The sequence below is a fragment of the Hydra vulgaris genome, chromosome 15 (genome assembly GCF_038396675.1).
Source record: "Hydra vulgaris chromosome 15, alternate assembly HydraT2T_AEP".
In the NCBI taxonomy this organism is placed as follows: Eukaryota; Metazoa; Cnidaria; class Hydrozoa; order Anthoathecata; family Hydridae; genus Hydra; species Hydra vulgaris.
This window is the reverse complement of record NC_088934.1, coordinates 40,050,502-40,122,590: the sequence shown is the minus strand read 5'-3', so window position 1 is coordinate 40,122,590 and position 72,089 is coordinate 40,050,502. Positions and strand designations below refer to the sequence as shown.

General features: G+C 29.0%; 1 protein-coding gene and 1 long non-coding RNA gene across 7 annotated transcripts; both read left to right on the top strand.

The window, feature by feature from the left end:
* The first annotated feature begins 12,324 nt into the window (after nt 1–12,324).
* On the top strand, nt 12,325–25,179 carry LOC100204642 (uncharacterized). Of its 6 annotated transcripts, none has more exons than XM_065819119.1 (7): nt 12,325–12,523; nt 13,913–14,014; nt 17,559–17,625; nt 18,741–22,800; nt 22,939–23,037; nt 24,400–24,470; nt 24,555–25,179. In XM_065819119.1, exons 4-7 carry the CDS (start codon nt 18,743–18,745, stop codon nt 24,902–24,904), a joined length of 4,578 nt encoding a protein of 1,525 aa, XP_065675191.1. In that variant the 5' UTR covers nt 12,325–12,523; nt 13,913–14,014; nt 17,559–17,625; nt 18,741–18,742; the 3' UTR covers nt 24,905–25,179. The 6 variants fall into 6 exon arrangements, with proteins under 6 accessions (XP_065675191.1, XP_065675193.1, XP_065675190.1 ...); XM_065819123.1 differs by having other exon boundaries at nt 12,348–12,523; nt 13,158–14,014; nt 17,559–17,592; XM_065819120.1 differs by having other exon boundaries at nt 12,348–12,523; nt 13,158–14,014.
* A 37,271-nt stretch (nt 25,180–62,450) lies between these two features.
* Nucleotides 62,451–67,852, top strand: LOC136092272 (uncharacterized). Its single transcript, XR_010644310.1, has 2 exons — nt 62,451–62,870; nt 67,670–67,852. It is a non-coding gene; the product is annotated as an uncharacterized LOC136092272 (long non-coding RNA).
* The last annotated feature ends 4,237 nt before the right edge of the window (nt 67,853–72,089 follow it).

Genomic DNA, 72,089 nt, shown 5'->3' with positions numbered 1-72,089 from the left:
TAAAAAATATCAAAATATGGAAAAGCTACAAATTGGAACAATTTTTTTGTTTCGCTATCAAAGTTGAAATTTAATACTTTTTTCATGAATTTTTAGCTTTCAATGCATAAAAATTGTAGTGCCAATACTTTTATTTTTAAACGGCAAATTAAAATGCATCTTCTGAATTCCTGACATATTTATTATAGTTTACAGTATTTGTTTTCAGATTTTTGAATTTTTTTCTTCTTATTATTTATTTTAATATTTTTTGTTTTAAATTTTTACACACACAAAAAAAGAGCTTTGTTTTATTGAATTTTTATTTTATTTTAAAAATTAAAGTGTTTTTTTTTTTAATGAGTGACGAAATGAGCGCTCTATTAAAAGATTGTGATGATTAACGCATCATCTTTACCTTCTTTTAGTCCCTGTTTGATTTTAACAGTATATATATATACATATACATACATACATACATACATACATATATATATATATATATATATATATATATATATATATATATATATATATATATATATATATATATATATATATATATATATACATATATATATATATATATATATATATATATATATATATATATATATAAAATATAAAAACTAAAAACGTTTTTATCAAGGTTTTTATGTTTACGATATTATTTATTCTTTACATGATTATATAAAATTTTGTAATATTGTTTAATCAGCGAAATAAAAGTTGTACAATAATTTAATAATAAAAGCCTGTATTATAAAATTTCCAATTATGTACATATTGTCAATTTTTTAATGATCTATATATTAAAAAATAATAGTTACTAAAACCCGGCATCTTAAGAAGTTTTATCAAAAGTACATTAAAAACCTAACTTTAAGTACCCACTTCTATTGAGCCTGTCATAATTAGAATTTCATAAATTGGAAAATTCTTAGTGAGCGTGTTAGTACAAAACCCACTATCAGACATAATATTTGAAGTAAGTCATTTTTTTTTTTTTTTACCATGTGGTTTTATGCGCAGCAGTTAGAAATGAAGATCAGAGAATTTAAGAAAGTCTATTTAAACACGTAATGATTTTTATACGTAATATTATTGAGAGAGTTTTTATATTACTTTAGAACAAATCCAAACAAAGTGATGTTAAAAAATTTAAGATTAAATTAAGTAAATGTAAACTTTGTTTTAACTCAAACATCAAAGGCACTTTGGGTAATATCCGATATTAAATCTTTAATTCAAACATTAAAGGTACATCGGTAAATATTTGATACTAAATTTTTAACTTAAACTTTAAAAGAACTTTGGCAAATATCTGATATTAATTTTTTCACTTGTTTTACTCAAGGAGGTATAATAGACTAGCTTATTCAGATGGCAAATCAAAATGGCGCCTTTGCGTTGAATAAGGAAAATTTTGAAATGTAATTTGTAACCTCAGAAAATTGTAATCGAAGTGAATTACTCTTATAAAAGTTGACTGGATAAGTTTTTATTTTGTACTGTAGTATTTTAGCTGCATTTAAAAACAAATTGCTACATTTTAAATATAGGGATATAAGATACCTTTTTGTAAATCCGGAAAAAATACTACCAATTCTTATCTTGACATGCAATAATTAAATTCTAATCCAAAAATTTATTATTAATAAAAAAATACGACATAAAAAAGTAACAAAAAATTAACCCTAAATATCGTATAGAGTGAATGCGGATAGAATGAAATAGAGGAAACAAAACGTATCCTTGTATTAAACATATCCAAGTATTTACGCCACTCAAGAATCTTTTTTCAAAATTAAATTTGCTATTTCCGGAAAAAATCATGAACCTTTATAAATTCTTTTTTCAAATTTTAAATTGATTATTATCAAATCATAATATAAAATATGCCTCGAAAAAACTTGTTTTCGCTAAACATTAAGAAAATTGATCAATCTAAATTACAAATTGCTAATACATTTGAAACACTTTCATCTCAAATAGAGATTTTGCCATCTCACGACCAGAATCTATGCCATAAGTCCTTACAATCTTATCACAGAGTACAGAGCACCTTTCTTACCAATGTCACTTATAGGCTAAAGTCGGTATCAACCCTCGGACCTTTGGGTTCTGAGCCAGAACTGTAACCACTGCGTCACAGCTGTGTTAAGTGTAATAATGTGATTTAAATTATAATAATTGAACTCGATATTTAAATGAAAATTAAGTTACTACAAAGACTGTTCCTTGAAGAATAGTACTAAGACTGTTCCTTGAAGAACTTTTTTTACATTCTTTCTCTAGTCATATTATTACTCTTTGTATTTATTTTGTCCTGCGAAAGATGTTTTCAGACGTTGAATGAAATAGAGGTGGCAAGCAGTACACAATGTGCTCTTTATAACATCAGTTTTATACCGGCCACTAAACTTATTCTAAGTTTATTATTGTAAAGGCATTTTCAATACATTTAATAAAAAACAAATAATATATATATATATATATATATATATATATATATATATATATATATATATATATATATATATATATATATATATATATATATATATATATATATAACGCGTAAAGCTTAGGGCAGGGTCGTTGAGGCAATCTGAGGCAAACCCTATATCTCATTTTTTTACTTTATCAGTAAGAGTAAGGTGGTGCATTTTAATGGCTTGACAGCGGCCGTATTCTCATCTCTCCGTTAAGCTTAACGGAGCTTTTGTCTGAAATTTCAATACAATATTTCTAAATAAAGAAATGACAAAAATTTATATAAATTCGTTAAAATAAAACTTATACCAAAATAAAACATTTATGTTTAAAAAATTATAATTTTAAATAAATTTTTTATTAATGTAATTTAAAAGAAATTTTTGACTAACGCTCCGTTAAGCTTAACGGAGAGATGAGAACGGCTACAGCTCAATTGGTTAGAGCGTTAAACGAATTGTTAAAACCCGAACTGTTTATGTGCAGTCCCGGTGTTAACCATTGTGTCAATTCCTTATGTAAATCCTTGTGTTAAATTCATTATCTTAATTAATTCTAACTATAATTAATTAACTAATTAAAACTTTTAAGTAGTTAAATAAATTATGTCTGCACGCAAACAGCAACAAGATATATAAACATAAACAATAGAAACGGAAATAACAGAAAGTACTAATTAATATATACTGTTAAAATAACTTAAACAAAAGTTAATTACATTTGCTAATGGTATTTCAACAAATAGACACTTCGTATTTAACAAAAGCACTTAAAAGCTCCATGAAGCCTTTAAGTGTTTTTGTTTTGATTATCGATCTTAAATCCTTGCCTTTCTCGTAGCGTTCTTTTGCATGATTAGGCATTTTAAATGAAAAAGTTAAATAAAAACGTCAAATAAAAAATTGAAAGCTTCAAATAAAAATGTCTGATATGCATTTATAATATTGGCATAATATATTGACACCATTAATTAAATTTTAATATAATAACCAAAAACATGTTTTCAGTTCATACGTCAACGTGCATAAGGAGTTATTATTTCATTTATTAATTAGCGACGGTTAGTCGTTGCTAATTGTTAATATTTGAAATAGTAACGGTAATAACTGAATCCGTTTTTTTTTTTTTTTTTTTTTAGTTTTGATTACATTTTTGTCGTTGTTTACAAAAAACAAACAGATGAGGCTTCTGTAAGAAGATCATAATGATCTTATCATCAGAAACGTTTACAATTCTTTTACATCAATACATAAACAAGGCTAAAAAATTACTATTACGAAATTCCTAAATGGAATTTTTGGAAATTTTTTTTTGTGTTATATTAAATTAGATCGAAATTCATCGACAGATGTTAAATTTCATTAAAAAAATTACTCGTTTAAAAGTTACGACAATTCAAAGTTATTTAAGGGGGTAAATAAGCGGAATTTTAAACTTCTTACGGTCATAAATCTTATATGAAAGTAAATTTTTAATGAAAATTAAAACCTGTCAATAAATTTTGATCTAATTCATGATAAAACTTGAAAAAGGTTTTTTATGATTTTAGTAGACGTAGTTCTAGTAAAGAGGCACTTAGAGGTCAGGACGGGGTTGGGCTAGCTCCAATCACCTAAACTTTTTGCAAGTCACCCTCATTTGATACCAGTATCAACATACTAGAAATTTGAGTATGCCACATCGCTCTTAGTTACCTAGCTTGAACATGTTACTGGGCACTCGCCTAAAATACGCGATTTCTTCCCAGACCCAAGTGAAAACTGTCGTTTTTTACATTTTTGGAATAAGGAAAAGTCTTCTGATAATAAACAAAATAAAACTTCTGGGGATATAATGCAAGGTTTTAGAGCATGCTTCTATGTACCGTGTCCAACTCAAATAGTCGATATTTCGCCTGACTTTTTTCGTCAGACCAGCTTAAAAATTTTTGCAGAAATATAATATATTTCTGCATAAATTTTTAAACTATAAATTAAATATTATTTAATAAACATTTTTATAACCAGGGGTGATTTGGAAAAAAGTATATAAAAATAAATAGTTAAAAAGAATTTGACTAAATTCTTTGTCATCGTATCGCAACTTTAAAAATTTAACTTTAACTAAACATAGTTTTTTTCGAACGGCTAAATAATGAATAATAACCACCAAAACTTTGAGATATTTTATTTTTCTTCAAGATTGCCGGTGACGCGAAATAGATTAACTCCCCAAAAAGTTAACTCCCGGTTAAAACATTTTAACTCCCCCCGGTTAATCTATTTCGAAATAAATTAACCCCGGGAGTTAAATTATTTTAAAATATAGCGAAATGGATTAACCGGGGGCTTAAGTATTTCTAACCCCCACTGAAATAAATTAACCCCCTATAATACGCGTTTTAAATAATTTAACTTATAATTATAACTACAAAATTGTGTAAGTATTCTATTTTAAAATTTTTTTAAAATTTATCTAGTATTATATATATTAAAATATATAATATATAAATATTTAGTGAGCGTTGAATAAAACTACTTTATAACTGTTTATTTTTGACAAGCCTTTATATTATATATAAAAAGGAGATCAAAACAATAGTATTAGTAAAATAATAGTATTAGTAGAAGTTCGTGTTATATATAACTATTGTTTTGATCTACTAATGCTATTGTTTTGATACTAATACTTCAAAACCATTCTCTTTTGCTAATAATGTCTAAGGTTATAGAGTTTATATCTATACTATAGTATAGTATAGTAACTATACTATACTCTCTCTCTCTCTCTCTCTCTCTCTCTCTCTCTCTCTCTCTCTCTCTCTCTCTCTCTCTCTCTCTCTCTCTCTCTATATATATAGATATATATATATATATATATATATATATATATATATACACATATACATATATATATATATATATATATATATATATATATATATATATATATATATATATATATATATATATATACACATATACATATATATATATATATATATATATATATATATATATATATATATATATATATATATATATATATATATATATATATATATGTATATATATATATATATATATATATATATATATATATATATATGTATATGTGTGTATATATATATATATATATATATATATATATATATATATATATATATATATATATATATATATATATATATATATATATAGAGAGAGAGAGAGAGAGAGAGAGAGAGAGAGAGAGAGAGAGAGAGAGTATAGTATAGTTACTATACTATACTATAGTATAGATATAAACTATATATATGTATGTATGTATAAATATACATATATATATATATATATAAAATATATATATATATATATATATATATATATATATATATATATATATATATGTATGTATGTATAAATATACATATATATATATATATATATATATATATATATATATATATATATATATATATATATATATATACATATAGATATATAGATACATATTGTATATTTATATATTGTTATTATATTTTTTCTTTGATAGAAAAAAAAATATTATTTTGTGCATACAGTTACATAATATGGTTAGAAAATACAAACGTCTAACTCATCGACAATCCTGGGAAGAAAATTTAATGATAGCAGCTATTGAACCAGTAATAAAGAAGGAAATGGGGTATATATATATATATTTAATGATAGCAGCTATTGAACCAGTAATAAAGAAGGAAATGGGGTATAAGAAGGCATCGTTAATGTTTTGTATCCCAACAACGACACTGCAAGACAGAATAAAAAGACTTCAGCAAGGGAGTTTAGAACTATGTAGTTGTTCAGTAAAAAAACTTGGGAATTTTAAATCAGTTTTTAACCTTGAACAAGAGTAAGAGTTAGCTAAACATCTAATTTTTCTAGAGAGTTGCTTGTTTCCAGTTACAATGAAAGATTTGAGAGAATTGGTATTTCAGCTAGCTGAAAAGAACAAGATGTCACATAGCTTTAACAAAAAATCAGGAATGGCAGGCTACCAGTGGGCAGAAAGCTTTTTAAAACACAATCCTGTTATTTCTTTGGGTATACCAGAGGGAACTTCTGGAGCTAGACCAATGGGATTTAACCGACCTGCTGTGAATAAAATTTTGAACTATTGACTAAAAGCATAGATGAAAATAACATAACTCCAAATAATATATATAATGTTAACGAGACAGGAATTTCTTCAGTACCAAAAAAAGTGTCAAAAGTAATTGCTAAGATGGGTAAAAAACAAGTTGGAACTCTAACATCAGCTGAACGAGGGAAAATCATAACAATCAAAATGTGTATGAGTGCCTCTGGTATGTACGTGCCCCCTTGATTATTTTCCCCCATGTCAGAGCTCCCAAGAATGTTAATATTATCGAAAAAGCTCCTCTGGGTACTATTGCATCATATCACCCTAGTGGTTGGATGCAAACAGATATATTTTTGAAGTGGTTTGACCATTTTCTGTCCTTTGTAATGCCATCCAAAAAAAGACCTGTACTGCTATTATTAGATGTTCATGCAACACATACAAAAAATATAGAGTTCATAATGAAAGCACGTGAAAATCGTGTTACTGTTATTTACTTTCCACCACATTGTTCACACCATCTGCAGCCGCTAGATGTCTCCTTAATGGCACCATTTAGTAGCAACTATTCGAACGAAGTTCGTATTTGGCTGTGTACACATTATACTAGAGTTGTGACCGGATATCAGATTCCAGAACTATTTGGAATAGCTTATATGAAATCTGCAAAAATGTTGACAGCTGTAAATTGTTTCAGAAAGACTGGAATAAGTCCACTTAATCCTGAAGTTTTTGATCATTGGATGTTTGAGCCTTCAGAAACAACCAACAGGTCATTTCCTGAGATGGATTCAGCAACACCAAATCTAACTACCAAGTCTCAAACACCAACTATGTCACTGCAAGAATTATCGCTGACATCTTGTTCTGAATCAGAAACTTGTACCACAAAAAGAATACCCCCAGCGATTTTTGCGATTTTTGTTTAATAACATTTTCAAACACTGTTGCATTTTTTTCTAAATTGCTAATACTAAAAGCTTTTTTTTGTTGTTGTTGTTTCTTGAAATGCACTTATAAAAAAACACAGGTCATTTTTATTTTCATATTTCATTATTCTAAACCTTACGGGGCTGTTATGACCCCATTTTCCTGTATAAATATATATATATATATATATATATATATATATATATATATATATATATATATATATATATTTTAGGGTGCGGTTGTGCCTCTCTATAGGGCACAACCGCACCCTAAAAAACCGCTTTTTTTGCTAAGTCTAATTTTTGTGTTATAGCATTTTCAAAAACCGTTTTATTTTTTTCTTAATTGCAGCAATTTAAAGCTTAATGATGTGTTTATCAAAATGCACTGTTAAAAAAGCGTATGCCGTTTTTATTTTCATACTCCATTAATCTATACGTTACGGGGGCTGTTATGCCCCCACTTCCCCTATATATATATATATATATATATATATATATATATATATATATATATATATATATATATATATATATATATATATATATATATTGCCACTATTAACATATGATATTATAATCGTAGAAATATAATTTATATCCATATCAATAACTAATTAACAGATTTAATAACAACACATTTGGAAAACATCAAGTTAAAACTTTTTTTGTAATTCGTATAAGTTGTTCCAAGGGAGTTAATATATTATGGGGAGTTAATTTGTTTCACCGACAGGGGTTAATTTATTTCAAGGGGAGTTAATCTATTTCGAAATAGATTAACTCCCCGGGTAATTTTTTACGCAACGGGAGTTAATTTATTATGGGGGTTAATTTATTTCATGACACCGGCGAATATTTATTTGTTCCAGTAGATAGTGAAATGCATTAGCTAAAAAACCAAAGTTTTTTCCAAGCTTTTAAATTACATTAAAATATTTTATTAAGCTGCATAAGGCATTTAACTTTTACATTTTAATTTATTTTGATTTTTTTTTCATAGGTTTTAAAAAGGTTTTTTTTTTTCATTGGTCAAATTTCGTAGGCCCACTTTTTCTTGTAAGCCAAGGGCGATTCTCCTATCTGCCCCGTGGGTAATCCAACTCTACCATTTTATAAGCCAAGACCTATGTTGTTGCAAAATGTTTTATATTTCTTTTTCGATCGTAGCTACCTTGTATAAGCTATACAATCAGCTAGTACGCGTAAGTGAAAGTTTTATATCGACGTCAAAAACCCGGTTTAAGATTAATTTACTATAATTTAACGCAAGTTAAAACATGCTGAATCTCTTTTCAAAGTTATTTATATAATGAATGCACTGCACAAAACAAGTTTTAATAAATAAAGCATCATTTCGGAGAGGTATTTCTAACGTTTCTCCAAAGATTGACAACAGGTTATAATAAAGTATATATATTTTTGATTTTAGAGAAATCATGCCATTGGGGTAAAGTAGAACAGGTATGGGGTGACAAGGTAAATGGGACAAGGGAGTAATTAACAACATATTAACAAAAGTTGTTAATCAAAAACTATTAAAACTGTAAACCACGTGATCTTCATCAAAAGAGGTTTTCACAATATAATAACACAAAAGTGGTATTGATAAATGGGAGACCAATTAAACTTTTATTTCCTACCTCACCTCTTAAAAAATTGTTTTTTGGGAGTACTTTTCGAAAGTATGGTTTTTATCGCACGCAAGGAGTAAAGGTGGCGTCTCTTATATAGAAGAGAAGAAATCTCATTTCTTACATTAGACAATATTGATTAAAGACTTCTTATTGTTAGAACTTTTGATATGTCCCACTTCTCCCGCGTTCCACTTCTTTCCACTATCTTCTATACTATTATACTGAAATACAAACAAGGTTATGTACTATATTATTTTTATAGCTTTTTTGGAAAATAATGTTAATAATCAAAACACAAGAGAAACAGAAAACTTTGTTGCAAAATTCAAAAAAAAAGAATAGCATTGTTAAAATCCAATTCTCTCAATTCTCTATTTCATATCGTAGCCACTTTTTATACAACAAAATAGTCTAAAATTTCTAAAAACAAATTAATTTGAAATCTAGATATAAAAATTGATGACAAGACAAATTCAGTTAGTTACCACTTTCCAATAACTACAGTATGGTGCAAAACTGAACCAGAGTTTTTAAAAAATACAAAACTATGGTTTGTTTTGTTTTCGATATATTAGCGCTGTCGGGATTATTACAGTAGTAAAGTGCTAATTTCTACGACTTTTTACGCCTCCTCCTTTTACCCCAATGCACAAGTATTTTTATCTAGTGACAAACATCTTTTGACTCAGTTTTGCACCATACTTACGAAGTAAGTATGGTGCAAAAATCTTTTGACTCATACTTTTTGACTCATACGTTTTGCACCATACTTACATACATACGAAGGCAATATCTTTATTATTTTTCTCAAATTAATTTAATAATTTTGTGTGCAAATCAATTGACTATATTTATATCTAAAATAATTTTCTATTTTCATAAATTTTATTGTTTAAATTTATTGTTTTTGATTTAATATAATGAGAATTTCAAAGACAAAGAGTGATTTAATAAAAAAGATGATCGAAGAAGGAAATACAACTTATAAAATTGCTTCTAAATTAAAAGTTAGTCAAAGTACTGTGCAGCGAATTAGAAAAAAATGTAGACATATTCTAAAAAAAAATGTTGGCGGTCGACCAAAGAAGTTGAGTGCGGTAGACAGTAGAAGAGTAATCAGATATTTGACTTCTGGAGAAGCAAAATCGACATCTCATGCAGCTAAACTTTTGCAACGTGATATAGGAAAAAATGTGAGCAGGTGGACAGTGCAGCGAGATCTCAAAAAAAAGTAAATTTCGAGCAATTGAAAAGAAAAAAAAACCATTACTTAGTAAAAAAAATATCAAAGCAAGATTAAACTTTGTAAAAAAATATGAAAACTTTACCGAAGATGATTGGAAGAAAGTTATTTGGTCAGATGAAACTAAAATTAATCAGTATACCACTGATGGCCGCCAATGGAGCTGGAAAAGAGAAGGCGAACCATTAACCCAAAAAGATTTTATTCAGACAGTAAAACATGGGGGAGGCAATATTAAACTATGGGGGTGCATGACGGCTTATGGATTGGGACCAATTCGAAGAATAGTTGGAAACATGAATAAGGAAATGTATATTGATACTTTACAGCACGAATTATTGGAAACTGTTGAAAATATGCCTTACCCAATAAATGAGGTCATCTTTCAACAGGACAATGACCCAAAGCACACTGCTAAAATGGTTAAGAATTGGTTAGCTTCGCAAGAATTTCAAGTGCTAGAATGGCCAGCACAAAGTCCTGATTTAAACCCAATAGAAAATTTGTGGTCACAATTAAAAAAAGTGCTCGTTAATAACTATTCTGACTCTCCATCATCCATTAATGTGTTATATGAACGAGTTCAAGAACAGTGGGAAAATATTTTGTTAAACCTTTGCGAAAATCTTGTAAAGAGCACAAATAGAAGATTAGCAGCAGTTAAAAAAGCGAAAGGATTATGGACAAAATATTAAAAACTGACAAAATTGACAAAAATTGACAGTTTTTTTCGCGTGGTGCCAAATTGATTCACCATGTTTTTCATTTATTATTTTGTAAGTAAATATTTTTCTTCAATAAATACTTAATAAAAATTGTTTTTTAAAAATAATTACTACCAGCAATATTAATTCTCAAAATGCTAAATTCTTTATAAGAAAATAAAAATATTATGCATTCTGGTTCAGTTTTGCACCATACTGTACATACTGTCACACTATTACATATAAATAATCTATACTATTTTGCTCTTTTTATTTATTGGAATACTCAAAGCAGTTGCTAGGCTCCCCCACTCATCCTAATTGGGGGAGGATGCCAGCAATTTTAAGGATCTATTTGAAAATTGAGGGGCCCAAATTTGGAAGTTTAAGTGTTGTTTTTTTTTTTTTTTTTGGTTATGCCTAATGGAAAAATTTTAAAGATTTTTGGGCCCTAATGGTAGGTTTAAGGGGGAGGGGGTTGCTACTACACATTTACCACGGCACTGGGAATACTTATAAACAAAATATTATAAGACAATATATTAAATATATTTTCTCAAAATATTTTTTTTCGTAAGTATTATCATAAATAAAAATAACAAAAAGTAAATTTTTTTTGTTACATAGATATTTTTTACTTAGATATATCTATGCAATTGTAAAAATTTTTTTTTTTTGCATTTAAAAAAAAAAAAGATTTCAGTTTAATTATAAACATATTGACAATCGTTAAACATACACAGGTAGACTTTTAAATCGTAAAAATCGCATATATTTTTTAAATTAGACTTTTAAAAAAAGATTTTGAAATAGAAAACCATACTTAATTAGAAAATGTTTAAAATTCCATAAATTTTTTTTTCGGATCACAGGGCCGACGACACGGGTTTTAAAGTGTGGGGACAATTGTCACTTTTTTAAAAAAGTATTCTATATCTAGAATTTTCTTAAGGAAAAAAAAAAAAACTCCTTTAAAATATAAGTGGGGGAGAGGGGCACATGCCCTCGACCCCCCCCCCCCCACACACACACACACTTTTTCCCCCGCTGTCTTCAGCCCTGGATCAATGACCTCAAGTTATTTTTTGTATAGCAATGACTCTTGGAAAAGCTATCGACAAATAATGTAACAATACTTTACAGCTAAATTATTTAATTTAAAAGCATATGTGGATAAAATTTCTTACAGTTTTTGTTACGACTAGTTATACATAATAACTAAAGACTTTTTAAATAAAATAATATCTTAGAGAAGGAGAGTGCCGGCAAAAGTGTCACAAAAATCAAGCGTTGCATTGCGAAGAAAATTATGACACCATATTGATTTGAGGTTCTCATTAAAGAGGCGTTATCAATCAATCAGTATATATCTAAACTTTATATGAATATAAGGTGTATTAGATTTTGGAATTTTGTTGTTAAAAAAGAATTATGCTCAGCAATTAACTTGTAAGTTTCACTTTTTTTTCTTTTTCTTTATTTTATTTTTGATTTTTTTATATTTTACTTTTCAAGATTGAACTTAGCTTGCAATATTAAATCAAGTATGTGCATCGTTATGATCTTAAATTGGTTTTATAGAAATATAGTAATTTACAACTTTTAATAAATCTTCGTTAATCAAGCATAATTTATTTCTTGAAACGGAATTAAAAACAGCACATACTCTGCAGTAATACTAAACACTGAATGTTATTTTTAAATAATATTATTCACTGTAGAGTAATGCTAAATGTTATTTCCAAATTTTTGAATGCTTTCAGCGTTATATATTTGCCATAGTTATTGAGTAATTTAAAAAAAAAAACTTAAATGTGTAAAATTGTAATTTTAAATATGCAAAGCAATGATATTATTATTTTATAAAATTTAAAATAGAGCACAGTTTAATATTAATTGTAAAAAGTGGGCTAATTCCATTAAAACTATAGGTTTATTAGGGGTTTTCTTCATATATATTTTTTATGGAATAACTCTTTTACATTCTATAGAATTTTGCTTGATTTTAATGATGTTAAAATTAGTGTTAATTTTGCCTTTAATTTATATATCCTAGGATAATTTTTATGTTGATTTTGTTTAGAAGCTTCAATACCAATAAAGAAACCAGGTTTTAGTCCTAATTTTATATGAACTTTGCATTCCTGGAGCTCGCAAATGATAAGGAACATCTAAACTTTGTTAGTAGAATAAAGCAAGAGTCCTGGAATTGATTTTTTTGTTTAAAGACTCCTGAAGCCTTTTCTTCGTTATCGTGGAGTTCTTGGCTATCACTTTTCAGAAGTGATAGGTTACAGGGCTCTTAGTTTTGATGTTTCCTGTTGATTTTAAAAGCTCTAAAACTACATAATCAAAGTAAAAATAGAAATAGATCCATATTCATAAATTTAACACTTAAAAGAGAGTAAAGTATAGTACAGAGTACAAAAACAGAGATTAGTAGCAGGTAAAGAAGGGGCCCAGTGTTACGTGACAATAAAAGTTATTGAATTATAAAGTAAAATGATAATAATATATGGATTATATATTACATTATTAGGTTATGGATTATAATAAAAAAAGATGTTGGCAATATTTGAATTCCAATTATAAAAAAGAATGCTAAAAAAAAAAAAAAGTAAATTGATAGATTGGACAGACCATTAAAGAAAATAACTGGCAAAGAAACAAATTGGTAAATATGGTGTATAAAAAACTGATAACTGATTAAAAAGATGCAGATTTAAAAGTGGCGGTATCATTGGTTATTGATTTAACTCCGGCTAATTTTATTATTTCTATTTTGAAACAAATGTTTGCAACAAAAACATTATACGTCTTATATGTTTATATGTTTAGGTTTATTGAATGCTACTTTGTTTCGATTCTACAAAAAAAAAGATACCAGGCTTTTGACTACAGATCAAGAAACTGAAATGAAACATTAAAGCATTAAAAGAGGTGAATTTAAAAGTTTGCATTGATAATTTTAAAATATGCAAATTTCTAAATATGCAAATAATAATAAGTTGTCCTTCAGCAAAAACATATCAAACATTTTTTTTTTTTGAAAGCTTTTGTTAATTTAGCATTACGCCGTTCAGACTAAAACAACAATATTTACTGAAGCGTCTAAACAATGGATAAGCTCACAGATTGAGTAAATAAAGATGGTTTGGACATTAGTTTGCCCAACTATAACTAGGTGCTGGTAATACACGCTAATTCTTTTTGTTTATGCTTGAATTAACAAATTGCTCCAGGTAGAACCACATTGAAGATTATGCATACAGCTTTAACAAAGATTATGATTGTTGATGCAGCTTACAACACCTTTGATCACTAAGTCTAACTGTGTAAAAAGCATCACAAGTTAATGGTGGTGATAATCGCTTTGTCTAACTGCATAAAAAACTACACAAATTAGCACAAAGCATCACAAGTTAATGGCGGTGATAATCACTCCATCTAACTACATAAAAAACAAGTTAATTGGAAGAAAAAGATTATTGGCAAAACAATATCGCTATAATTGGTATAAAACTTGCAATTACTCCTGATGATTTATCAATGCCAATGGTATCAGTTTATGAAAATTTAAAGAATGCTTTATATAATGCTTTATAAAAATAAGTTTAAGCATAAAAATTTTGTCGTATTGTTTTTGCAATACCTTTTTGCTTATGAATTGATTGAAGAAATGTTTTTTGAAGAGGGAAATCTTTGTGACATTTTAAACCTCAAATTTTCACTTTTTTGTGAGGGGTGAAATGTCTCGTAAAAAATCTCTAAATCTATCACAAAATACTTGATGGAAAGCCCAATATTTGATTCTAAATCTTGGATTCTTTTTTAGGACTTTGCATACCTGATTATGAGCTATAATTATAATAAGAAAACTAAAAAAAAAAAAAAAAAGTAGGAATAGGAAATACTCTGTTGTAAAAAAATCTAATAATTGGCAACTATTTTGGTTTGTGAAAGACAAAAGCTTTGTGGATTAAAACAAGTTTGCATGCCTAGTATTCTTTTGATTTTGAAATGCAGATTTAAAAAAGAAATGTTAACAAAATTTTGGTCCTAGAAATTTTGGTCATTAAAATTGCAGCAATGTAGATATATATTATTTTCAAGTTTTTTAAAAAGATTTAAAATTTATATAACACAAGTAATATTCAAAGTCTTGAAATAAAATTTGGAATTAAATTGTTGTTTCTTTACTTAAAAATATAAGTATTTTCACCCAAATAGAAAGTGACTGGGGCCAGGTTAGCAAAAATAAGACTTTTTGCTAACCTGGCTCTGGCAAAATGATAAGATTTAGCAGGGTATTATAGCCGGGGCTAGAAAAAAAAATTACACTTTATATATTATAATTTAATACTTGTGTTTACTATTTATTAAATACTGGCATATATTTATATGTTTTTAAACATTTGTTTATTTCCAACAAGGTTGCAAGCAACCACTATTAAGTTATGAGTTACTTTAAAATAGAGGGTAGGGTTAAAAAGCTAGGAAATGGTTAACTGAAGACTTAAAAAGTTGTAGGTTGTATATAAAAGGAAAACACGAAAATGGGTAAAACATTGTATTGAACAATGTTTGTTAGAGAAGATTGTGATTTAGGTATCACTATGTAGAGAGGTGATTAAATGGTAAAGGTAGAAGTAAGAAAACTTGAAGAGAGTGCCTTACATATTGAATGAATGAGCTTTAGTTAAGGAAAGAAAGTGCTCTAGATTGTTTATATTAGAGGAACAGCATAAATAACGAAGGCTTTAGTCTGATGATCATGATAATGATAATGGTAATGATAATTGTCATGTTGATCATAATTATGTTTATATATGCATATATATATATATATACAAAATATAACATGAATTTTGAATTAAAAAAAGCATACTTTAGAATGTATAAATGTTTATGCAGCCCCGGTCACAAACCCGACCTCAGCCCCAGCTATATTTAATCAAATCGAATCAAGACCGGCCCCGGCCAAAATTCAAGCCAGGTTGCTTACTACTCTTATTTTTCAAAATAAATTGCCTAAGTAAGAAGCCAACACAACTTTGTTGACACACAGAAAGTTGAATGATTCCATCTTTTTTTATCAATTTCTATTTTATCTTTAGTTATATATATACATACACACACACACACACACACACACACACACACACACACACACACACACACACACACACACACACACACACACACACACACATGTATATATATGTATACACATATATATAATACTGTTTATCTGATTGAAAAAAATATGTTATAAATAATTCAAAGTTTTTCAAATAAAAGTTAATCAGATTAAAAACTAGATGTTTGGCATGATATAAAAAGTATATTTGTTAGATAATATGGTGCAAGTCTCTATCACATGACAATACATCTGTTTAACCTTTGTGCTTCTTTTTCAAACACTGAGTGTTGTGGTTATTCTCTAAAATTGTTACCTTATCTGACTGTTTTTAATTGACCGAATTTAAACTTAATATCATTATGTTAGTTTAGCATAAGTTTTTATGATTTTATGCAAGTTATGTTCTCTTTAGTAGTTCTCTTGTATTTATGTTTTGCATTATTAAAGATTTCTTTACAGCTGCATACTCGACATTACTTGATTTACTTTTTTTTTTTTTTACTTTTTATGAGTAATACAATGTGTGAAATAAAGCATTTTTTCAAATGAAAATGTACTGTCAGCATGCACTGTTAATAACTTTGTTAATGCATCAGAAGAAAAACCTGTGGATTAATGTTTCTAATGTCTTATCAACAACAGAAGTTATGTATCAAAAGGATCATGGTGCACGAAGCAGCATTCTTAAGTTGGATTCACAATTGTAAAACTTTGCACTATACTGGAGCTATAGCATGGATTCAATTCAATTAAAGATAAAACATTTAAAGCAAATTTTTGAATTTTGAAATTTTTGAATTTGAATTTTAAAATAGAAATTTTATCAAAATTCAAGACAGTGAAATAAAAAAGTGGTTTTAAAAATGAGATAAAGATGCAGACTTTCAAAAATTAAATGTTTCAACTACTAAATTAATTTTACAGTTTTTGATCTCAGCAGTATCATAGATGTATCCAGTTAGAATTTTATGTTGTAAAATTTTCCCTGAATACATAAGCTCTTGTTGCCAAGTTAAACTTTGTTAATTAGCAATATTGGTGAAAATAAGTAAAATGCTCTGCACTGGCCATCAATGGGTTTTTCTAAATGTGGAGCAATTAGTTGAAGCTGTTATATAACAACCTGCAAAACACTCCCACAATTCAAAAAGTTATCTACTTTTTGGTGTTAAGCAGGATACACCCTCATATGTAGGTAAACATTTTTGCCGCTCAAGGGTTGCATTCTCCGCTTTTTTAAAACAGCTTTGTTTTGAGTTTTTAACCATTCTTTAATCATTCATTTCTTTTGGATTTTCTGTTTTGGGTAAAACAGTTTATAGCTGAAAACTTTTTTTATAGGTACCAGAATAAAGAAAGAAAAAAAGAAGATAAAGTAAACTTTTAAGTTTTAACATTTTATTAACAGGTATTTTTTATTGTCTTATTTTCGTTGTTGTTTTTCTAAGGGCATATTAGACCTCCCACATCAATTTATTACAAATAAGTTGCCTTTTTATGAGCAAAAGTTGGCTTTGTATTAAATTTTGTATTGATATTTATTTTAATCACAGAGACTGATTAAATTAAAGTTTTCACATAGATATGTTTTTAAATTACAAAGGATTTATTTCATGTTAATTAGTTCTCATTATTAATTAGTTCAAACAATAAGGAACTTCTTTGGTTTTTGAAGTTATTTAGAAAAATGTACCAATTACTTGGGATATGTTAGGTAGCAGTATACCCTTGTCAAACCATTTTCCTTTTGAAACAAAAGTATATATGTTTTACTGCTGGTAGTTTAGGACGAAACAGAAAATTACTAATATCATACTGAAATAGGTCAATGCAGCATACATTATTGATTGACCCAAGCTTGGCTTTGACTAACTTTAGGTCTAATGAATAGAAAGGATTTTGAGCCAGGGTTGATTTAATGTTTTATAAATCATAGTTCTTTTTATTGCCAATAAAATATTTTTGAGAAATCATTAAACTTTAAATGACCAGTTTGTTGTAAACTCAAAACTTCAAAAGATATTTATATAACTGTGATTAAACTATAAAATAGATATATTAACCATTTTAAAGTAATAAGTGACTCAGTAAGAAACAAGAGGCTGAAAAAACCTTAACTATAGGCAGATTTTTACTGTTAAGAAACTTACATAGAAAGGGGATAAAAATTAAAATTGCATCAAGTTTTTAAATATGGAAAACTATGTATAACTTTTTCTTAAGCCTAACTTTATTATGTTTATATAAAATAAATTTCATTATTCAATTCTAATAAGATTTCCAGTTTTTTCAAAAGTGAAAATACTATTCAGTAAAACTACAATTTTTTACTAAAAACAACATCAGTTTCCATTTTGCCATGATTTAGGCTTTCTATTTTGCCCTATTTAAGATATATAATCTAATTTTTTGTTTAAATTATAGTTTGGTTTAAATTTTTTAGTCAGTTTTTTTTAAAGTAACTTGTTGGTTTATTCAAAATTTGTTTTTCTCTGATTTGTGAAATTTTGTTTTCTTTTTCAGTAATGCATAGAGATTCAAATAAGAAGCCAGGCGTTGAAAGAAGTCCACCACGCCGTCGAAGAAGTCCTGCAAACCGTGAAAGTTTTTATTGCTCATATTGTAAATGTCAGCTTTTAACTAAACACCTGTTAGAAGAACACAATCGCTCACCAGTTCATAAGCAGAAGAAGATACTTATTGAAAAAGCAATCAGCGATGGTCTTCAGTTTTGCTATAGTTGTGAAAAAATATTTCCTAGTAAGATTGAGTTAGATGCGCATTGTCTGATGTCCAGACATCAACCTTTGTATAGAGTTGAAGAAATGCATGAGTTTCGCAAGCGCAAGGAAGAAGATAATGTTGAAACAGTAATGCCATATCCCTCCAATGAAGCAGAGAAACGCAGAATGAAAGAGAGTAAGGAACGAAAAGATATTGTTTCAAAGCTTAATAAAATGAAAGAAAATGACCCAGATCAAGTGGAGATAGATTTAAGTTTTCAGGCTAGAAATGCAGTTTACTGTAAAGTTTGCAATGTTGACTGTATGAATGCTTCTAACTTCAAAATTCACATTGATAGTTGGCGACATCGCGCTGAAATGGAAAAAAGAGACTTAGTTGATAATAAAATAAAAGAAACCTCGATTGTCAAAGAAACTGAGATAAAACAACAAAAAGGAAATGTCCCCACTAATTTAATTAGTGTTATGCAGTACTTCTGTGAAGTATGCAGTGCACCTTGTACAAGTGAGGAGAACTATTTAAGTCACTGCAGAGGAAAAAAACATTTAAGGAAGATTTCCAGCATGCAAAGACCTTACAAGTGTTATACATGTCATGAAGATTTTAATTCTGAGAAACCTTACAGCATACATCTAGAAAGTCGCTCACATATGGAAAAAGCTTTTAAAAACCGCAACAAAGATGCATTGAAAACAAATGTTAGTAATGAAGAATGGATAGAAAAACGAGACAAGGGAATTGAAAGTGAGCAAAAAAAAGATCATCAAAGGCGTACTTATAAAGATGATAGAAGAAAATCAATTGAAAGACATACAGATGAAAGGATGATGTCAAAAGATGAAAGGCGTGATAAAGTTGAGAAATCAAGTTATAGTACCTCTAGAAAAATTGATATTAGTTCCAGTGCTTCACAAGAAAATATTGTTGACCTACGAGAAAAATTAAAAGGAAAAAGTCCTCTTGTAGCTCAACCTTTGAAAGTTGATGTTCCTCCTAGTAACAATGTTATCATTGCTGATCATATTGATATGAATAAGCGTGCCATTGAAAAAGAACTTGAAGCTAAATTTAAAAAGTTATCTCAGGAGTATGAAAATAATCTTGCTGCTTTAAGAGTTAGATTAACAATGGAGCGTGAGGAAGATATTGCAACCTACCAACGTTTAGAAAATACTTACAAGCGTTTATGTGAAGATGAGGATTTTATTAGAGAAGATTTGCGGGTCATGCAAGATAGTGATCCAAGAAAAGAAGATTACATACGTGACATGATACGTATTCAAGATGACATGCGTGAAGTAAGACAACAACTTGAATTTCGTGAAATGATGATTATCAAGAGAGAAAGTCTGTTTCGATTAAAATTCCCTAATGCAGATAATAAAGTTATTTTAAATAAAAATGATAACGACTCATTAATGTACCAACAAGTTAATAACTATACAGACGATGTGCAGCTTACAAAATCAAATACAAATGTCAACCCTGTTTTATCTGGGCCGTCTAAGGAGAGCGATGACCTTCGTTTAGAACTTGAGAGAGAAAGGTTACTTAAACGTCTTGGTCCAGAGTTAGAAGCAATTGATCCCCTTATTCGGGAAAAATTACTCTCTGTAATTTTGAACAAAGATGTATCACAAATTGATAAACCATCATTAACACAAAGTAGTATGAAAAGCACAATGAAAGATGATAAAATTTCTTTAACTGAAAGAGAAAAGCAGTTAGAAAGTGAACTAGAAAAACTTCGAACAAAGACTGCACCAGTTGTAACTGAAAGAAAAAGAATAACAAAAAGTCTCGTGCCCTATGAGGATGAAGATGAAAAAGCTGTAAAAAAGCCTAATAGAGATCGTTCAAGTTCTAATTCACGCAATAGTAGTGATAGTGAAGACTCTAAGCATGCAAAGAAACGTCATAGAAAAAAATCTCCTATGTCAAGAAACCGTGGAAGAACAAAGCGAAGTCGAAGTGCTGACTCTGAAGAAATGAGGAAAAAACGTAAAAGGAGCAGAAGTAGAGAACGTAAAAGAAAATCTTCAGGTAGAAAAAATGATGATCGTAAAAGATCATCTGATAAGAGGAAAGAAGAAAAAAAACCAATTAAAATGAAACTTCAAGCTAGGCAAACTCAAAATATGATTAAATCAGCTAATCCGCTTCCTGATGATAGTAATAGTGAAGATGAAAAAACTAATAATATCCAGAGTCAGCCAACTTCCATTATCCCTGTCATTGGTTCAAAAAACATCCCATTGCATCAAGTGCTACAACCACCATATGGAGGCAATGTCCCTATTATTCATAATATACAACAAGTAGGTATGCATAATCCACAACAAGCACAGAGTATGCTTAACTCTCAACAAGTGGCAACTATGCGTAATCCACATGAGCAACAAGTAAATGTTAGACCAAATCAGGTACCTTCTCAACCACGAAGAGAGCAGTTTTCATTGTGGAATCGTGCTGCTGCACCATCAAAGCAATCTATAGATTCACCTAAAGAAGATGTTTGGGATATAGCATTTTCTGGTAACCAATTAAAAGAAAAGGAAATGAATGAAATTAGCAATATTTTCAGTGCCAGTGCAGAAATACCAAGGCAATTACCAACTGAGATTTTAGATATTTTACGTAATGTTGCTCCAATGTTAAAAAACATGTCTTCTCCTAATACTCAACCAGAACAGTCTGGACATAAATTACGACAAAAGGTAGAACCACAAAGTAAAACCCAAAAACATACTCAAGAACAAGAAGAATCCTTTACAAATAAACCTTTACAGACCATGGTTTCTCAAGAATCTGTTACAAGTGCTGGTGGTAAAGTACGCAGTATCTTGAAGAAAATAAAAGATCCTGTTCCTGCTATGTCAGGAGAAAGACGTGAAGAGGAAACTAAAACAGTTCCTACTCTAATACCTGGATTAGAGTTATCTGGAACTGATATTAAACGTGATATTATAAAAGTAGACTCCCAACCAAGAGGTTTTGCAAATGAAATGCATTCTCAAGATGTAAATGAAGGTTCAGCTTACTTGCACGAAAACTATTCAAATATTTCACGAAACCAAAGAGATCTTGGGATCAACTCTCGGGATAATCGAGACAATAATAAATATCGTTCACAGGCTTTTTCTTCTAGCATGAATATAAATGATAATGTTGAAAGATATAACTCTGGTCCAAATTTTCGAAAGAATGACATGGATATAATTGACCCATCATCCGGAAGTTTACATATGCCTAGTGGGCGTCACTTGGACTCGTATCCATTACATGAAGAATCAAAGCGTGGTAATAATGAGTATGAGCCTCATTATGGAGAATCTAGAGATCCATACCTTGATGTAAATCCTATACCGCAATCTAAGTCGACAAATATTCTTGAAAATAAAAGGCTAGATAACTTTCAAAGAGATAATTATTCAAGATACCCAGACAATTTCACTCCACCACATCAAGATCGTTGGGTTCCTTCTAGAGAAGTATCTTGGATAAGAGATAATTTAAGACAACCTCCTGTTGATAACTTTCTAATATCTGGAAGAGATGATCCTAGAAATCTTGCACCTAGAATTGAGCCTAAATGGATTCCAAGAGACGATCAAAGACTTCTTCCTCCTATAGAGGATGGTAGAAACATTCCACGTGGTTATGAAGAACCGCTAAAAGATTACTATCCCCAAGAAAGGTTACCTCATTTAGATGATAGATTGCCTATTCGTCGTGATGGAGAAAGTGAAGATCAGTTTTATGAACGTTTTGAGCGTTTTTATGCAATGAAGAGAGAAAGTGAACGTGATGGGGTAAAATTTCCTCCCCCACCTCCTGGGTAAGCTTTTTTAAAGTTAAATTTTGAACAAAAATTTAGCTGTCAATGTCAGTTTATAAATTTAGTTGTCAATGTCAGTTTATAATATTTTGGAAATTTTTGATTTTTAGAGTTTATTTTGGAAATTTATCTTTTTAGTCCTGTCATTCATGATCCAAGGAATCTTCCTGATCCACGTGCAATGGCACGAGATGATTTTTTCAGGCGAAGGGAACAAAACATTCATCCTGAAGATAGGTTACAATTCTTGTTCATATAAGTTTATACAAAGTGAGGATTAGGGGTTTCCACAAAAAAAGGTTAGCGGTTGGATGGTTCCTTAACCCATTATTCCAGTAAATGTTTCTAAACCTATCGTTTTAGTTTCATCATTTAGAAAATTTTAAGAATAGTTTGATTTCTTTCCCACTTAATAAGACATAATAAGGTCCCTTGAAATTATGCAACTATAACTCAAAAACGTTTTTTTTAAACAATACATTGCTCATATTTTTTACAAAAAGTTTTGTGAAAAATGCATAAATAATGATTTAAATATTTGATTTAAAAATGTAACTATTGTGTTTAATGCATGATTACGGTTACAGGTAAAAATATATATGTTTATTATAAAAGTGTATATTTCTAAAAAAAAGTGGTTTTTACCAAAATGTGTTAAACAAAAAATTATGTTTTCCCCTAAAGTTTTTTTTGGAAAACTGGTAAAGCAATGTAAGTTCTTTCCTGCTTACCTTAAACCTTTTGTATTAATCCAGTTTGGTATTAATCGTCCAAATTTTTCTTAATAAAATTAGTCATTTTGTTTTTCAAAATTTTTTGAAAAACAAAATGACTAATTTTTACCATTTTTGCAATTCTTTTTTACCATTTTTGCAATTTTCAGTCGACCTCCAAATAAAAGATAATGTCTCCTAAATTGTGTGTAGTCGCTTCTTGTAAAAACATGATGAATTTCGTTCCATCAAACCTCGATGTGACCTAATTTTTTTTTCCTTTGGTTTGCTGGAAAAGCTGCATATTTTGTGTAATGTTTCGTTAATATGACTTTTTGCATGTACTTTACTTTGCTGTTATCAACTAGAGAGCAAAGAGCATTTGGATGCAATGATATTAAGATGTATAAATATTTTATACTCGTAACTTGTGAATTCTGCTTAGTATGAGTTGTTTATGTAAAAATATTTTAACTCAACCATAAATTATTAAGTTAACAATATTAATTACTACACGTGATGATAAGAAATAGGCTGTATTTATCCTATTGCATACAGGCTTCATCCAAGCACTACGAACAGTAAACCTTTTTAAATAGCCTTCTGAATAATTTAATGTCAGTTTGGCCAGTCCGTCAGCGGCTGAATAAATACATAGTTTTATGATGAAAAAAACAAATAAGTTTTATGAAAAAAAAAAAAAAAATTTGAATTGAAAATGTTGTGGGTCCCAACTTTGAGGAGGGTTAGTTTGTATGCATATGGATAGCATCTTACGCTTTTGTATTTCTTTTTGAGTTATTTTTGTTGATGCTACATTTTAGTTCAAATATAGCAAAATCAAATATTTAATTTAAAAAGATTTGAAATCATTTTTTCCTTTCAGATACCTTCATTCTGCACCCCCTGCTTTTGTTGATAGAGTTGATGACTCAAGAAGAGGAAGACCTTTTGCAGGTTTTTATTAATGAATAATATTGTGTATACTGGTTAAAGTCTGGAATATTTTGTAAGTAAATGTGATTTTTCTAATATATTAAGATTACGATGATGTCAAGGCTCCATTAAAAGATGAACGTCAGCCAATAGATGGCGATCGAAGAATTCCCCCAAAGGAATTCAACCAGTACGACAATAGGCGACCTTTGAACAAAGAGCTAGATTCATTTCCTGCTTCTCAACGTGTAATGGATAATCAAAGACCAGCAGAAGAAGTTCCAGTAAAGTTGCCGCATGAATTGAGAAATGAAGGAGATAGAAGAAATCATGGTGCTGATCCAGTTCGCGTTCCTCCAAGCAATCATAACAATCAAAGGGGTCCGCCTGTTGATCCTTATGCTCCAAAGCAAGCTCCTCCACCAAGGCGTCCTTTTAATAAACCAAATTACTAATAAACAAGATAACTGCTTAATTAAGTTTTAGTGTAATAATCTTAATTAAGTTTTAGTGTTATCAAACTCCGATTGATATTTTGTCATGTCATAAAGTTTACTGTCCATAATATATCATACTTTTTGCTGGTTTGTGTGCAGTAATTGCATGATTGCAATTAATGGGTGCAGTAATTGCATGAGCTCTTTACACTTGCAGTCATTACTTGTTTTCTAAAAATAAGAAATTACTAATTACATTTTCACTTCATTAAAAATATATTTGATGATTGTTATTTTGTTAGTTTTTCTGACCGACATATTTTTAGTTCCTACTTTTAAAAGTTATTGAGCATGTTTTACATTTTTAAATTGTTTTACTTTTATATTTCTTTAAATGTTGGAAGCAATTAAAAGTAAAATGAAGATTTGCTTTTTAAATGCCAGAATCGTTCACAATAAATAGTAAAACATATTAGCTGTTTCAGTCATAGAAAAATCATTCGTGTTATATCGGATTTTTATTGGCATATATATTTTGGCAAATTAAAAAATTACTTCGTGCCTATAATCGTGATTTTGTTACTTTATTTTTGTCACAATATTTTATATTGTTTTGACAATTTATATTATTTTGTCACAATATTTTATATTGTGGTATATATTTTAAAAATATATATAAGAAATTTTTGTTTCTTTATTAGGCATACATTTTGTTTTTTTTTAATAAGATCTCTCCAAATTTGTTAAAAATTCTTAACAAATTTCTTGCGACCCATTATTTCTTTCAAGAAATTAATCGACATACAAATTTGGAAACTATTTTTCAAAATAATCAATTTTCGAGATATCAAATGTTTTCTTAAACTAATCTGTTTCATATTCAATCTATAAATCTTGCACAATTCCTTTATATCATCCAAAAAGGTGTGTTTAACTAAACTATAATTAAGCTGGGAATTATTTATTTCAAAAGTTACTTTATTGTTTAAAAGGCAAATAAGTAAATTTATTTTGCTTTGTTGTATGCAAGCTGGCATTCCCTGAACTTCAAATGAAGAGTGTATAATTTTTACTTTACTTAAAGACATTAAAAAAAGGATATAACTGCATTCCTGTCAAGTTTTTTCGTTGTTAAATCTTTTTACACAGCTCTATTCCGTGAGCGTCGGAACTGCAGAGAATTTACATAACTGGATAATGAAATATATATGTGCATACTGGATTCCAGATTGAATCAGAGTTTGCACTGTTGTTTGAAAATATTAAACTCTAGTGTCAATATTTATTCTATTAAGAGTGGCAAAAGTTGATTTTTTTTGTGTCCCAAGTAAAACCTACATGATTAGGCTTATCATGGGATATTATTTGATGGTCGTTTAGTCGTATCATGAAGTTAGTAATTTGTTTTTTTCCGGAGAGTAAAAGTTTTATTTTGACAGCACCAAACTTGGTCGTTTAGAAAATTACTTGAAATTAATTTAGAAAAGTTAAGGTGGTGCTACCCTGTAAATTTCATTTTCCAAAATAAGATCACAAAATGATAAGCATTTTTCGATAATAGTTTAAAAAACTGAATATAAAAATCACCATTTTTTTACTTATTTGTTACAAAAAATGCTGAGTCAGCAAAAAAAATGAAGTCACAAGAACGTAAATAACTTAAGTAATATTTGAGATAAAAGTTTTAAGTTTTACAAACAAGCTTAATGGTTGGTGGAGGGCCCTTAGTAGAATTAAAAAAAAAACAGAGCCAAAGTAAAATGGCGGAAATTAACCTGTAAAAATTATAAAAAATGGTCCGTGGGGTATGTAAAATTTTAAATTCTGGTCAAAATAAAGAATATTTTTTGATTATTCTACTGCCAGCCCTTTCTACAACATCAATGAAGAAACTGTAAAAATTTTAAAGAAAAAGAGTAAATATTATTAGTTTAAAAATATTTGATAAAGAAATTTCAGAAAAACAGCTTTTTAAATAAAATATGTCATAAACTAAAAAAATCTCCAAACTGACCAGAAAAATGATTAACCACTTTTCATATTTTGTTTTGTATTAAAATAACCTTTTTATAATACCAATGAAAAAGTTGTAAAAATAGGGCAAACATAAACAGACATGGTTACTAACCCTTTGCTAAGGGTTCGAAAATAACCTTATTGCCTTTAAATACAAATTTTAGAACTTTTTTTATTTTTTGAAGGAAAGTAAAGTGGTTCTTGTGATTTAGGATGTTCTAACTGTTAGAATTTAAAATTTTTTTTTTTTTTCTTTTTGCTGATTTTAACAGGGTAGTTCAAAGCTACAAAGCTCATTTTTGACAAATTGAGATTTACAAGGTCGATGATTTTTAAATCTTCTTTACGCTGAAAGTTTTTTTGTTTTTCTCGGTGACTGATAATAACTGTTTTCTAACTTTTAAGTCCAATTTTCACTGAATTTTATTTTAGCTTTGGGTATTGTTTGTTGATAACAAGTAAAGTTTACTAAACGGGGGGAGGTTGTAATTAGCTTAGGGTGGGAGAAAAATTTTTCTAAAAATTAATAAACGTCCTCCCCTCTTGTATTGAGGACTCGAATGTAAGATTTTAAATATGAGTTTAAGTAATGATTTATTTTACAGAGCACATAATATTTACTCCAAAAAAAAGCGTTACATATTTTTTTTTCAGATACTCCAAACAGCATGTAACTGCCTTGCGATTTCTGGTTCTGGACGAGGTACTTGTTATATGTGGAACAATGGTTTGCACCTACTTTGGAGTTATTTCGCAACTATATTATGAGGACTTTATAATTTCATATTATTAATATTTTAATTATTTAATATTTTCATATTTACATATAAAAATAATTACACTAATGGCTAAGAATTTACTTTTTGTGCTCGTGTTATTTATTTTTTTTCTAAATTTATTCATTTTGTCAAGGCAAGCAATCGTCTTTAATATAATCAAGTAATTTTTGATAAGTTACAATAATACTCCCTGGTTCTTACCCTAGCAATAACCCGTGTATTGATCCCTACCCTTGTATCGAGCACCTGAGACTTTTACATTAAATTAGCCAAGCTATTCCTAATTAAGGTTGATAAATCTCCAAAGATATGCATAAAAAATATTAAATATTATATTGCTATATCAGTATTTGTGCAACATTAGGCGGAGTCCATAAAATTCATTCGTAGATTTGGGGGAGGCTGTATTCAAATCAGCAAGTACGTATACGGTTTTACTATCTTCCTCAAGAATTTTCCCTTAACTTCGATTTATTACTTAACAAAACGCGATGCATTTTTCTACTAGGTTTTTACTCGTCTGCCCACCATTTATTGCCCTTTTAAACTGCGTTTCTTTTAATTAAATACAGAACATCTTGAATTAGTAACAAGTTTTGATTTCGTATGTTTTTATCTCTGGTATGATCTCGTTAATTTTAAATATTAAAAATATTTAAAATTTTTAAAGAAAATCACGATTTTCTAATTGTTGAGGGGCGACTGAATAAATGCGAATTTCATAAGTGCAAACAAGCAAAAGTGCGAATTACGCTTTTTGGCACGTATGTGCCAAAAAGCGTAAGTGCGAATTGGCATAAGTGCGAAGTAGTTACAAAAACTTGCATAAAGTGCGCCAAAAGAATTTGCAAAGATTGGCATAGTGATTATCTTTTTCCGGATATTTCTATAAATTTTTATTTTTTCCGGATATCCAAATAGTTTTCTGGAAATAGAAGTTAAAATTATTTTTTTTGTCATCAATTGATTAAAACTGTAAAAGTATCGTTCATCAATTACTTTATGCTATATTTTACTTAGGTGAGACATTATTTGGACAAATAGTTTTTTCTTATTTGTACGCGTTTATTTATTATTACAGAGATTCCCAAGTGCCGAGACAAATTGGAGTAATTGCTCAGTTTTACGTGAATAAAAATTTCACCAAAATCTCCACAAAATTTATTTACGTAAAGCTGAGCAATTACTCGAAAAATACTGAGTAAAGCAATTTCTTTTTTTTATTCACCAGACTATTAGAAAATGTTTGTAAATCAATTTATTTATTGAGATATTAACAAAAAATCATTTATTGTTTTGCCAATTTACTTCCGGTTGAGGTTATTTTTCGTTGTAAAATATTTGGTTTGAAAAATAAATGCACTTACCGCAGAGTTATATAAACGATTTTCAAACAATTTCACAATTAGATTAGGATTTTCCCCTTGAAAAAACGTATCTTCGAGAAAAAGAAATGGCGTTAAAAATTATTTATTGAAAAGTTTCTTGCCAATGGGTTGATAAATACTTTTATTTGGAACTTTTGAATAATATGAAACTTATCTTTTAAGGATTATTTAAGTTATATAAACACTCAGCAGTTAGAGATCACTTTAATTATTTTGACTATTTCACCTAAAAATCTAGTTTAATTTAATTTATAAACTCTATTTAAGTAAGTATTTAAATGCTTTTCTTTTTTATAGAAGAATGCTTACCAAAAGGTAAGCATTCTTCTATAAAAATTTATAAATATTTTCTTCTATAAAAATTTATAAATATTTTCTTTTCAAGCACATGAGATATCCTTAAATACATAAAAAGCGTTTTTATTCCCGGGTTTTTCCGGAAATGTTTTCAAAATTTTTTTCCGGACGATATTAGAAATATTTTTGCCGGATATTTTGAGTATGACCAGGATAATCTATAGATTGGCATAAGTGCAAGTTATTATAAGTGCGAACTAGCACAAGTGCGCGAAAAGAATTTGAAAACATTGGCATTTGTTCGAATTGGCATTAGTGCAAAGCAGTTGCAAAAACTACACCTTTTGAAGATGTAATTGAGAGCTTGAAAGTTGTAATTGAGAAAAGTAAGATGCAATTGAGAAATACAATATGTAGTTTAGAAGTCGCAATATGTAATTAAGAAACACAACATGTAATTAAGAAATTTTAAATTGTAATTGAGAAACCCAACATGTAAATAAAAAATCGCAATATGTAATTTGAAAAACAAAAGTTGTAATTAAGAAATCGTAATATGGAAATGAGAATAAATTATTTGTAATTGCAAACTCAATGTAGGCTTAAAGGTCATTATAAAAGATCTTCTTGGACATGCATTTTAATAAGTTAATAGTATCAAATTTAGCATTTGTATGCACCAGAAATACAGTAATACAGTAATGGAATTGAAAGATTGTTGCGTTATTTGTCAATACACTGTGAATAGAAAGTCTGTAATTAAATTGAATCCGTGAAAGCATTTATTTCACCAAACTTGTTTACAACCACTTCTGGAAAAACCAGAACCACCTTGTCCAATTGCAGACATGAAATACATACAACTTAACAAGTTGAAAGAAAATATTATGTTTTAACTTCATCGAATGATAGAAGAAGAGTAATTGAATGTGCTGAGCGAAACGACGATTGGGTGAGCAATGGAAATTTAAATTTTATTGGAAGAGGTGGTTTTAAACCAAAAAAATTAACCGATGATCAAATCGAAGAAACACTAACATGGATTGAAAGTGACAGTCAGTTAAAATTGGTGGCCATTAAAACAACGATATTAAGACAATTTAATACTAGCGTAAGCACAACCATAATTGCCAATTACCTCGAAGGCAGACTATTTCCATTTAAAAAGTGCACAAGAAGCCTACTGCAATGAGTAGTAATGAAAACAAACAAACAAACAAAAAAGAGCTGAATATGTTAGGAACATTAACGAACACATCACAAATGGTCATCAGATAGTTTGGTTGGATGAAACAATTTTTAATCTTTTTTGTAGAAAAACGTAAGGACGTGCCAAACAGGGGAAAAGAGCAATAATGAAAATACCTTCTTCAAAAGGTGCAAACATACATTTGATTACAGCTATATCAACAACAAATGTTGTCATGATGGAAACTCGCAGAGGATCATTTAAAGCAGATTCTTGTAACGAGTGGATGTTGGCTTTGTTTAACCAGTGAGTTACGTCCGGGAATTGTTTAGAGGATTTGGTTGTCGTAACCGACAATGCTCCATGTCACACTCGTTTGGAAAGGGTGTTTGAAAATTCACCGGCTTAGTTGTTACGATTAGGACCCTATAGCCCAATGTTAACACAGTGGAAACTATCTGGTCCAAAAAAAAAAAACATTAAAAATGTTATTCGCATTCCACCTGTATTCGGTGCTGGAATTATGGAACAAAGAATGAAGTATTTAGAAAGACTTGTTACTGCGGTAAAAAATACAATAATGGGAGGTGATTGTAAGCGCGCTGTACAACATACGACCATGCATTACGCAACGATTTTAAATATTGAAGACGTCCAAGTTGGCGCTTAATTGAATATTGCAATGATTTTTAATGACGTTGCTTAATTTTAAATTTTAAATTTTTATGTAAATGAATTATTTATGTTTTATTTATTATTCATCTGAAATCTCAATTAAATTTTTCACTAACAAAAGCACGTATGCCAATGTTTGCAAGTTCTTTTAGCGCGTTTGTGCTAGTTCGCACAACTAGTTCGATAACAACTTGCACTTATGCCAATCTTTACGTATTTTATTTTGCAATTATGCCAGTTTTTGCAACTGCTTCGCACTTATGAAGTACGCACTTATTCAGCCTCCCGATTATTATTCCATACTCTGAGATGCTTTGAAAAGATGGCGTGAAATAGGTGGGTGGGAATTTTCATCTAAGTCTAATAAACGGGTAGGAACTTTTATTTTTATCAGTGAGTTTATGAGTTAATGAGTTGTGAGAGTTTTTTTTTTTATTACAAACAAAAATTATTTTTTTATTTTTTTTATTACAAACAAAAATTAGTCAAAAAGTTTCATGGTCGTTTTGCCAATACAGTATGTGTATAAAAAATATGTAAAAAAATATGGTTTTACATCCATTTAAAACAAACATGACATCCATTTAAATTTAGATAAATTCCATGAAATTAAAATAAATTAATACAATATTAATAAAAAATAAATTTAAATAAATAAATATATAAATAAAACCTGTTGGGAATTGTGCATGAGAATGTTGCGCATGCGTTAAATGTTGTGGTTGAAAATCACGATTGTTTTAATTGATTGGCACGATGTTTTAAATGAATGTCATGGTTATTTTAAATGGATGTCATGTTTGTTTTTAAATGGATGTAAAAACCGGTAATAAATAATCGCAACAATTATTAATTTGAGAATCTACTAAATTAATGTAACTATTTTAACTAATTGTTTATTACCCCATTATTAAGTTTAAATGTGCGATCAATTAAATAAAGCATAGGACCAAACATGTAGCAAGAGGAAAGCAAAACCCAAAAAAAAATTTGTAACAGACCTGTGTAGATTTTTAATAATAAAGTCGAAAAGGAATTAGATTTTTTTCATAGGTACATCTACAAAGGCAATCTGACTTTCTTGTTCTTTTTCCATCGTAAATTTTAAATTTATGTGTTGTTTATTAAAATGACTTAAAAACTCTTTGGCTTCTTTTCAGAACTAAAGATAGCAATCATGTCATCCAGATACCGTTTATAAAAAATGGGTTTGGAAGAGATGTTTGCTCATGAAATCCGATGAAAATATTAGGGATTGTCCATAAAGTACGTAGGCCAAAAATTTAGAAACTCAATCCCCCCTTCCCCTGTAACAATGCGTACTTTTAAATTCATTCCCTTAAAAAACACACCCTTTTAAAATACCTAGCTTTTAAAACACCTAAAATGTTTTTTTTAATTCATTAAGAAGAACATTTTTTAATTTATACAATTTTTTTTTAATTTAAAAAAATTGTATAAATTTTTTAACTAGGGCGCGTGTACTTTTATATTGAACCCTTTCCCCCCTCCCGCCCCCTCCCTCATACGCTTTCGTACACTATTAGAAGACCCCTCTCCCTCCCCTCTAGAAGCGTTCGTACTTTATAGACTATATAGCTAGGATAAGCGCTAAAGGAGAACCCATTGCAACACCATCTGTTTGATTGTAATATTTTCCGTCAAATAGAAAATGGGAGCCGGAAGTTGAAATCTGAAATAATTTTTTAAATTGAGTTTTAAAAAGTTTTTTAACTAAGTTTTATCTTGAAAAAATAAATCAGCTGCTATGTTGATGGTTTTCTTAAGTGTTATGGTAAACTTTCAACATCATATGGAATATTAAATTTAACATTTACATTAATTTGCATTGACTCTTTAACAAATAAAAATGAAACTAAAGTGGAAAATTGTTAAGTGGAGACAGTATCTAAACAATTTTGCAATTTAGATTCACTTTAGATAAAAAAAATGTTTGACAAGATTATAGTTGTATGTCCCAATTGTAGATATTTGAAATTTTAGATAGATCGAAAAGTGGAAAGAGATCTTTACCAAGTTTGTGCATCTTAGGTAACGCGTAAATGCTTGCTGCTTGAGATCCTACAGGATAGATTTTATTGTAAATTATTAAGTTTTCTTTTAACTCTCGAAATTATTCTTGTTACTTATAGTATTATGTAAAGATTTTATATAGTCAATTTTATTAAGAATAATTATACCATTTCCTGTGTCTGGTCGTGTGATGATGATGTTCTCATTTTTTCGAAATATTTTTAATGTTTTATGTTTTCTTTGACAACTCTCAGATGGTGTGTATTTGTATACATAGTTGTTTGCCAGATAGGAAAGTTCACTTTTAATTTGAGGTTTTGAATTGTTGTTTTTTAGTTAAGTGTTTAGAAATTGTAAAATACAATCAAATTGGGCAAATACATCCATTTCTATAAAAATTTCTCTCTTTTTAAAGCAAACATAAGTGGCTGTAAAGAAAAAGTTGATTCTGATGGAAAAGATACCAAACCACTGGTAATTGCAAATTCACATCATCAGAAAAATTTCAATTTTTGCATCACTGTTAAAATGATCAACTTTATCATAAAACTATTTTTCATCGATTTAGGATCGCTAATCAATTGTCAACTAAAATGAAAAGTCTTAATGATTCTTTAATAATAATTTCAGAACTAAATTAAATATTTAACTATTTGTACTAGTTACTATATTTTTTGTTATTTTAATTCAAAACACTACACACTAAAAAAAAGGTAGAAATTTCTACCTTAGGGTGCGATATATGATATACTCTCAGTAAGGTATAATTTTCTACCTTTAAAGGTAGAAAATTGCATGACAAATAATTGTTTTTAATATAATTTTTTACCTCGAAAGGTAGAAAGTTATACCTTACAAAGGTTATTTCACATATTCTACCCTGAGGTAGAAACTTTTACTTTTTTTTTAAGTGTGTAGTAACAATCATAAAGCTGCAAAACTCTATATCAATACCAGAATTCCTTCTTATTCTTCTTTGACATCTTTGGATGCTACTAGATATACCCGGTAAATTTAATTGGCGTTGAGGTGATAATTTGTGATTGGGTGACTTTATTTTAGAGATCTTAGATTTTCGATGAAAATTTACAAGATGAACTTCAGGATGTTTTACAAAATTTTCTTTTTGTCTTCTAAGTAGGAAAATAATTCTTGTATTATAAAAAAACTTTGTTGTATTATAAAATTATTTTTAGACAAATAAAAAAGCTTCAAATATATTAAATAATGATACTTGTTTATTAATCGGATAGGTTACAAGAAAAAAAACACAGATTGATTTTGATTTAAGAGACCAATTTTTGTTGCGGTTTACTCTACCGAAATCATAAACTTTAGCTCGGTGAATACTTATCCACTTTTTTCACTTATACTTTCCTTTTTGAAAAAAATGTTTCAGACAAAAATTTGAAAAACTTTTTTTCAAGTCAAAAAAACTCTTTTTTTCAATTCAACTTAACTAGTGGCGATTTAAATAATCACCCTTTCTATCTATCACCCTATCTAAATTAAAACCAGCATATGGGTTTAATTTAGATGATGTAAAAAGTCAAATAAACTAATGATATTATTGTTTGACATCTAAAAACGTTGATGTAAAGTTGTGTTCTAAATATACAGTTAAGGAAAAAAGTATCCGGACAAACTATTTTTAGATATAATTCTATATTAAATGAACGAAACCTCGTACTGTTATATATACTTTTGTATTTCGACAAGCTCTATCAAAGTGTACCATCAAACATTTATTTCACTAGGTAGATGTCTCTCTTTAGTAAGAAAAACTAATATAACTGTAAAAAAATGTATCCGAATCATTTATCTCCTTAATATTTAGTCCATCCTTCTTTATTAGTTAATACTTTGGTTGGTTCTCTAAAGCATCAACTCAACCAGGCCCGGACATCGTTATATTTACAGAATTCTAGCATTTTCTGAGGATTTCCTCGACTTCGTCTTTTTTTTGTCAATATAAGATTACTAATTTCTTCCTTGAGTACTTTCCATAGGTTTTCTATAGGATTCAAGTTTGTACATTGTGCTGGAGAACCTAATACTTCAATATTTCTGGAGAATCTAACACTTCAATACAAAGTTTCTTCAACATTTTTGCTCATGCATATTTTGAATCACCATCTTGTTGTAATATGAATTCTCTATCGAACAAATCTCGAGCAGATTGTAGCATATGGCTTGAAAGTATTTTAACATACTTAGGGAAAGTCAATATATCCATGACATGAATTTGCCCCACATCATTCTAACTGAAACATCCCCAGGCCATGACATACTTGTCATGCTTTATTGTATGTTTAACATGCTTTTGTTGCATTAATTCACTTGATCATCTTCATATCTAATGTCTACCATCTAAACCAATAAGGCATATTTTTGTTTCGTCAGACCATAATACCTTCTTCCAATCATTCAATCAAACAATCCAGTTTATACAGTTCAATGCAAAAGCAAGTCTTTTTGCAATATGTCGTTTGATAAATAACAGTTTTTTGATAATTGTTATACCATGTAAATCATACTCATGCAGTTTGTTTCTTACAGCTCGAGGACTTTTATTGACTAACTCGGGTTCTCTGAATTGTTTCGCAATATCTGCTGCATTTGGTCTCATAGAATTTTTAACCAATAGGAGGATTTTTTGATCAATTCTTGGAGTTGTTTTTCGTTTTCGTTCAGATCTTGGCAAACTTTTGAGTACTCCATGCTTTTTAATTCTACACAGGGTATCTTGAACAGTTAACTTGGGCATACCAAGCTGTTACGCTATTTCTAGAATCGTTTTTCCTTCTTTTGAGAGCATTTCAACCTCTTTCTTGCAACTTCTGTCGGTCATTTACTTTTCACTATGGTAACGGTCGTCAATGGATTCTAAATGTTTCAGAAATAGAAATTATGACTTTAATGATTTTACTTATATTATACTAAGCTACTAGGATATTTATAAGATCTTACATTATTAATTTTATTGAAGATCTTAACCAAAAATTAGCAGAAAGTAACTGTTCAGATGCTTTTTTCCACAGTCATTTGAGTTTTTCTTACTAAAAAAGACAACTACCGAGTGTAGTAAATGTTTGATGGACACTTAGATAGAGCTTGTTGAGAGCTACAAAAATATATATAAATGTATGAGGTTTCTTTCATTTAATATAAAGTTATATCTAAAAATAATTTGTCTGGATGCTTTTTTCCGTAAAAGTAAATTCTTTTATCAGAAAGACATTTTGGGATTGATATTTGAACAAACATTGCACAGAAACATTAGTATTTCTTAAAAACGCAATTGGTTGTGAGGTTAATATTCAGACAAACAATTGAACGTCACCAAAACGTACGCTAATGTAATTGTTTTAAATTTGGTATTTTATAATTTTATTTAACTCATAGTCGCGTTTAGGGTTTTCCTTCTCAAATTATTGCGAATTGCAACATGTATTGATTAATCAATACTTGGGCGATGAAATTAGGAAATTATTTCGTTTCTATGTTTCAAGTTTATAAGCTTGTTTCAAATGTATGTATGTTTCGAGTTGCTAAACGCGTCAAGTTGTCTCATAAACTGTAAAATGTGAAATATGTAAAGAATATTCATGTAAAAATAACACTGTTTGCCTTTTATCTCCGAAATTTTATTTAACTAAACGTTACGTTTGTTAAGAGATGATAAACATATTGAAAAATTATAGGAAAAAAAAAGCATAGAAAAAAAAGGAAAGAAAATGAAACAATAAAGTATGATAAAACAAACTGATATTTTCAACATGTCTCTCGTATGTTTCTCTTTCCTCAAGTTTATTTTTATCATTTAGACTTTTTCTGTGAAAAAGAAGGTTTTTTCGTCTTTGTTTTACCGCGTTGATTAACTTTTTCTCAAATTGCTTGACGTGGTGAAAGTCATCTTTTCTTAAACTTTTTTTTTTTTTTTTAACATCTTCGCTTCCAACAAGGCTGCAAGCAACCACTATTAAAGTTGGAGGTTACTAGAAAAGAAAAGATGAAGATTGTAGAGCAAGATAAGGTATTTGTAGAAGAAAGAGAAGCAACATTAGGACGGTATGATAATGGTTGGAGGTTGGCTGCAAGAGCAGGTCCAATTATGTTTGCAATGCGTTTTTGCACCTTGTCTAAAAGAGAAAGGGCATCATTGAAAGATCCGCCCCAGATATGGCAACAGTATTCCATACAAGGATGATTTAAGATTTATAGAAATAGAGAATAGAATTCGGAGTGTCAAGCTTGATAAAAATTACCTTAGCAGATGCTAATTTTGCAATGGATTTGATATACGGTTTCCAAGAAAGATTGGAAGTAAGAGTTAATCCTAGAAAATGAAGGGTAGTTGACTCATTGAGTATGTTACCGTTTATAAATATAAGAAGATCTAAATTATTGCGATAATGATTGGCTGATAATTGACTCAGCTTTATCTGAGTTTACTGTGAACCCCATGCTGTAGCAGAAGTGAGATCCTTTTCAAGCTCAAATGCCCCCTCCAAGCAATCAGAGAGTGTTAGCTTCTTATCATGACAAAAATAAATTATAGTATCATTAGCGAACAATGTCACGTTAAATGTGAGAATATCTGGAAGACCTTTGATGTAAATTAAAAAGAGTATAGGGCCAAAGATTGAACCATGAGGAAACCCTGAAGATACAGGAAGATACAACTTTTATACTACGATTGGAAAGGAAGAGTTCAATAATCTTAAAGATGTTACCAGATACACCGTAAGAAAAAAGCTTATGGAGAAGATCAGCATGCCAAACTTTATCAAAAGCTTTAGAAATATCAAGAGCAATAGCCTTTACCTCTCCCCCTTTATCTAGTACATGATAAAATCTATCGGTTATTACTTTTAGCAAATCAGCTGTAGAACAAGAAGATCGAAATCCATATTGATGATCAGAAAGTAAGTTATTAGATTCAAGATGAGAGATGATGTGTTTGTTAATTAAAGATTCAAAAACTTTGCTTATGATAGGAAGAAGACTAATGGGATGGTAGTTAGTCGAATCAGATCGCTCTCTAGAATTTTTGAAAATAGGGTTAACAGATGCCGCTTTCCAGCAGGCTGGAAAACAAGACTCTGATATGCACTTGTTAAATAGTTTTGAAAGTATAGATGACAGCCCCGGAGAACACCTTAGCAAGACTATAATAGGTATTTTGTCCAGACCGCAAGCTGTAGAAGAGTCTAAGCAGAAAATAACTTTAGATACAGAAGCTAGAGTGATACGAATGTCAAGCAATGGATCAACCTGTTTGACGGCTATATCAGATAGAACGCAATTAGTGAAATCAAGAGATAATATTAATGAAAAGTTCTTAGCAAACAATTCAGCTTTGTCTTTCGTCAGTTGACATTGTCTGAACCATACAAAAGAGGTGGAATAACAGATTTGCCCTTTTATTGATACTGATAAAGATTCTACAGAAGTCACAAGAACCTAATTTTTGTGATGAAATGCGAGATTTCATGACCTGAGAATAGCAGGGTTTGGCGTTAGACAAAACATTTTTACATTGGTTTCTAGCAGTAATAAACAGTCGCCTGTTTTGCGGAGAATTGTTTTCCTGATAGATATGGAAGTAAAGTTTTCGATTGGGAATTGCAGCAGCACAATGTGAAGGAAAACCATTGAGAAGAGTAAGGCTTGACCTGGAATTGTCGAGAAGGAATAAAGGATTCCATACCAGCCTGAATCCACGAAGTTATGTAAGAAGCACATTTGTCAGCAGAAGAATAAAAATTTCTATCCAAGGGCCATCACAAAGAAAATCACAGAAAGAATCCCAGTCAATTTTAAGGTAGTTGTAAGAGTTATAATGATAGGGGGACTCAGATGATGAAAAAGAATAAGATAATAGTTTTAAAGAGATCAAACCGTGATCAGAAGCACCTAAGGCTGGGCACTGACTAGAATCAGAAACAAGACAAAAGTCGAGTAGAGAAGGTAAATGATTTGATTTGTCTGGAAATGAGTTGGAAAGTTGACTATTTGAGTTAGAGATTGAGAAAGGCAAAGTTGTGGGCTTTAACGGCAGCAGATTCACTGACACTAGAGCCAAGCCATTCAGTGTGATAAGCAATAAAGTCACCAATAACAACAATATTGGCTGATAGATAAGGAGAGGGGGCTAGGTCAATTTGATCAGAAATAGCATCAAAAAGAGTGCAGTCTTGAGATGAAGGAGAGCAATATAGAACAAAGAGAAAGGCGATAGAGTGTGTTAAACGAAAGCACATAAAAGAATAGTCTGTGTATTCAAACCTACTTTCCCGACAAATGTGTGAATCCTTACGAATGTAAATGCCTAGGCCAAGCATGTGACTATTGGAATCTTTACAAATTAAAGGAAGATAACCATCAACATTAAGATCACATAGCAACACTAAGATGAGACAGCTGAACTCAAATTAGTCTCACAAAGAGCAAATAGGTCTGATAAACTTTGCAAGAGATAAGGCTCAACAGAAGAAAAGTTACTTCGAAGACCACAAATATTAGTGAATGATAGGTTTAGAGAACTTGGTGATGATGATGGTTTTTGGTGTTTTATGGTTTTTGGTACTTTAATCTTTTTAAAGTTTGTTCAAGAACTTGGTTCAAAGCATTGAAATACTCAGTACACTATTTAATAGCCCATGCAATTGCCTCATTACTATTAATAAACCCTAAGCTATAACAAAGGGCTCCAAATGTGGCCTAAACAATGCACGCCAAAAGAACGAATAGGGACACCATCCATGCACAACATGGCACTGTTGATACTTTGATATTTTTTAGCTGTTGATGGAATCAGCCTCTTTGAGAACTACCACAGAGTTTTAGAAACTTGACTACCAGCCGATTATTTATAAACAGCTTACTTAAAACTGGCAGCAGTCTTGGGCACCATCGCTAAATGTCATAAAAGCAGACGCAATTGTAGTTTAAAAAAAGTCATTTTCAAAGTATGACTTTTTTGGGCTCATTGACATTTTGAGCTTTATCGTCAGGCCCGTCTTTACCCATGTTCAGCATAGGCAGCCGCTGCGAGGCCAGGGTTTTGGTGGCGGTAAGCAAGCAAGAAATTAATTTTTTTTTATTAATAAGTTTTTAATGAATTAATAAAATTAAAAAAAGGCAGAACAGACTTTTTATTTTATTATATATAATACAATACAATAAAATATTATACAAAAAAATTACAATAAATGTTTTGTATGCATGTCGAAGAAAAAAAATTCGGCTGTTGCATAGTTTATGTAGTATGTTTTTTTAAGTTCCTAGTTGACAATAGTGTTTATATATTTTTATAAATGAGCTATGCGTCTAAACTTTAAGATCGGCTTGAAAGGCTACTTTAAAACGCATGGGCCAAACACAATAGTAGAAGCTGCTATACTTCTCAAAAAAGTGGCTTAGATGGAAACATCAGTCATCTGTTAGTCATCTGATGTACAATTATAAAAGAATCAACAAAGTGAACAAAGTTTCAAGCCAATGAAATTGATCTAAAAGTGACAAATGAACCATTTAGCTTTCTGCCTATTTTCGGACAGGAGGGTTTATCAAGCTTTGAAAAGTTTGAAAAAGAAGCTATGATAGTAGTAAGCACCCAAAAGTACCCAATTAACTAGAAAAAAAAAAGAGCGCGCTAACGCCAACAAGAAAAATCAGCGTTTATTGAGGAATCAGATTTCACTTGGATAGAACTTGAAGTATGAGCTGAACTTGAAGTATGAGCTGAACTTAATGGCAAAAGCAATTTTAATTTCTACTTGTCTCTCGTTTTAAATGCATTGTTCGTCTTCCAATTATGGGTTTTTTTGCAATCACATTGCACGCCAAAAAATATTTATAAATCTACTTAAGCGATGCGAGCATTTTCGTTTCCAAATGAATGTCTGCTTTCAATTTCTTTGTTTCCACGTCGGTTAAAATTGGAATCGGTTAAAAATGAAAATCAAATCATCTGGATTTACTTTTGGTTATTCAATATAAAAATTGTATTTACATTCCCTAATGTCAATGTTTTTCAATGAGTGATTTTTTATGTCGCTTTTAAAAATTATACTGGAGAAAGGCCTTTTTCAACTTAAAAAAAAAAAATTTATCTACTTAATAATGTAATAATGAAACCTAAATGAAAACAATGCAATATTCATATTATATAAAATACAAAAATCTAATTGTCCCTTGCTTATTCTTTGGATTAATTTATTATAGTCACATTTACTTGTTAGTTTTTAGTCTAATGCAGTGATATTTTAAAAAAAACCTATATAAAAAAAGATCGTGTTGAAGTACAAATTTTTTTTTCTGGGTGACGGTTGGGGGGGGGGGTATTGGCAAGGCAACAACCATTATTTCGCTGCGGAGCCAGAATGACCCAAAAACGGGCCTGTTCATTGTGTAAACGTTTTGACAGAAGTGAAAAACCTTTTTAAAAAAATATTTTAGCAATAACATCAGAAACAACTTTATGAATATTATTTTTTTCTCTAACACGTTTTGCTCTAGCGATTTTATCTCTTTGGTGTTTGCACTAAGCAAATCATAGCTACGTGGACAGAATATATATTTTTTCTGTATTCAGCTCATCTGATGCATGGTGTAAAACCGTAACAGCAGCTTTTTTCATTCTATACAGGTTGCCACTGTTTTGTCGTTTGGACATTCCTAATTAGTTTTGAAGATTTCCATCTTTAATACTTTAACAGCCCGTCAACTTTTTTCTGTTATAATTAACTTTGAGCTTACGAAGACACGTTCAACACGTTTTTGGACATGTCCTAAAGCTATTTCTACAAATATACTTTAGATAGCAGATTTTTTAACTTTAAGTTGCATACAATGTTAAAATAACTAAAAAAAAATAAAATAACTTAAAAGTAATTATATATATATATATATATATACATATATATATATATATATATATATATATATATATATATATATATATATATATATATATATATATATATATATATATATATATATATATATATATATATATATATATATATATATATATATATATATATATATATATATATATATATTAAGAAAGCTGGATAAAAAGCATCGACAGAAAGTTTAAAGAAGATTATGAATTTGCGATGTAAAGTTTCAAATATATTGTAATAGTTTATTGTTTTTATTTATGTCTATAGTATATCAATAATAGTTTAGATTATTCTGGTTTATCACGAAGAGGGCTATTCGCAAGTTTAAATCAGGCGTGCATTGGGTCCATTTTCCCAACCGGTAAACTGGATATAATTAGGGCCCACTTACTATATACTATATACTTACTACAGTGGTCAGCCATCACATTAGGACCAGCTGTAATTTTTTGCTTGCAATTGAACTTTTTATAGTTTCTGTCAACTCTGGGTTATTGTGCCAGATCCTGATAATATATTCCATAAGATCTTGCTTGTTAGTAAGAATTTTTTTTCCAACATCTCGCTTTACTATTTCCCAAATGTTTTCTATGGGGTTAAGATCAGGTGAGTTGCCTGGCCATGGCAATACTTCTACTTTTTTCTGTTTTAAAAAAGCCATAACACTTTTTGCTGTGTGGCAAGTTGCACCATCTTGCATAAATAAAAGATTTTTGACATATTTGAACTTCTTTTTAATTTTTTTGACATTTTTAGACCAATCTGCCATTTGAGGAAGCAACTAGTTCTCCAGAACTTCTTTATACTGGTCCTGCCTCATTGTGCCAACTACTTTGTAGAGACGCCCTGCTCCTTGCCCACAAATAACAGACCAGATCATTACTGAAGCTGGATGCTTGACTGTTTCCACAATGCAGACAGGATGAAACTTTTCGTTTGTTCTACGACGAACAAAAGCTATTTTGTCCATCAATATGAATGCGAATAAAAATACTTTTTCCCAATCCTCAACAGATTAGTGACGATAGTTTCGAGCCCACTCCAGTCTCTTTTTTTTCATGAGTAAGTCAGTTTTGGTTTCTTGGCTGGGCGATGACACTTCAATCCCTCTTCCTTCAGCCTTCCGCAAATGGTCCGGTCTGACACAGCAATACCAGCTTCATGGATAAGCTTAGTCAATACATTTTGTGGCTTTTTCTGTTTTCCAGGCATATATTCCGGATAATACGATCCGCTCTTGGTGTTGTCTTTCGTTTAGAAGGTGGTCTCCTTGGGCCAAACTCTTCCTCTGTTTAATTTTTTTTTCTCACTCGCATTACGGTTTGGTGGGAAACCTTTACAATTTGTGCAACTTTTCGCTGAGAATATTTTGTATTCTGTAAAAGACATCTAATTTGACTAACTTTTGTTGGTGTCATATCACATTTTTTACCCATAGCTGAAAATTTAAATTAATAACTTTAAAAAAAACTACTATTTGGTGTCTTTACATAAACAGGAAAAAAAACATAAAATCCTTTATTTAAAATTAATGACTTACTGATTTTTATTAAGTTCAAAAAAAATAATTAATTAAATAAATCACAGATGCTTGAAATTAAAATAAATCATATTTAAACTTCAATCAAACTAACAACTAAAAATAACCTTAAATTGTCCAATATGCCCAATTTGATTATGACAGGTGATTGCTGACAGCCAGAGTTGCCAATTGATAAAGTTTTTATTAAATATAAGAATAAAAATAACTTGACATGTAACAAAAATATCATATTTATTTTCTCATATGCGGGTTTAAGCAACATATTTGAAATAAATTGTAAAAAAAACGTGTGGTCCTAATGTGATAGCCGACCACTGTAGTAGCAATGGGTTCCATGTACACTTATAATAATAGCCAGTTTTCTCTACCCATTTCTTACACTAAGAAAAACTATGCAATTAACATGAACCTAAATGATAAACTAAATCTACATTTTAATTTAAAGTCTATATAAATAAATAAATACACAACAATATTAAGATAATTATTTTTATTTAAGTGATCTTGGTTGCGTAGTATAAATTATAAAATATGGGTAGCATGTTATTAAAAATAGTTCAATACAGAGGAAATAATGTACAAATAGTTGAAATAGTTCAATAAATTGTTTAAAAACTAAACTTTCAACATTCTTAACATTTCAGTACTTTTTTCACACATTAAGTTGATGACTTGATCCGGTGTTGTGTCTGTTAACAATTCCCTTTCACAGTTCATCAAAAACAATGATTCCAAATTCTCCTGTGTTAAACAACTTCTTATACGTGTTTTTATAATTTCAAGTTTTGAAAATGATTGTTCACACGTTACTTGAATAAGGGGAATTGTTAAAAGAAATTTGTATTCTTCAAATAATTCATTATACTCTAAAGAATACATATTGAACTCATAAATAACGTTTGTTACGCATAATAAATATGAGTAACATTTTTTTTTTCTTGTACACTTGTTATTATCATTTTCTTGAAAGTATTCAAAATAGTCAAAGTCTGAATTTTCTTGCAAATTGCTTTTGTTTTGGTATATATCATATACATCTCTAATATCAGTTTAGGATATTTGAGGCCAGAATTTCACAAGCGGAAATAATTGTTGTCCTAATTTATGTTTATCGATATGAGGTAAAAGTTCACAAATTTTATGAATAGCTTCAGAATGTATTCCATTTTTCGCAATTTCTTTAAACTTTTTTGGATCAAATAGTTCAAAATCACAATAAAATTCTTTACTGCCCAAAAATCTACATTCTAAGCAACCAATAATATTATCCATGCCTACGTTAAATGTTTTGATTCTATAAATATCTTCGGGAGTATCTCCACCTCCTATGTTTTGGTTAGTACTTGAGTTTTCTCCGTAACGTTTCGGAATAGTTTTTCTTCTCGTTTCAGGAAGCTTTAACTTTATATCAATGTCTGACTCATCTTCCCAAATTACCCTGGATCTAAAATCAATGAATATTTTTGCTCCTGCTCTGGTAAAAGTTCTCTTTGGTTTTCTTTTAAAGACTTTATTGTTCCATCAATTTTCTCCATGCTTGAATATAATCTAGACCGGGTCTTTCTAGGTAATTAGATAGAGCAGTAGTAAACTTAAATATTTGCAAAAACATCATTGCAGTTAATACTATTTCATAATGGGTAAGTTGACTTAGTAAAATTTGAGCTGTACTTCTTAAGCTGTTTGAAAAATCATTAGTAACAGAAATTTCAATTGCAAGAACAGTTTGCACATATACAAATTGCTTTCAATTATCATTTTTGGTTCTTTCATTCCACATATCGATATAACCAAATATCTTAATAACCGCATCATTATTAGACCGCCATCGAGTTTTACTAATATTTATCAAATGTGACGGACGACTGGGCGATGATGACGGACGACTGGGATTATTCTAATTTTTATAAACATTGAGTCTTTTATAAGATTCTTTGAAAAAAACAAATAATTCATGAAGAAGATTCTTTGAAAAAAACAAAGAGCTTAAATTAAAATCTTTATTTTCTTTGCTTAATACTTTAGTGTTAGGAGAGTTGGTATTCTTTTCAGGATTATTTAAACTGTTAGAAGACAAATTTTCATGTTTATTTACTACCATGCTAAACTTTTTGTTTACATAATACAATTTTTTGCATGTAATTCTTTTTTTCTCATGATGGAGTGCAACTTTATTGTCACTTTTTTCAAGCTTAACTAACAAAAGTTTAACTCCTTTATTAAGATTTTTAATGACTTTATTATAAAAATTTTTTAATTCTTTTATTTCCTTATTTTGTTTCTTTTTTAATTGATGAATCTTAGCTTTATTACTAGCATGTAATAGTTTATATGTCCTTCTAGGGTCGTTAGATGTAATTTTTTTTTCATATTACTAAAACGAATTTTTTTTCATATTACTAAAACGATTAGCAGATTTGAACTTATATATATATCCAGATAAAGCAAGTTTCAATTTTTTAAAACAGTTTTTCTAGGTTTTTTGATTGAATTTTCTTTTTTTACCCTTCGTTTTATTTTTTTCACTTGATACGCATAATTCACAACTATTTTTCGAAATAGGCAGTTTAAAGAGCATCAGCTTATTATATCTCTTCTTTTATTGTTTTTTTTTAACGATTTAAATTTATCTACAACAATTTTGATTTTGTTGTACAAGCTCAAATTATTTTCAGTTACTGAAAACCAATTGCAGAATCGGCTTCTGAAATTCGAGCACACCATTTTAAAAGATTTATTACTCAAGCATAGATACTAATCATATAATTCTTTATTTTTCTTTATGATAAGGCTGATTTTATACAAATACTGTATTATACAATTAAATTATTACATTGTTTTTGCAAATTAGTTACCGAAATAACTTTTGAAACAATATTAACAATATTAAATTTAAAAATTAAGCTGAATACACGAATATTAGCAAAAACTTAGTTTTTTTAAAGTTATTTTAGACCAACTTGTTCATCAAAAAACAAAAAAACAAAAAAAGTAGAAACAAAGAAAAATAGTTATATATTATTTTAAAGGATGCTAGAACGCAAATAAAATAACTTTAGGCTAAAATAATTACAAAAACTTAATTAAAACCGCTCCTACAGCCAGATAAACTGATATTGAAAGTTCTAGCAGATATTTTATGAAAGATTATTCATTTTACTTTTCGCAAAACGTTTTACTATGGCATAATAGAGTAAATTTAATCTGAAAAAGTCTTCTTTATATATAAAAAACTTTGCAAATTTTGTCTACGGAATTTGTGACGTGACTGAAGTGCCTATTCCACGAAAAAGTAAAAAACACAGTATTAACAAGAATGCCTTACTGTCGCAAACCTAGACCAATCAATAATACAAAAAAAGCAACTCTGCAGGTAATCCTTGCATTTTTCGGGAAATGATCATTCGCATTCAATGGATTAACTTTTAAAAAATCATCTAGGTTGGACGAATTATTCTTAAAAACTGATCTTATTTCTAAAATTATTTTTAAAGCAGCTCGAAATTTTGTTTTAATCGCAGGAAATCGGTTCTGCACATCTTCATAGAAAAGCAAGCCAGACCTCCTTTTTTTTTTTTACTGGCGAGACATTCGCCTCATTTTCAGAATCCGAATCTATTACTTTCCTCTATTGTTCTTAATGGAGATTCCTATTTTTATTTTCTAGATAAATTAGTTCCATTTCAGGGCAATAATTTTTTAACAAGCAAGCAAAATTGTTTTATTAAATTATAAGTCTCCTTCATTATTAAAGTCCATTCATGCTCAAAAAGCGTATCATCAGACTACGATGGCCCGGAGTCATATGCTTCAACACCAAAAACAGTCGTTCCAAGCTTACCTGAGAGTTTGGAAAAGATAAAGCAACTCTAGATATTACCCTAGCAAATATACGAGAACAATTGCAAGGAGTATGAAAATTTATAAATGCAAACCTGGTAGTCAATCATATGCATCATATCCAGAAGAAGTTCTTAGCATCTTCGCGGATTAAAACAGATTCTACCGTTTCCTTTAGATATTGAAAATCAAAAGCCGTCAGCAGCAGTCATCTAAAGAAATATGATTTTAAATGTACATAACATTTATATAAATTATAATATTTTTATACATTTGTATAAAATGCATTAACTTGACATGTTTATATGAAGTATATTTAGCACCAAACTTGACTTATTTATATGAAATATATTTAGCATCAAACTTGACATATTTATATGAAATATATTTAGCATCAAACTTGACATGTTTATATGAAATATATTTAGCATCAAACTTGACATATTTATATGAAATATATTTAGCATCAAACTTGACATATTTATATGAAATATATTTAGCATCAAACTTGACATATTTATATGAAATATATTTAGCATCAAACATATTTATATGAATAAGTAGTGATAATATTATCGTTATAATTAAAATTATTTATTATAAATTGTAATAGTAAATAACATTAGACTCAGTTTAATACATTTTTCATGTATTTATAAAATGTCTTTGGTACAATTGACCATAAAGTTCTTATAACAAAGCTCAAATTATCAAAGGTCTTAAGATAGTTTAATATGGATGGAGAAGTTATTGAAGTAAATGTGCTCTAAATGCACACAAAAATTTACTAAATATTACTTAAGGCGTTTTAAAAAGTTCAATACTCTGATCTCTTCTTTTTCTAATACATTTTCATGATCTCTATAAGTCATCCGACCTGGAGACAATGTTTGCAGACAACACAAGTTTATTTTTTTCGCATAATAACATTACTTTATTATTTGAACGCCTAGAATTTAGAAATGCTTCCAGCTGGTCTAAAGTAAATTAAATCTCAATAAACCTGTATAAAACTAACTAGATCCTATCATAGATCCATTCACTTTTCGAAAAAAAAAACAACTGATATCATATGAAATGTTTTATCTTTTCATTTTTATTTTACTCAAACCATTGATAATATTTTGTTAAAAAAGGTTAAAAGTACAAACCTTTTAGGTACCAATTAAAATCTAACACGAAGACATCACATGCACAATTAAGGCAACGAAGATAAAAAACGAATTTTCTTTATCTTTTTTTATGTTTTGTCAGAGTATTTATAGTGCTTAAACATATTATCAATGATTAATGTTGTTTCCAGATAGCTGTCATCCGATTTGTTTTTTTGCGCAGTAATTTTAAATATAATATATAATCTTTTTCATAAAATCTAAAAGTATTTAAGTTAAATAAACAATAAATTTTTATTTTTAAATTATTGAAAACAAAATGAATAATGCATGTTACTATGTTAATAATGAATATGCTGATATAAAATTGTATAAATAAGTTGGTAGGTTGCGCTAATTAAGTAACCGTAGTCCAATGATTAGAGTTTTGGCTTAAATTAACTAGGCAAAAAGTTCAACGCCAGCTCTGGGAAGAATGGCGACATTGATAACAAAGAAGGCATAAACTAATTGGTTATTACTATTCTGCGTTGCTTTGTGAGTAGCAGCAGTTGAGTGAAATATATATATTTTATTTAAAAAAATAAACTTAACTAATAATATGGAACAAAATGTTCTTTTGTTTGGAGTATTTTATATTTATATATATATTTTTTATTTATAATATATATATATATATATATATATATATATATATATATATATATATATATATATATATATATATATATATATATATATACATAAATTTTTGTTTTAGGTGCCCCAAGAATACGGTTTGTCACAGTTAATTGCGGAAAAGTATTTAAATAGAAAGTTCACGCCTCCTTCCTTATCGGTGGCGCTAAATATATCCAGAGCTCGCTTCAAATCCTGGATCTCTTGCTTATAAAGCAAGCGTTCTAACCACGTGACATCAAAACACCATATTATCTTATCCAACCTTTCTTTAAACAATACAAAAGAAAAAAAACTTCTTATTAATAAAAAAAGTTTTATTTTATTATTACTGCATTAACAAAGATAATTCTTTAGGAGTAAGTGGTTTTCTAATTCTTCAGTGGTTTTTCATTTTAAACTTTGATTTTTTTTTTAAATCTTGAGTTTTACAGCCTCACTTCTAATCAAGAAGTAGTGGTACTGCTTTGCAAATAGCCTTATTCAGAGCCTCTAGTGACTCCTCAGAGTAGTAACCAACCGGGAGTTCTAATGCCTCATATATCTGCACTCTATGTCCCAAGAGTTTATGAGCAGTTAGGTAAATAACATACAAGTAATAATTTTTGAGTATAAGAGCTTAAGGTTTATGGCAGTACTGGCCAAAACTTTCAGAGTTTAAATCATAACAGGAGCATACTAATTTTAGGATTGTCCTCAATTTAATAATTACATCTCCTGCTTTTCCCGTTATATCAGCAAAAGTCTGAGCATTTTCAAACACCCTTCTGACAGTGTTTCCATCATTAGTGTTGCCAAGACTCTGTTAGGGCATATCAGATATAAGGTTTATCTCCTCTCTAAACCTCTGTGGAATATTTATTTCTTGCTGGTGCTTTTGCAGCTGAGGATTTGGAAAAGTATTTTTTAATGTCATATCCTAAATATAAAATATATTTAAAAGATCGGAGCCAGCAATACAGAGTAGAAAGACCCAAAGACAAAGCTTTTTCATTTATTGGTTAAGATCTAATCAATGCTGGGTTATTAAGTTCACTGGGCTTAGCTTAACGAAAATTACATGATTGATTGATTACAAAAAATTACATGATTGGGAGGAGTGAGAGCATTTACCACGTTGCTATGAAACATGGTAAAATCTAGTTTGTAATTAAATATAATATTTGTATCAGATTTGCCTTCCTCTTCTTCTAACTTTACCTCAAACTTGACTAGTCTATTCATTTCTGTTTTTAAAAGTTCATATTCATTTTTTATCAATTCTTCCATTTTCTTTAGATATTGGAGATTTATGGATCTACAGTAATCTGTACTAAAGGGCTTCTTATTTAAACTTACATTTTCCTTCATGATGGTTAATTTAAGTGGAACAATAGCTTTCAAATCAAAGACTTTGCTCGTTAACTTGGGCCTCGCCAATATTTGTATCAGTATATTTTTATCAATTAACTGAAATAGTATTTGTAGTATCAGAAATAGTATCAGAATATTCTCATAGAGATAGTATCAGAATATTCTCATAGAGAAAAATAGTATCAGAAATAGTATCAGTATCATGAAATAGTATCATGAAATAGTATCAGAATATTCTCATAGAGACTTGGCATTCAGTAAAAGTTAGTATCTTTTCCAGAGTAAGATTAAATGTAACCTGTAGAGGAGTTAAAGCAGATGCTTCTGTCATAATCAAACCCTCAAGATATCATTTTTGTCTCTTATTCTTAATTTCATGAAGTGAAGAATAAGTATCTGTATTATGGATGAATTTCTAATAATTTGATACTGTTAATTAAAAAGATCACGCTGAACTTTTGCGCAAGGCAACCTTGTCTTTCATTGGAAAACTTATCTCCGTGCTTTTAACTTAATCAAGATTTGTAGCATTTTTCATAAGAACAACAAAGTCTTTTTTGATAGGATCTCTAGGGGCTTTTGTTATTAAAGCTAATGCCAATGCTTCAGCAGGATGTTAAGCCTATTCGGCAACCTTAAACAAGATAACATTTAGTATTCAAACGAGTAAACTAGTTTTTGAATTAGTGTGAATTTAATTGATTTATTATTACCTTGGATCTTATGCTTCTATCATCTAAATCTTCCCAGTTCTTGCTCTTTCTACCTGAACCTGCTGCAACGTCTTTTTTGTCAACTGCTATATCTTTATCCAACCAAGTTCCCTCATGCTCTAGAAGTCTTAAGAAGGTTCTTGAATATTTCCGCAATTTAGTTCAAAATGTACATTTAAATATTATTAGACTTTTCTTAAAATTTATCATTTCAGGTTTGTTAAACTTTCATGGTTTAGACCATCCAGTTTACAAAACTAACATGAAAGAGTCTCAAGTGATCATAAAATGAGAAAGGGTAAAAAAAAATGAGGAAAAAATGGCTTCTATATGAAAAAAAAGAAGGTCCTGAAAACTAAAATTTAGCCAGCTGAACTGTGTCAAATACCCGACTAGCCGACTAAATTTGTTTAAAATCCGACTTTAACTTGAAAATCAACTTCTTTGAGGGTGGAACACCCCTCCACACCCCCCTCCTCCGTAAAAGTGCCTCTGACCCAAAGAAAATTTCTTTAGTAATGAATGCAAGTAAAAAATGTTACCGAAATTCATAATTTTTTAGACTGCGCATGAATATTCACCAAAAATTTTGTCGTTAGGGCTACAGAGCTCAAAGAGTAAAAACAGAGGCAACTGACCCGGTCTACTCTAATGGTATGGGTTGTTAGAGTACAATTGCAACCTTCAAAAAAAATGTAGTCAATATCATAACGTATTAGCTGCATTTTAATTAATCTACAGAGTTCATCCAAGTTGGTATTTATATTTTACATAACAATGTATGTAAAAACATTTATCGTGTGTCACAATAAACGCATCGTATTTGATTTGATACTACTTCTACGGTTGCACAAGTTTAAATTTTTACAAATGAACATCTTTTCCTTATGTTATTATTTTTTTAGGATTGTAACAATAATCCCCTAAGATATTTTATCACTGAATTACACTATAAATCAATAATATGCACATTTTTAAAGAGCTATGTAATAAACTAATTTAAGTAAATTAGTCATTGTAAATAAATAATGATGAATAAAGTTTTAACTTGTTAATCATCTTAGTTAAACATACTTATAATTACCTATTGATAACCAAATATATACAGTTTTTATATTTTTTATTGAAAGACATCATAGCGGTTAATGTAAAATCATTAAACATAAATAATAAAAACAAATTAATATATTATATAATATAACTTAACAATATACATTATATACGCATATATATATATATATATATATATATATATATATATATATATATATATATATGTATATATATATATATATATATATATATATATATATATATATATATATATATATATATATATAAACAAAGAAAAATAATAAAACTTTAAGAATTATACATTTTATTTACATCAGTTGTTAATAATTATTATTACTTTTACTGTTTTTATGAAGTTTAGTATTAATATTTACATCTTTAAAAAAATTAATAATTTCTCATTGATTTTTCTCGTGTAACTAACAATATTGTTTATAGTAGCTAGAAATTTAATTGAAAAAATAATACAGAAGAAATTAATTTTTTTTTTACTTTAACTTTCAATTGTTACTTTTCAAATATGTGGGTCGACTCTGGTTATCAGTAAAAACGCTTTTAATGGAAAAAAAGATGGAGGGGGTGTTAGCCCACTTCTATATCTAGTCAAAAGGAGGGTCACTGCCGCCCGTCCCCTACAAATCCCTAACCCAGAAAGCCTAAACCTCATACAACTGTTATGACCTTCATACGGTACTATGTAATATAGTACAGTATATTTTGAAACAGGAATGTTCAATAAGTGTTTTATTAAGTTTTAAACTTACGGTTTTTATGGTTAGAAAATCACATCGCACTTCAGCTAATCTCTTAGTAACTCAACAATTCAAAAACAATGAATAGTTATATATAAAGAGATTTTAAGAATAACTGAACGCTCTGAGCGTGCCTTTATTGATAAAACAACATGCAAAATCCAGAAAAGAGTTTTGTTATAAATATTTTGCTTGGACAAATAAGAAATTGGGCACAGTTTTATAGACAGATAAACCTAAATTAAATTTTTTATCAGATCAGATAATTTTTATCAGATGGTAAGCAGTTTGTCTGCAGAGCACCAACTAAAGAGTTTGACTCACATTACACTAAAAAAAAAAAGGTAAAATATGTTGTGGGTAGCATTTTGGCTTGGGGATGTTTCTCCTTATCTAGTGTCGTTCCTATTTTCTTAATAACAGCCACTATGACAGCAGATATTTATGCTAATATACTTCAAGAAATTATGTTTCATTATGCTGTAGATAACATTCAAATTGTTGTGGATATTTCAGCAAGATATCGTTACGAGCTATACGTCTTCAATTGCAAAAAGATGATACCAAAACAATGGTAGAAGACAATTCTGCCGTGATTAGAAAGAACATAGCATCTGCAAAATATTCATTTTGCGCAATTTTTAATATGGTAAAAACTCTTACAAACATTCCTGCAGATACTGTGAAATTAAAACATCTAAAACAGATACTGAGAGATCTCATACGGTGTTCACACCAGGTCAAGAAAGTAATAGGGGAGACTGGGGCAAGATGAAGAGTGGGGCAAAATGAAAAATGTCCTAAAATTTCAGTTTCTCAATTGATGGCAAAATAAACAAAACAATGCATGCTCCCTTATCGGCCGTTCGTTTAAAAACAGTGTATAAACGCCGAAGCCGTCATTTTTGCTTTAGTTGTGAAGCTTTGTTTATTTACCGCTGACACGTTATAACTTTTATGCATGTGTAAATAAGCTCTGCTGCCAAAACAGGTAAGATATTTCGTCTATCGTTCATATTTTGAATTTAATTAATTCTAATACTATCTATTACCATGAATAAATGTCAATTAATCGCCTTCCTTCATGGTAATAAAAACGAATATTCAAAAATAGTTAGCTTGGTTCAAGAAAACGGGGGCAAGATGGCAAACTAATAATACAAAGAAAACTATGTAACAAAGTTGCTAATAATAGAAAGAAAACTGAGAAGAGGAATTGTGACCCACCAACAGAAGAATAGATCCAGTGCAGTAAGTGCCAAGAGTGGTGGCATGAGGAATATTCCAATTATGAAAATGACAAATTTATTTGAGACTATTGTTAGCTGCAAAACTTATCATTTGTTAAACAATGTAGCATAATAAAAAAAAATGTGTTCAACTTTATTTTTAGTGTTGTCATCTTGCCCTAAGGTCAAAATCATCTTGCCCCGGTATTGGGGCAAGATGAAAATTTGATATGGTTGTGGAAAAATGAAATTATCCTTTATTTCTTTTATATAAATAATTAGATTGTAATATATTTAATGCCACAAATGGTTAATCTAGCAGTTCATATAAAACAGAAACATTTTTTATTTTTAAAAGTCCATTTTCTCAAAAATTGAGTTTTTCAACATTCAAATTCTTTATTTATCAAGGTAAAAATCTAACTATGTTAAATTTGTACCTTTTTAACCTACGTTAACAATTTAAGTTGTTTATTACTTAATTTTCCTTAAAAATAAAGTAATAAACAACTTAAATTGTTAACGTAGTCATCTTGCCCCGGTCTCCCCTAAGTAATAATATTAGAAAGTAATAATATAAGTAATAACTAACAATATTAGAAAGTAATTATAAATAATATTACCAAAAAAAAAGTATTCAAAATTGAATGTTCTTTCTAATCAGGGCAGAGAAAAGCAAAGAAAAACTAATTATTTGGCGAAGAAACTTTTGAATCTCAATAATATTGTAATCTTAAATAAAGGTAATGAACAATTTTTTTATTCATACTAACATAGTTAGATTTGTATCTTTTTAAATAAAGAATTTGAATGTTGAAAAACTCAATTTTTGAGAAAATGGACATTTGAAAAAAAAAAATGTTTCCGTTTTTTCTTTTTATTAACTAGTTGTTAGATAAACTTTGAATTTTATTCTTTTTTCAATATAAAATCAAATAAGCCATTTCTGTATTCATATTTTTCCTGGTAAATTTCCAGCTACAAAGTTATTAGTTATGTTATTAACAAAGTTATTAGTTATGTTAAGTATTAACACTAACTTTTATAAAAGCAAAAAAAGTAACATTATTTATCAACAATTGCTGATAATAAAATGTGCTTTTCTAAATGTTTAGGTCATGTACTTATTGTTTTTTCCACCACTACATATATATATATATATATATATATATATATATATATATATATATATATATATATATATATATATATATATATATATATATATATATATATATATAAATGGAGTGGTGGAAAAAATAATAAGTACATGACCTAAACATTTAGAAAAGTACATTTTATTCGCAGCAATTGTTGATAAATAATGTTACTTTTTTGCTTTTATAAAAATTAGTGTTAATACTTAACATAACTGGAACATAGCGGAACTTATTGAGTACTGCAAAAATGAAAGCAAATAGTGATAAAAAAATTTAAAGAAGAAAATGAAAAACGTTGCTTACTAAATTTGGTTCTTTTAAGACCAAAAGAAAAAAATAAGGGTTTTTCTTTGGTAATTATAATCCAGAAATCTTAAGCTCTTGTGATTTTTGAATAAAAGGGGACTCTAAATTTAACTTTGTCCTAATACCGAGTGAGCCAGAAGCAGTCCGTCCACTAATGTTTATATATTTTATAGCTGGCATTTGTTTTTAAAAGTTACGTTCTAAATGTATTTTAAATGTCTTTTAAACGTTTTCTAAACATTCTTCCGTAAAGAACGTTTAGAAACGTTTACGTTCTAAATGTATTTAAATGTCATTTAAACGTTTTCTAAACATTCTTCCGTAAAGAACGATTAGAAAACGTTTAAAAGACATTTAGAACGTAGCTTTTAAAAATAAATGCCCGTAGGGTTGTTATGATTTGAAATAATTATCATTAATTGTAATAGTGTTTTAGTATGAATTAGCCATTTTGTAAAACTCGCATGTACTACTGCTTTAATAAACAGTTAACCAATTTTTAATAAAGAACGCAATAATTAAACTTATTAAAATTTTGATTATAATTAGTTTAGCGCTGCGCTTTCATATTTAAAAACTGGGACAATGGTCACCTAATTATATTTTAAGTTTTTGAATTTTTTAACAAACTTCTAACGTTTTTTTATTTATTTATTTGTTTATGGTTTATTTATACAAAACTATAATAAAATTATCAAGGAAAAATTTTTTATAAAAAAAATTAAAATTTATAATATAAACAATGTCATAAAGTTATATGACTAAAAAAACATTTTAATTTTTTTTCTTCTGAATATGTTAAACAATAGAAATCATATATACCTCTATACATTAATTCCTGTTGGTCATAGTCCGTTAAAGAATTTTGTCGGGGATTTACCATGAAAATCCTAATAAAAAAAGTCTTAATAAATCTGTACTTATTAAATAACATTATGCAGCGCGTTTTATATAATAGAACTGAAGAATTTCCAACTTTGATTAAAAATATGACAGTTTTACTTTAATAAAGCAGAAAAATTTTAAAATTCATAAATGTTATAAACAACTATAATATACTTTTTCATAACGACAAGAAAACATTTTTTGTTATTTTGACAAGACGTACAAAATTTTATTGCGACGACGAAGTTCCAGAGTGTTATGCTATTATAAAATGGAGTCCAAAAACGAATCAAGTTCTTTGGAAATTACGAAATCGACAACTTTCTGTGAAAAGCCTGATAATTTGTTATTAGTACAACAAGGAAACATATTGAGTTCGGAACCAAAAATACTTTCAAGACTGTTTATTAAAAAAAAAAGATCAGTAGAAGAAAGTCAACTTACTTTAGCCGTAATTGACTATCGAGAGAAGTTGAAGCGTCTAGATGAAAATTACGATTTTCATTTAAATGAAATAATGTCTGATTCAGTTCATCGTGGCGACTTGGTTTCGCCGCAAAGACTGCTTGGTTATGTTGATGCTATAATGGCAACATGCGCAACATTTTTAGTAATTCCATTGAGAAAAATAAAAGATGTAAACCCTGGTACATTTTTAGAAGAACTTTTATACGAAAATCGAACAGACTTTGTTTTGTTTGTACTTGGCTATTTGGTGGTATTAACAATATGGGAATCCATAAATATACGGTCGTTATTTGTTAAAAGAGTTGACGACATATTGCTTTTCATGACAATGATTACAATTTTCATCACTTCGCTCTTGCCATTTTCTTTATCACTTGAAGGACACTATTCTGGCGAAAGAATTCCAGTTTGGATTACCTGTTCGTTACTGGCACTCGTGGAATTTATAGATTTGTTTATTTTGTTATATTCCATGAAGCATCCGAGTGTTCTTCATGTTGAACTTCACAGTTGGACCAAAGCTGAGCGACACAAGTTTCGAAATATTTTGTGTTTACAAAATATTTTTAATATTATATTTTTTATTTTAGGAAGTGTGTTTATTTTACTTAACTACGTGTTAGCATGGGTCTTCATTGCAATGGTAATTCTAATGCCATTATTTAAAAAAATTTTGTTTTATATCTGGCGTCGCACAATTTTTCCCACGAAAATTAAAAAATCAATGTTCTTTTTTCATTACACTAAAGGCAACATTGCAATTGACCGCGTTACTGCCCTGAGCGACGCTGCTTATGCAATAATTATATGTCTTTTGATTCTTGATATCACGGTTGATCAACTGCCAACATTTGAACACGCTCAAGAGCACGATTTGCCGAACGAGTTAAAACAAATGGCAAAAGATTTGTACATTTATTTTGCAATTTTTGTTGTCATTTCGATTCTTTGGTATTCAAACCACGGTGTCTTATATCTGTTTAAAACAACAAACGTTTTCATAATTTACATGCAAAAAATTTCACTTTCTTTAGCTTGCTTAATACCTATTTGTGGAAACATGGTATCTGTTTTTTCCACTAATCAAAATCAGGACGCTAAAAAAAGCATTCTTGTTACCTCCCTGGTAATATTTTTATCAAGCTACTTTAACCTTTGGATTCTCATTTATGGGATCTTGACTAAAGATAAGTATTTATACAATTGGGCTACCGGAAATATTAGGCAAAACAAATATCAACATTTATATATTGTCCTCAAAACATCAAATGTTCCATTCTGGTCGTTTTTATGCATTTTAGGGTCTCGTTTGCCTCAGTCGATTGTTTTTTATACGATGTGTTTTTGTGTTGGCTGTACTATTTTAACATTTATTGTTTTAAAAATAATTTTCCACAGACTTATTGGAAGTAATAAATTTGTTTGGAAAAGGAATCTTACAATATCACGACAAAAGTCGAAAATCTTGAAAATGAAGCGGAGCGATAATTATTCACGAATAATTTAGTATTAACTTTGAATAATTTATTCTTAACTTCGAATGTTTTTATTTGAGCGTTCTGATTCAAAAGAATTTTGATGTTTTTATTTATAGTTTTAAGAAATTAGGATAATAATATTTAAAAAAGTATTGCTTTGCACTAAAAATTTGTATCTAAAACTGTTTTTATTTTATGTTTAATTGACTTATAATTAAATTTTACGTTTCGTTGACTTAAAATTGAATTTTATGTTTTGTTGACATAAAATTGAACTTTATGTTTTGGTGGCTTAAAATTAAATTTTATGTTTTGTTGACTTAAAATTAAATTTTACGTTTTGTTGACTTAAAATTAAATTTTATGTTTTGTTGACTTAAAATTAAATTTTATGTTTTGTTGACTTAAAATTAAATTTTATGTTTTGTTGACTTAAAATTAAATTTTATGTTTTGTTGACTTAAAATTAAATTTTATGTTTGGTTGACCTGTAAAAATCTTATGCATGAAATATATAAAAAATCAACATAACCAATATATTTTGCGCAGCAATAAAATTAAAAACAACAATAAAAGCTACAATAATTTGAATTAAACCATCTGTACTTCAATGTCAATTTTGACTAATGTCAATTTACCTAGTATAGAAATTATCTAATAACATAACATCTAACAAATATAATAAAATAAATAAAACCTAAAATGGAAAATAGAAGTTCTCCTTGTAAGTTAAGATTTTTTAATCAAATTTAATAATTTAAAAATTGTCTTAAAAATATCAATTATAACACTGAACATGGCATTGTGGAAACTAAAAATGTCGGTTTAAACCCATCCAAGTGAAAATACTTTTATATAGAAATTCAGTGACGGATCTTTGGGGTAGGGGGGTGGGGATGGGGGTATGCTCCTCCCCTCCTCCACCAAAATTTGAAATTTCGTAGAAATTAAGGACTTTTTTTTTTTTTTTTTAGCAGACGCAAATGTGGCGCAAAATACAAAAATATTTCAACATCTCTTCCCCCCTCCTTCCATGAAAAACTCCTGGATCCGTTACTGTAGAAATTATAATAATAATGATTTTATTTCTAGTCCTTGTTGGTTAAAATGAAATAAACCCACTTGCAAACTTCACAAACAAAATCACTTTGCATTGACATCGCAAATGGAGGAAGTATTTTTTTTTAACGGCGAAAAGCTGAAAAATAGATAAAAAAAAGAAAAGAAAAACAAATAAAAATTATTTAGAATACAAGATTTAAAAAAAAACTAATAAAGTGAAAACAATAAAGATATTATAGAATATAAGTTGAAGAAAAGAAATAAACAGAACAACTAAAAGCAAAGTTAAAAAAATAAAGTGTTCGTGAGATATTTGAAAATAGAAAGCTTTAAGTTATCTAAAGAAAATAATTTTTTTTTTATTAATTTATGGTGTTTGCATTGGTTACATTGTCGTGTATTATTGTGTATTTTTTATATTTTCGTGTGTTTCAATGTTTTGTTTATGTGTAATGTGTAATTTTGTGCACCGTTTTTAGTTGGTAAAATGCGAACCGGTAAAATGCAAGATTTTTTGCAAACCAAGACATTTTAATGACCACTACAGTTATGATACTTAAAAAAACGTTTGCTCATCAATTTTTTTTTTATTTAAATTATATATAATGGAATTTGATATATTTTATTTAAATTAGGTTGCATTTCTTTTAATTTAAATATAATTTATGCTGCGGTTTGAAGTCCATGAAATATATAGCAAAGTAAGTATTATCGAATTTTTTAAGTACGAAATTGGGACAGGATCAAGCCCTGGACATATATTTTTAATACCAGCAGGTATTAAAAATTAAATAAGCAGGCGTAATTGCTCCTTTCACCTAATAAAATTGCATTCAAAAGTCGCTGATTAGCAGCCCAAAGTTGAGATAACTAAAAAGTTCAATGTAATTTTAACTGTTGGATTGCGCCAGTAAAGTGGCTGTGGAAGCATTGTGCCAAAACTATGCAACACTGTTGTCAGCCAATATAGCACTAATGTTCTCAATATATAACCTTGGAGACACAGATTTAGCTGTCAAGTTTAAATCTATGTTGTTGAGACGATTAAATGAAAAACGTAAAACTTTTTCCAGTTTACTACACAATCTGCACAAGGGCCATCAACGTTACGAGAATTTGGACCCATAGCTATCTTTTGAGCACCTTATCAAATTAGTCATTGTAGATACCATTGCTCTACTAAAGGATCAGCTCAACCAGTGAGGATATAATTCACAGTAGGATTTCTGCACATGTAAAACTATAGGAAATTGTTCATTTGGTATTTTTTAGGATAAAAACTCCTATAAAATTTTGGAACAAGAATGAATAGGATTCCTGTACATATAAAACTAAAGGATGTTAATATCTTATAGCTTTATATGTACAGGAATCCTATTCAACCTAAGACAACTGCAAATAACAATCTGATAAGATTTGAAATCTTATCAGATTGTTATTTCCAGTTGCCTAAAGATATTTAATATGAATGTCTTCTAGGGTATTCCTATATACATTATTTTTTAGTTCTTAGTTATTAAAACCAATGAATGAATTTCACAAAAAAAACAACAACAAAAAAAAACTACAACAGAATATTGAAGTCAACAAGCAGTTATTGTTATTAAATATTTAAATTATTATTGTTATTAACATAATATTCTCTAGCAACAACAGTTTTCCTAAAAACATCAATGCTTTGCTTTGCGAATTTGCTTTTATCATTGCACTTTGCAGTAATTGCTTTTCTAAACATAGCATAATTTTCCCTTGGAAATCGCTCAGCTAAGAAGTCTGAAAACAAAAATATAAATAAACTAAAAGTTATATATTATATCCATTATACAAAACAAAAGGAAATAGTGGTCCCAAATAAAATTATATAAAATCAATACCTAATATGTCCTAAACCTTCTTTGAGTCCAAAGCTGGCTTAGATATGATACCTTTGGCTGAATTACATGTCGAACTCCTGTCAATGAATGACTTGATAAAATTTTACCAAAAAACCTTTAATTTCCAAATCTTCGACAGCTTGTATATATATATATATATATATATATATATATATATATATATATATATATATATATATATATATATATATATATATATATATATATATATATATATATATATATATATATATATATATATATATATATATATATATATATATATATATATATATATATATATATATATATATATATATATGTATGTATGTATATATATTTACTTTATCATTATTATTATATAGAATTTCATACCTTATTTGCTTGAAATTTGGTTTCATCAGTTATATGCTTAACTTTTCTTTTTGTAATACAAACTGTTTCATTTTCAGAGTCATTTAATGAATTAAGACAAGAATATTTTAGTATTACTGAGTATCTTATGTACACTTTGCAAAAGCAACATTATTTTAAAATAACTCGAAATTAATTTGGCCATTTTTTATTTACACTTCTCTTTATCGCCCGGCAATAAATTACAAGGAAAATAAATTATTATAAAATAGTCACCAATTAAACTAAAATCAGTACGGCTAACACGAAACGGTTAAAACGACTCGGCTCTCGCAGTTGTTAGCATTAAATGCTAATAACCAGCCGGTGTGTTTTACATAAATTATTCGATCAGACTTGTCGGAACATTCTCCTCGATCAAAATTTTCAAATTTCAAAACTGGAACGTTTTTTTCAATATTGTAACAACATCATCTTGCCCAGTGAAAAAAAAAAACCGCGTCCCACATGGGTTCCGCGTGGGTTCCGTGTGGGATTGATGGGATTTATGTGGGACGGATTTTCCCATGTGGTATCCGTATGGAAATTTGTCACCTTAAACCCATGTGGGTAATCCCACATGGGTTACATGTGGGAACCATATGGTATTTACACACATGGGAAATCCCACGTGGGTTTCCTGTGGGATTTGCATGGGAATTAACTTAAAAGCTGGAAACTAAAAAAAAATTTTAAATCGACATTGCATTGCGTTACGTTTAAATTGTGTGAAAATATTTTATATTAATAAAGGGAATGGCAAGCAAGTATGTAAGTACCACGAATAATTTTTATCTTTCTTTATAGAAATAAGATTAAGATTTGTGCAAATAGACGTATTATTAGGATAATATAATAGTTATTTGAATATAGATCTTGAGTATATTATCTGCAAACAATTAACTGATGCAAGTTGAAATGTTGTCAAAAACCAATCTTGCATGCATGGGACACTGCAGTGTCCCACAAAGAAATGCAGGTTTGAAAGTCAAAGAATTCCCAATTTTCTTTATTAAAAAAAGAAAAAAATAGGATAGAGATGGGTTTCTGTAACTTTTTTTATGCTCCAAAACTTTTAACTTTAGATATAATAAGGTCCTTAAGACTTAAGGGACTTACGAACTACATTGAGGAACAAAAACAGTATATTTACAGAAACTTTTCAATTTTTAATCTGGAGTACCACAGTGTTATTGAAAATAAAGCCTCTGGGTCCAGTTTTCAAAGTAATATGATCTAAGTAATGTTTAAATAAAATATTATGCTTTAAAATGCATATAGTTATACATATAACTCCTGATAGTTAACTATATGTATAACTAGTTATACATATAATTATTATTAATATATAAAATATACATAAACTTATTTTTTAAGGTTATGCTTGAACAAATTAGTACCCATTAATTCAAATTCAAGATTTAGTTAAATTCAAGTTAATGTTCTTATTTATTAATTGTTTTTGTTAATTTTATATTTATTTGTTCAAATTTAACAGTTAGTACTATATTTTACTACAGTAAGAATGTTTATCATTGTTGAACGTGATTTTATTAGTAACTTAATTTTATTTTCAACATATTTTGACAACACCCTTTATATTTTAAATGATGACAGCTTTACTTTTCTATTGATGTTAAATTTATTACGTTTCAATAACTCAGATTGAATCTTTACTGAATTATTGTAAGCTTTGTAGGGGTTTGTTGTATATCAAATGGTGTTGTAAATAAAGTAAAAATAATATATATATATATATATATATATATATATATATATATATATATATATATATATATATATATATATATATATATATACATATATATATATATATATATATATATATATATATATATATAACATTAAAACAATAAAATTGATACAAAATTTCACTTTAAAACGAATACCATTAACATTGTGATAATAATAGCATTAGGAAACTAGTATTTATGTATTATTATTACTATAAAATACTATAAAAATATATGTAATACTATAAACAAATAGTTTTTTAATTCATTTTATAAAATGGAGACTGACAACTGATAATTAATGGAAATAAATACAAATTATAAAAATCATGTATTATTACTAAATACTATATTAATGTTAGTCTACAAAGTTAAAAACTAGTTTAGAGCATTGTTATTAGTTCTTTTACGATTCGCACTTCCACTTTGTCTCTAAAATTTATAAAATAGGTGGTCAAAGCTTGCTCAATAGGTAGGTTCTCAGCATAACAATGCTTTTTTCTTACACTTTCTAAAGAGAAATATGGCAAATTGATTACTTATTTTACTTAAATTGTAGGGTCATCTATGCATAATGATGTCAGATGATGACCCGGTTTATTGAACAACTTCACCCTTTATCAAACTCAGTCAATTTTTTGCCATCTCCCATTGAAAATGATGTCAGTTTTTGTTATCGTATTATGATGGTATATCTGAATTGTTAATATAATATAAAAAATGCATATACCATCAATTTTTTTCTGGTTCAGTTATACATTTATTCTCAACAGTACTATAAGTAAAAAAAAAAAAACATAAATTGTTCTTACAGATAAGCAAGCTAATTTCTGAATTTAAATTGTTTTTCCTATGATCCTCTACAGTTTTAAGCAACAAAAGCAAGAAGTTTTTAGACCACATTGTTGGTTTAAATACCTCTAAAACCTGCTCATAGCTAGCATAAATTGTTTTACTTTTTTTTAAAATAAAATATTTTACTTTTTTTTTTAATTCAATTTTTTAATTGACATTATTTTGGTCTCAACATCCCCTCCCTATTGTCAATTATTGTTAAACTCACACTGCCCCTCTATCTACTGGCATCATTTATGGATGATCCCATAGCCTAAATACTATATATATATATATATATATATATATATATATATATATATATATATATATATATATATATATATATATATATATATATATATATATATTATTTTTACTTTATTTACAACACCATTTGAGATACAAAAAACCTTTACAAAGCTTACAATAATTCAGTTAAAATTCAATCTGAGTTATTGAAACGTAATAAATTTAACATCAATAGAAAAGTAAAGCTGTCATCATTTAAAATGTAAAGGGTGTTGTCAAAATATGTTGAAAATAAAATTATGTTACTAATAAAATCACGTTCAACAATGATAAATATTCTTACTGTAGTAAGAATTAGTACTAGTTAACAAATTTGAACAAATAAATATAAAATAGTGAAAAAACAATGAACAAATAACTTGAACTTGAACTAAATCTTGAATTTGAATTAATTGGTTCTAATTTGTTCAAGCATAACCTTAAAAAATAAGTTTATATAATAAATTTTATGTATAACTAGTTATACATATAGTTAACTATCAGGAGTTATATGTATAACTGCATGCATTTTATAGCATTTTATTTAATTTATTATTACTTATTATTTATATATTACTTTAGATCATATTACTTTGAATACTGGACCCAGAGACTTTATTCCCAATAACACTGTGGTACTCCAGATTAAAAATTGAAAAGTTTCTGTAAATATCCTGTTTTTGTTCGTCAATGTTCGTTAGTCCCTTAAGTTTTATGAACCTTATTATATATAAAGTTAAAAGTTTTGGAGCCTAAAAAAAGTTACAGAAACCTCCCTATCTCCCCCCTATTTTTTTTTTTTTTTAATAAAGAAAATTTGACTTTCAAACCTGCATTTCTTTGTGGGACACTGCAGTGTCCCATGCATGCATGCTTGGTTTTTGACAACATTAGAACTTGCATCAGTCAATTATTTGCAGATAATATACTCAAGAACTATATTCAAATATCATATGAACATGTTCATATGATATTTGAAGAGAATGTTCATATATTTGAACATCACAAATTTAATAATATTGTTGTGATATGTTATATAAATAATTCCATAATAGATTATGATATGAAAATAAGATAGGATATGAAGGCAATGATCAAAGAATAAATTTACTTATAGAAATTTAGATGTTTGTTTATTAGTTTCAGAATATTATATTATGTGTGACCGCGGCCTTCTATAATAACAGGCCTTGACATCGCGCAAAAAGTTGTTAAACTGAAGGCTAATTCCTAATACTGTGTTTACATTTTCATCTTTTAACATTAGACGAAAGTTTGTGTTCGCGCTTTTTTAATAAATCTTTAAAATGTGATTGGTTTATAAATTAGATAGCCCAACATCAAGACGATAACGTTGTAAGGTTCAAGGCGTTAACTTTGTAAGGTAATAATATTGTCAAACTAACGATAAGTTTTTTTAATAATTAAAATGCCTTAAAAATGCCTTTAAAATGCTGTGTATCTCTTTGCAAGTCGAACTATCTCAACTACAACAAAAATATCAATTTATACAACTACAATATCAATTACAACTACAACAAAAATATCAATACTCAACTACGACAAAAATATCAATTTATAAATTCCCGAAGAATCTAGAGGAGAGAAAAAGATGTAGTGAAGCTATCCCAAGAACTGGTTTTATTGTTACAGACTATACAGCAGTATGTCAACTGCATTGGCCAAATGAAGCACCTTTTGAAAGCAAATATGGGAAGCAACGACCTTTAAACCCACCATCTGTTTTTAAAATATTCCGCCTAGTTGTTTAGCCACACCAGCAAGTAAAGTTAGAAAAAATGTAACTTCAAGCGGTTTTCGAAGCATTTTACCAGATGAGTTAAATGATTTTCTAAAAGAGGATGAAATTATATTTGATGATATTCAATCTTTGTTAAGTGATAATAACAATGTTATTGTTTTCCAGCTTAATAAAAAAAGTGTGCACATACAATCAAAAATGTACTAACTTGGTTTTTATTATTTATTTTAGTAATTTTCAATGATTATTCATTTGTAGCTAACCATAATGGCACAATTTGTAATATTTCATATTTAGCTGTAAACAAATTAAAAATACAGTTATCTTTCTAATATATAGATATATACTTTGTTATGGTTCTGCTTGTTATTGATACTATTTAATATTACATAAATATTCTTAATGAAATTTGAAATACGAAAAGCATGATTATCTTTTAACAATTTTTTGGTTTTCTTTTTATATTTTCGTTTTTACTAGAGATTATTATTAGAAAACATAGACTGCCATTACACCCTACCTAATATAAAAATATATCAATATAAGTAAAAGTGAAAGTTTAATCGGCCTTCAGTTTTTACGGCATTTTGCGCGATGGCAAGGCCTGTTATTATAGAAGTAAGTAATTAGGAAATAATTATTTGTGAAATATTGTAGTCATTAATGACTTCAAACTGGCTAATAATTAAAATTTCTCTCTCTCTCTCTCTCTCTCTCTCTCTCTCTCTCTCTCTCTCTCTCTCTCTCTTTCTGTCTCTCTCTCTCTGTCTCTGTCTCTCTCTCTCTGTCTCTCTCTCTCTCTGTCTCTCTCTCCCTCTCTCTCTCTCTCTCTCTCTCTCTCTCTCTCTATATATATATATATATATATATATATATATATATATATATATATATTTATATATATTTTTATTTATATTTTTTTTTTTTAGAAAATGTTTGAAGAAAGTTAGAAGATACTAAAAACCTTGGTATTATACAAGCCGAAGCGATTTAATTAATTCAATTGACAAAAAACGGCGTGTAAATCGCAAAAGGAAAAATAATATTTTTAATATTCGTTTAGGATGTATTGATTAATAGCATTTATTTTTAAATAAATTCATTTTGCAACACGTTTTTTAATTTTATAAAATTTCGTCATAATAGTTTAAGGTAAATCCCACATAGGTTATAGGTGGAAAACATCACATGTAAAAGATCAAAAATGCTACACGTTTTGAATACCAAATGGGATAAAGTAGCAAATACCAGATTAAGTTAAGCCTCTCTGAATGCTTCGATGATTAATTTTAAATTACTATTTAAGTAATTTTTAAATTAAAAGAATTTTAAAAATTATCATAGAAGCATTCGGACTTTCATTTGTCTAGTATTGACTACTTTTATTCCATTTGGATTAAAATATGTGGCATTTAAGATCTATAACATGTCGTATTTTCCACCTATATCCCATGTAGGATTTACCACATAAAACCCATGTGGGATTTACCATATGAAACCCACATGGGACAAAATAATAATCCCCATATGGGTTACATATGGTAAAAACCCACGCGTATCCCATATGGGATTTACCATATGGAATCCATGTGGGATTTACCATATGAAACCCACATGGGACAAAATAATAATCCCCACATGGGTTACATGTGGAAAAAATCCACGCGTATCCCATGTGCGCTTTTTCACTGGGTGCAAGTCTTCGATAGGTTGCGTGAATTTAATTTTTTGCCATTTATCATGCACTGGAGGAAATTAAAAAAAAGTGTGTTGCAGGCTTCAAACACTTCATTTTTAAAACATTTTTTATTCTGTATTGCATGTAATTGATTGATTATCAGTGAATAGCAAGTTTGATTTTTTAACAGCGATAAAAGGATTTACTTTGTTCCTAAGCAGAATAGTTATCTTCTATTTTAAAAAACAAATGTAGGTAATTTTTATTGTGCTTCAAGATGAAAAATGATTTTAAGAGTGCTCTTCCAACAGCGACTATTTTGCTTAGAAAACTAATATCATAATTGCATAGTTTAAGACCATAAATAAGCTTTGGCACAGTTAAGGTATTGTACAAATGGACGACTGGCAGTAACGAATTGTTGACGACTGGCAGTAACGAATCACACTGTCGATTAGAGCTTTTGCAACCGATTTTTTAGATTTTTTGCAAACTTGTTATTTGGAGTGTTGCAATTTTGTTTTTGCTAGTATCGTTATCCCATTGGAAACCCAGATGTTTTCATTTATTTTAAGGTATAGAAGCTCCGTTAATTTTGTTAACGTTATCGGAAATTTTGCTTTTTCCAGATATCAGAAATTTCCTTTTCTCAGTGTTTAGAATGATAAAGTTTGCTAATCCGTATGTTTGAAATCTGTTAATCAGCTTTTGCTGACTAGATATTGTAGGACGTAGCAAAATTACATCATCTGCGTATGCAATCACACCAGTATAAATGCCATTTATTGTTGATCCTACTTTGCATTCTTGGACTATTTGATATAAATGTGGCGATAGAATAGACCCTTGTCGCACCCCAAAGTAACTCCTTGATAGGATATTTTTGCAGTACTAGAAAGATAAAACGATGAAATTGTGAATTTTTAAAGCCATGAATATGCCAGGCTCGGGACCCGAGACCCGAACTCGGATCCGGGAAGTTGTTTTGAGTATTACCCGAATTTAAATATTCGTGTAATTATCCGAAAGTTATGAAATACCCGTTTCTTTTTAAATCAAGTAATACCCGATTGTTTTTAATACCCAATACTTGATACCGTAGAATATCGGTAGAAAATACCCGTAGAGTACTCGATACTTGATACCCGTAGAATACCCGTAGAAATGCCCGAAGAAGCAAAAATACCCAAAACAATTCAACTCGATTCATTTATCACATTGAATTGCAAATAACAAAAAAAATTGAAATATGAATATTTGTACTAAAGGAGTTCAAGTTTCAGGATTAGCAAAAAATTAAAAGTAGCCTGGCCATTTTAAATCTGAAATTTCATCCAACAATTTACTGTTTTCTTTCATGAGCACTAGCTGCTCCATTTTGCTAACACTTAAATTTGTTCTCCTTACAGTGCAAATGTTCCTTGCACTTGAAAACACTCTTTCAGAAGAAGTAGATGAAGCTGGGATAGCCAGAATCTGCCTAACAAGCCTTGTAAGCATAGAGTATTTGCCTGCATTAACCCTCCAAAAGTCCAAAATGCCCACTGTTTTCTCGGCTGGTGCATCACCAAGGTGTTTGTCTACCTCCTTCATTAAGTTTTCTTTTGCAGCTGGTTTCCCTCCTTTGTGCGTATATGTTGCTCCATACCTTCCTGTGGTGATTGTCCAACAAAGTAGCCATCAAACTGTAGGCATCCAAAAAGTCTGCGGCCTTCATTTTTTGAGATGAGGTTTCAGGTGGTGTGAGTTGCAGTGTGGGGTCTCTGTCAACAAGGTCCTTCAGTGTGTTTACAAGGGTTGCAAGGTCAAAACGGTCCTTGCAAGGTCAAAACGGTCTAGTCTTTCTGTCATTGCTCCTTTTGCTTGGGGATCCAAGAAATGGGCCACAGTGTACTCCAACTGTACACTTCCACAATGTGGGAATCTTCTATCGATCTTCAGCAAAAAGTAGTTTGTGACTTCTTGGATTAAGGGATCCTTTATCAATTTTTGAGTTGACTCAAGTCCTAACTTTGTTATAACAAGCATGGGTACAACCTTGTGGATGGTCACTGTCTTGTCGGCAGAAACAGAGTTTGAAAATGCTTCAAACAACTTCAAAACTCTAATGATGGTTTTGACTTTGCTAATCTCAGATTCGTCTGGCATCAATTTTTTCAATTCTGCGCTAGATGTATCACCATCTATTTGCTTCATGGCTGGAAGAAGCGCAATAATTGATTCTAGCTGGGCTAAATCTGAATTCCAGCGCGTTGGATAGTTTTGTACCAACTTAGTTGTTGTCATTTTAAGGGCTTTTGCTTTGTTGACAAGATTGATTGTCCTCTTCCCTGAGTTGTGAAAATAGTTTACCAAACCCGTCATCTTTTTGTGAAGTTGATTCCATTGTGGACAATTGTACATTTTCTTTTCCTTGTCTTTTGGAGCTAGCGAACCCGTGAAAATCAAGTGGATCTTGTGGTCGACGCACCACATGTTGGTATCAATGTCACTATTTCTTTTTGATCCATTTTGTATGTTTGCAGCGCTGTCTGTAACAATAGTGATCCACCTCACTGTTTTGGTATTCAGCTCTATTTCGTGAACCATATCTGTTATCTTGGCACTAATATTATTTGCCGTACGGTCCTCTGTTATCTTGGCACTAATATTATTTGTCGTACGTTCCGCCTGAGAAGTTTCCTGAAAAGGAATCTTCACAGGCGGAAATTTTTGTCTAGGTAGTGTCCTCTCAAGCTTATGTAAGAATAATTTGTTTTGGCACTCCAGATATCTAATGTTAAGGCAATTCCTTCAAGTCCATCTTATTCTGCATTTAATAAATCAATAATTTTTTTTTATCATAAACTTTTAGATTTTTAGAATTGCTCTGCAACTCAGTGTATGTGCTGAAATTTCATTGTATTGGCCTAAGGTAGCACTTTTGAGCATGCAAATGAATGCTTTAACTTCCACTACTAAAAATAGTTTAATCTCTTCTATTACCCACCTAGTGATGTCTGTGATCAGCTTTACTTGATGAATACTATCCTTATCCCAAACCTTTTTAATCTGAGGTTTTCTCTTCTCCGGTTCTTCACTTGGCTTTTTGGTGGTTGGTTGCTCTGGTTCAGATGGTCCAATTAGTGATTGTGATTCAGAATTATCAGAACTAACCTCAAAAGAGTCATTAACCCTCATTCTATCTGCATCTTTTCTTTCCAATTTTTGAACAGATCTGCATGTTTTCGTTTGAGGTGTTTGCGCAAAACACTTGTACATCCCTGCGTTGCTGTGAATTCTGTGACACTCTTTGCAGGTGGCTTTGTTGTCATTGGCCTTAGTGAAAAATTCCCATATTTTTGATGGTTTGGTCATCTGAAATAAAAAAAATAAATTTATAAAAAGAAAAGAAAAATATATACATTACCTGAATTTTTAAAAAATTATCCGACTGCCGGGTAGTTCCGTATTTTGGGTAGTTCCGATGATCGCATATTAAAATCAGGTGGCGTATTAAAACATGCTACCCAATTTAACTACCCAACTAGTAAAAAAAGAGAAGCCTAAACATTAAAAAAAAAAAAAAAATATATATATATATATATATATATATATATATATATATATATACATATATATATATTTTTTTATATATATTTATATATATATATATATATATATATATTTAT

Coding starts and splice junctions, on each gene's coding strand:
- LOC100204642 (XM_065819121.1), top strand. CDS start 18,743: ATGCATAGAGATTCAAATAAGAAGCCAGGCGTTGAAAGAAGTCCACCA. Junction 22,801..22,938: donor TTTCCTCCCCCACCTCCTGG/GTAAGCTTTTTT, acceptor TTATCTTTTTAG/TCCTGTCATTCATGATCCAA. Junction 24,471..24,554: donor AAGAGGAAGACCTTTTGCAG/GTTTTTATTAAT, acceptor TAATATATTAAG/ATTACGATGATGTCAAGGCT.